This window comes from Pelodiscus sinensis, chromosome 16 (assembly GCF_049634645.1).
Source record: "Pelodiscus sinensis isolate JC-2024 chromosome 16, ASM4963464v1, whole genome shotgun sequence".
Classification (NCBI taxonomy): domain Eukaryota; kingdom Metazoa; phylum Chordata; order Testudines; family Trionychidae; genus Pelodiscus; species Pelodiscus sinensis.
In genome coordinates, this window is record NC_134726.1 from 19,902,763 (window position 1) to 19,974,385 (window position 71,623).

At 44.3% G+C, this 71,623-nt stretch overlaps 1 long non-coding RNA gene across 1 annotated transcript; it reads right to left on the reverse strand.

Annotated features, from left to right (window-relative positions):
* Nucleotides 1-19,265: 19,265 nt before the first annotated feature.
* On the reverse strand, nt 19,266-25,350 carry LOC102461681 (uncharacterized). Its single transcript, XR_012896051.1, has 3 exons — nt 25,186-25,350; nt 20,818-20,916; nt 19,266-20,067 (listed from the first exon to the last, which is right to left on the reverse strand). It is a non-coding gene; the product is annotated as an uncharacterized LOC102461681 (long non-coding RNA).
* Nucleotides 25,351-71,623: the final 46,273 nt, after the last annotated feature.

Below are 71,623 nucleotides of genomic sequence, written 5' to 3' on the forward strand. Positions count from 1 at the left end.
GAAAACAGTTATAATGTGGGCACCTCTGCCATCTTCTCCTGGGGCAGGGTTTGAAGGGGACCCGATCCAGTAGCTGGCTTCTGAGTGCACCTACCAGACTGGGCCTTTCACAGATTTATGGGGTTAAACACCTATCTTTCCCTGGTTCAGGAATCACTCTGGGCTTGAGCAGATGATAAAAGCCCAGATGCCAAGCGAGAGGCAGCAGCGAGCATGTCCAGAGACAGAAACATGGGTCATTAGGGAAATTTTACTCTTAAGTGAATTTAGTCACCTAACTACCTTTATAGATTAGTGATAGAAATGTAGCCGTGTTAGTCTGGTGTAGCTGAAACAAAATACAGGACTATGTAGCACTTTAAAGACTAACAAGATGGTTTATTAGATGATGAGCTTTCGTGGGCCAGACCCACTTCCTCAGATCAAATAGTGGAAGAAAATAGTCACAACCATATATACCAAAGGATACAATTTAAAAAAAATGAACACATATGAAAAGGACAAATCACATTTCAGAACAGAAGGGAGATGCAGGGGGGGGGGGGGGGGGAAGGAAGGTGAATGCCAGTGAGTTAATGATATTAGAGGCGGGGAAGGGTAGATGTCTGTGAGTTAATAGTATTAGAGGTGATAATTGGGGAAGCTATCTTTGTAATGGCTAAGATAGTTGGAGTCTTTCTTTGTTAAGTCCCCAGCACACACCATACGATCCATCATCTATAGCCAAGCCCTTCGATACAACCGCATCTGCTCTAATCCCACAGACAGAGACCAGAAACTTCAGGATCTCTACCAAGCATTTATAAACCTCAACTACCCACCCGGAGAAATAAAAAAGCAAATTGAAAGAGCCAAACGAATACCTAGAAACCATCTACTACAAGACAGACCCAAGAAAACCAACAATAGAACACCACTTGTCATCACCTACAGCTCCCAACTTAAACCTGTCCAACACATTATCAATAGATTACAACCTATACTGGAACAGGACACTAAACTCCAAGAAACTCTGGGAGACAGACCCATAGTCTCCTATAGACAACCACCTAACCTCAGGATGATTCTTACCAACAACCACAGGACATACCACACTAATACCAACCCTGGTACTTTCCCTTGCAACAAACCCCGCTGCCAGCTTTGTCCACATATTCACTCTGCTGACACCATTATTGGGCCTAACCAAGTGTGACGGCGCGTTGGGGGTTCCCCGTCTCCTGCACCCCGAAATGGCACAAACAGACTGCACCAGCCAGTGGAATTGAGGGTGGTTTATTGCTCCTCCAGCACAGCGCAGCACAGATGTAATCTGGTTACAGGAACTGGGGCTAAGAGGCCTCAGTGCCCCCCCCTTGAGATAGGGGAGTCCCAGCCCCCTCCCCGGCTCCTTATTCCCTGCCTTCCAGACAGGAACTAACTCCCCCTCTTCCAGCCCTGCCCCCAAGCCAGGGCAGCATTCCACCTTCCTTTGTTCCTCTCCATGGGGGGTGTCTGGCCACTGGTTCAACAAGTTTGGCATTACCTCTGCCTAGTGAGGCTTTCCCTGCTGGGTCTTGCTCCAGACAGCAGGGGTCACCACATCCCAGCAAGTACCCCCACTACGTCACACCAAGTGAGTTAGAAGATCAAGAATACATATTCCTGCACCTCCAGAAATATAATCTATGCTATCATGTGCCGAAAATGTCCGTCTGCTATGTACATTGGACAAACGTTTCAGACACTTCGCCAAAGAATCAATGCCCACAAAACAGACATTAGACAGGATCACAAAGAAAAAACAGTTGCTTGTCATTTCAACCAGAAAGGACACTGTCTCAATGACCTGCTAACCTGCATCCTACTTCAGAAGACATTCAAATCTGCACTTGAAAGGGAATCCTCTGAACTGGCATTCATGCTAAAATTCGACACTCTCCGCAGGGGACTTAACAAAGACTCCAACTATCTTAGCCATTACAAAGATAGCTTCCCCAATTATCACCTCTAATACTATTAACTCACAGACATCTACCCTTCCCCACCTCTAATATCATTAACTCACTGGCATTCACCTTCCTCCCCCCCCCCCGCATCTCCCTTCTGTTCTGAAATGTGATTTGTCCTTTTCATATGTGTTCATTTTTTTTAAATTGTATCCTTTGGTATATACGGTTGTGACTATTTTCTTCCACTATTTGATCTGAGGAAGTGGGTCTGGCCCACGAAAGCTCATCATCTAATAAACCATCTTGTTAGTCTTTAAAGTGCTACATAGTACTGTATTTTGTTTTACCTTTATAGATCTCATCCCTTTCTCCCTTCCCTCCCACACAGAGCAGAGTGCATACTTGCCCTCAGATGCTTTTGCACCATGTACATTTGCAATAATGTCTATTTTAGAGTTAAACAGCATTTCCAGTGTTGCACAGTAGCCTTGCCTCATATAGATCGTCAGCTACTAAGTGTCATCCAACAGCGGGGGGCCTGGTACCTTAATGTGATATCACAACAAAGGTAGCTCAGCCCCCGACAATGCATTTGACTCCAAAGCACTTGCGATGTTTGTGACAGGCATATGTTAAATTAGAAATCCATTTGTCACTCAGAGCTAATAATGGTGCCCTCTGCATAAAGCATTATCTCTATCAGGAATCATTTTATATTATGAATATGCATGTGAGAGAAAGTGAACAAGTTTTGTACAGCATATTTACATTAAATGGTTTTAGCCTCTGTCCTACATTACAGTGTACCCCATAAATGCCATGCTCTGTGGTAGCACAGACATGTTGCTCCCAAATATACATGAGGCCAGATTCTAACTGGTGTGAATCAGTATAGAATAGAAATACCTGTATACACTAGTTGAGGATCTGGCCTCACAATATCATTTTTGTGAGATTAAATGGTAAGGCACAAGAATAGTTTTGAAATTTTGCATGTAGAACAATTTTCTTTTAAAATCCTATATTAAAACTAAAAAAGCAGAGGAGTTTTTTGGGAGTACCGCTGCGAGCAGATGGGAAACTATATTTGACTGTAAAGAGCAGATCAAAGGAGATCGGAGATGAGCAATGCCTACTAATAGTTTAATTAAATTCCATGCAAATAGAAAGAGGAAGATGTAGACTGTGTTTACTCCCTACAATACCCATGGTAACTGCTGGACTGGCTCAGAGGAGTACAGGGAAATCTCCCTGGAGTTTTAATGTTTAATTATGAATTACCATTATTTATTTGTGTTACTATAATGCATAGGAACCTGTTTCATGGACTAGGGTCCCATTGTGCTAGGCACTGTCTGAAAACACAACAAAAAATATGGCCCATTTTACTGATTCTCTAATATTAAATATTTTAAGTGTTTTTTATGCAATTTTGAATCAGTCAGTTTAAGTACTATAACTTTTTTCCTTCAATCAATAAGCTATATAAATGGCTAACCAGAGTCAAGTTTTTGTTTTACATTCTTATCTAATAAAAACAACAACAAATGGTCTGGTAGCACTTTATAGACTAACAAAATATGTAGATGGTATCATGAGCTTTCATGGATTAAAGTGCTACCAGACCATTTGTTGTTTTTTTTTTCTGTAAGGGTATGTCTACACTACCACCCTAGTTTGAACTAGGATGGTAATGTAGGCAACCGGAGTTGCAAATGAAGCCCAGGATTTGAATTTCCCGGGCTTCATTTGCATCTTGCCGGGCGCCGCCATTTTTAAATGTCCGCTAGTGCGGACTCCGTGTCGCGCGGCTACATGCGGCACGGACTAGGTAGTTCGGACTAGGCTTCCTATTCGTGAAACGAGGAGTAACGGTAGTTCGGAATAAGAAGCCTAGTCCGAACTACCTAGTCCGTGCCGCGTGTAGCCGCGCGACACGGAGTCCGCACTAGCGGACATTTAAAAATGGCGGCGCCCGGCAAGATGCAAATGAAGCCTGGGAAATTCAAATCCCGGGCTTCATTTGCAACTCCGGTTGCTTACATTACCACCCTAGTTCGAACTAGGGTGGTAGTGTAGACATACCCTAACAGACTAACTCAGGGTATGTCTACACTACAGAGTTAATTCGAAATAACAGACGTTATGTCGAATTAACTGTAATAGCTGTCTACACATACAAACCTCTATTTTGAAATAAATTCAAAATAGCGGAGCCCTTATTACAAATTAGGTAAACCTCATTCTACAAGGAATAACACCTAATTCGAAATAGCTAATTCGAAATAAGTGCTGTGTAGAAACTTATTTTGAATTAGGGGGCCTCCAGCCCTTCCCAATTCCCCCTGGTGGCCACTCTGGGCCAAACCAGGAAAACTTGTCTGCTCCTTCCCTAGCCCCGGAGCCCTTAAAGGGGCAGACTCTGGCCACAGTGCCTGTGACAGTTGCCAGCCTGCCAGCACATAGCCAGCAGACCGTGCACCTTGCACACCATGAGCCAGCCACCCGCTGCCACCCAGCCCTCCCAGGTGCTTGCCAGGTGCCGCAAAAGGCGAGCGCCTTCCTGGTCAAGTGTGGAGATTGTGCGCCTCATTGAGATTTGGGGAGAGGCCTCCAATGCCCATGATCTCCGCACTAAGCACAGGAATGTGGCTGTCTACAGAGGCCATCAGAGGCCACATGCGCAGCCAGGAGCAGGTGCGCAGCAAAATCAAGGAGCTGTGGCAGGCCTACGCCAGGGCCTCCCAACCAGGGGCTGACCCGGAGGCCTGCCCCTACTATGAGGCCCTGGACCGCATCCTGGGGGGTCAGATGGTCCGTGCCCCCCTGGTCGTCATCGACCCTGGGGCAGAGGGTCCTGCCCCTGACACAGGGGAAGAGGAGGAGGAGGACGACGGCAGCCAGGAGCCTTCAGGGACCCTGATGTGGTGGTCAGGGAAGAAAGTCCCGGCGTGCAGCCTCTGGCACACAGAGGAGTTGCGGTATACCCACGTGTCATGTGCCTTGCCGGACCAGCCCACATTGATGTCCGTGAACTGGCCCCGGTGGTCCGTGAACTGGCCCCGGTGGCCTGAAGGATCACGGAAAAGTACCCCTTCCTGTTTATGTAGAGGGATGCCTCGTGGTCCGGGGCATGGATGGGGATGTGCGTCCCATCGATTGCCCCCCCCTGCAGTTGGGGAAGCCGAGGGCGCTGAACCCCTGGATGACCACGTCCAGGTTGGTGAGGTGGACGACTCTGCGGCGAAGCACCCTGTTGATAGCCTTCACCACCTGCAGAGAGGCACACAAAACCAAGGGTCACTGGGGTGTCTGTTTGGCTGGGAGTGTTCTTTCCCCACCACTGCCCTATGCCCCACTCCCAGGAGCAACTGCCGCTGCAATCCTGGCCACTGCGGGTGGTCTGTAGTGCGGCTGGGATGGACCAACCCCTCTCGGGGAGGGCACTTACACCACCTCCCCCCCGTTTTCCCTGGGGCAGCCCACGTCCTCCTTGCAGCCCTCCGTCCTGGCCCAGTGGTCGGTGAGTGCCGTACCTGCATGAGCACCGCTCCGACGGTTGATCTCCCCACGCTGAACCAGTTCCCGACGGATCAGTAGCTATCCAGCATGGAGAGCTTCCAGAGGGCGATGGCCACCCGCTTGTGGAGGGGAATGGCGGGCCTCATGCATGTGTCCCATCACCACAGAGCAGGGGTGAGCCACTCACAGAGCTCCAGGAAGGTGTCCTTCTTCACCCTGAAGTTCTGGGTCCTCTGTTGGTCTCCCCAGCGCTCCAGGATGATGTGGTCCTACCAGTCGCTGCTAGTGTCCAGATGCCAGATGCGGTGGGGCGCTGCTTCTCCAGGGCCCCCAGGGAGGCCAGGGGGAGGGCCAGGGGGCTGGCCTCCAGCAGAATGTGCCAGGCAGCCTCCAGAAATTGCTGCCAGGCTTGCAGCAAGGCGTTCAACATGAGCACCAGAGTGCCCAGGAGCAGCTCTGGCTCCATGGTGCCGAGTGCTGCGGTGTCCCAAAGGAGAGCAACCGAAGCAGGCGGAGAGGAAAACGCTTTGCTGTCCCTTGGCGAGGTAGGCAAGCAAGCGGGAAAGCTGAGAACTGACTGTCCAGGGGGGTCCCTTTAAGCACGAGCCTCTGACAGCAGCCACACAAAGCAACTAGGGTATGTCTACACTACCCCGCTAGTTCGAACTAGCGGGGTAATGTATGCATACCGCACTTGCTAATGAAGCCTGGGATTTGAATTTCCCGGGCTTCATTAGCATAAGCGGGGAGCCGCCATTTTTAAATCCCCGCTGCTTCTAACCCCGTGCAGCGCAGCTACACGGGGCTCGAACTAGGTAGTTCGGACTAGGTTCCTATTCCGAACTACCGTTACTCCTCGTGAAACGAGGTGTACCGGTAGTTCGGAATAGGCACCCTAGTCCGAACTACCTAGTTCGAGCCCCGTGTAGCCGCACTGCACGGGGTTCGAAGCAGCGGGGATTTAAAAATGGCGGCTCCCCGCTTATGCTAATGAAGCCCGGGAAATTCAAATCCCGGGCTTCATTAGCAAGTGCAGTATGCATACATTACCCTCCTAGTTCGAACTAGGAGGGTAGTGTAGACATACCCCTACTGACCTGATGCCCTGCTGGAACCGATTTCAGCTGCCCTTAAAGTGATCCAGTGTCCAATCAGTGTGGATGCGCTATTTTGAATTAGTTTTTGAGTCTAGATGCGTTATTTCGAATTAGCTTATTTTGAATTAATAAATTCGAAATAAGTTAATTCGAAATAGCTATGTAGTGTAGACATACCTTCAGCTATCCCCTGAAGATTCTTATGTAATGTTAGCAGGAGGAAAAAATTAAAACCAAAACAAGGCAATGACATTGCATTAGTAACATCAAGCATTTAAGTTATTTTTCCCGCTATTGGTTCCTTTTTTGGTGTGGGGAGAGGAGATCTAAAATCTTAAACTGCAATGTGAAACACCTTTCATTACACTTTATTGGATTATTCTTCCCTAACTTAGCTTTTAGTGTAATCAGTAGTGACTCATGCTTTTAGGTCTATTGCTAATAGGCTGGATCCCTGCTAATGACTTGTCTGAGGAGATTGGTCACACGTATTACAGTAGATGTAGGTACCTATTAATCATTTCTATAGACTATCTACACCACTGGCCATAAAAAAAAACTTTCCCTCTACTCTTCTGTCTCTGAAGTGTCCTCTCCCCCACACTTCCATGCTATTGTGTTCTTGGGATATCTTGGGATAGAATCCTAAAAAAACACTAAATGTAACATTGCAGTGCAGATGTATTAAAGGATAACTCTACCCATTTTGGTCCTTGCAGGAACCTTATAGTTCAACTGGTAAAAAGAAATCACTAATCTTCATGACTGAGCTTTTGAAGTGTATCTGCAGTGGCAGCCATCTTGCCAAAAATGAGAGGGCATTTATGCTGGACATCATGAGATTTCTGCATACGGCAGAGGACTGCAAAGTAGTTTCCCATTTGTTCTGACACAGATTCAACTATTGGGAAAAAATCCTTTACTAATAAAGGGTGAAACTCTATGCTAAGCACTTCAGTGACCTCAGTAAATTTACAGTTGCTGCCTTTAAAAATGTAATTGATTTTCTGAGGTAAATCAATATGGTTACCTCAGTATTTCAAATATTTCCTCCGTTTTTTGTAGTGTTGTACACACAGTGATCTTTGGTTATGACTGATGCCTGCATCCAAAAGAAATGGGTGACACCTACTCTTTGTCAAGAAGCATTGAAAAAGCAGCTTTTAAATACATACCTATAAAAAAGACTGCTTGTAACTTACCCCGCTTGAGCCCATCCACAACAACCAACATTATTAACCCAGTAGCGAGCCCCATGAAAACCTTTAATAAGCCCTCCTATTCCTTCACAGATGAGGCAAACAAATGAGCTTTACAGCATAGAATGTATGACTGGAGTGAACAAGAAAAAATAACCTGCTAATTAAAGTAAAAATTAAAACGCTGTAGGCTTCTTTGAAGAAAATATTACCATGTTTTGCAGTAGTGACCTTAACTTTTGCCTTGAAGGTAATGCAATCTATAGTGCTCCAGTCATTCAGCTTCCATGTAACTGCCCTCAGAATCAGTCAATGATTGTTAAGCTTGGAAAATATTGGTTCCTGTTTTCATGTCAGTCGGGGGTTTTTCTGTGAGATTTCAACTCCTTTTCTTCAGTCTGTTGCAAAATCTTTATCAACTGCTCCGTTGTTCACAAAGTTCATACCTGTTCTCAACTCCCATCTTCAAGGAACTCACAACTCCTTACAGAGGGAAGGAACAGTATTTCCATTTTACAGGCACTGAAATAGAATTCACGGTTGTGTGAGTGCCTAGTGAGGGGGAGGGATAGCTCAGTGGTTTGAGCATTGGCCTGTTAAATCTAGAGTTGTGAGTCCAATCCTTAGAGAGGGGATTTGGGGCAAAAAATTTGTCAAAAATGGTACTTGGTCCTGCTATGGAGGCAGCAGACTAGACTCAATGGCCTTTCGAGGTCCCTTCCAGGTCTAGGAGATAGGCAATCTCCATTAATCATTATTATTGCTAGAGATGGAACTGAGATTAGAATCCAAGAGTTCCTGTCTCCCACTCTGTTCTCAGGACACCCCATCAATCTTTTGAGAGAAATCCATGCATTTGAGGATGTTTGACATGAACAAATGTTTTTAAATATATTCAGATATCCTTCTGTATTCCAACAGAGAAGTAAGCTTGTCTAAGACTGCTGCCCAGCATTGTCTCATTGTGTCCTTGTGCTCCAGTACCTGTGTCCGCTTGATGTCTCTAAGCTGGAAAATTGGAATGCACTGAAGACAGGGGAACATGGAGGATCTTATCCACTCACTTTTCTATAAGTCCAGGGAACGAGGGCTGGGGAATGGGGGATGCTTGTTTCCTTGACAAGGATGCTCCAAGTAGGGAGGCTAGAAGGTTCCCTCAAGGAACAGCAGAGTTGCACTGCAGTTCGGAAGGGCTTAGAAGGCTGTCTGGGGCCAGAGAAACAGAAGAGGATAGAGAGTTCAGATACAGCGAAAGCACCAGGATTCGGTATGTGGGGCATCACTGAATGAAGCATTGGGTGACCTTAATGGGTAATTGCATTGGAGGTGATGACTGGATGTTATGTTTGGACTTTTGTTATGGGCTGTTTTAATAAGGAAGCAGCCCCCAAGGAGGAGGTATTACTGAGAGAAGGAAGTGAAGTTATTGAGTTACATGAGAGGGAAAGCAGAGCAGAGTGTGCATATTTTGCATGTCATGCCATGGCTTGCCTGCTCCAGACAGGGCTGCTGGATGGCAGTGACCAGTTTCTAGACAATGCTAATTCATACCGTGCCTTTCTCTGGAGTTGATGTGACAGTCAGAATCTGGTCTGAGTGACTTGTGCAGAGCCACCGAACAAGTAATGACAGAGTCAGGAATCAAACCTAATCGTTTCTATGTCCCGGTCCTGAGCTCAGACTGCTAGACAGCACAGCCATTCTCTGGGGACCCTGAAAAAGTTCGGTCATTTCACCAAAGGTTTGTTTGTGTTGATGAAAGAATAAAAGCTCTTTTTTTTTAAGTCAGAAAATAGGAAGAAAGCAATCAAGAAGACTTGGGGCTATTCCTGTAGTTATATTTTTAGCTGTGAAATTGTTTTGAGTAGAAAGTCAGAAGATTCCCTCTCCCCTTTTTATGTGTCAGTTTCTGTGAGCAATGTGCACCTTCCAGCGACCCATCAAAAATTCTGAGCTAATAAAGACTGCAACTCCAAATAAAGCATCTCCAGGAATGAATTAGCCCTAAGTAGCATTGCTCTTTTCTTCTAAGTTTATATGTATAGGAAACTAAAAAAACCAAACAACTTGACAAATCATACATCCACTAATAATTACAAGCCATAAAATATGATGTCCCTCCGGCGTAAGTGAGATCATTTTTAGTGGTAAAAGAAGGAATCCACACATCTTTTTTCAACCGGCCCACACTTGCTTTTTGTAATAAAATAGCTGGCTATTCTTCCCCCCCCCCCCCCTTTAGCATGGTGGATTTTCTTCCTTTTGTAATCTTAACTGGCACTGGGAAAACAACCAATGCTCAGTGTTACTGCTCTTTGTTCCCATTCTGGCTGAAGTTGGAATCTTTACTTTTGAAATTTCCCAATATTTCCAGTGACCAAAGAGTGTTGCCTTTGCGATCATTACATGGCCAAAAATAAATAGTTTGGGTTTAATATCACCTCCCTTTGCTAAATGTCAAGACCCATGCTGTAATCAATGGATGCAGAAACTGTGCTTCTATATCGTTAAGCAAATATGCTAGGCCTGGTGGCATTATTTGCATAGTTCCCAAAATGGTGTGTGGGTCATTAACTCCACAACACCCACTGATGAGGAATGATGCTAAGTCCTGTCAATGGGCAGCAGGTTTAAAGCAAAAAAGGGAAGCACTTCTTCACACAATACACAGTCAACCTGTGGAACTCCTTGCCAGAGGAGCCATTGTGTAGGCCAAGACACCAACAGGATTCAAAAAAGAACTAGATAAATACATGGAGGATAGGTTCACTGATGGCTATTAGCCAGGATGGGTAGGGATGGTGTCTGTAGCTTCTGTTTGTCAGAAGCTGAAAAGAGGTGATACTAGATGGATCGCTGAATGATTATCTATTCCCTTCATTCTCTCTGAAGCATCTGGCTTTGGGGTCCTGCCTCTTCCCAGTTCATTTTATTTACACTGATATTTCTCTGCATACCCTCACACCCCTAATCTTGGGACCTGGTACAACTGTCCCCTCTTCCTCACCCTGGGGTATGGTTTCCCTGCTGCTGTGGCAGCACCGCCATATGGAGAGGTCCTTCTGTGTGTTCCATACCCACATGCTCCCTCTGGCAGTTCATGTGCAGGAGAGGAATGTGCCAAAGTTATTGATGGGCAAAATCAACATCAACTCATGCACCAATGTCATGCAGGGCGGATGGGAAGACAAAGTTAGGAAGTGTAGCTTGCCCCCAACTTCCCTGCCTGTTCTTATTCCTGATCTACATGCTGTGGCCTGGAATCTGTGGTATAAAGGGGCTTCTGAAGTATTTTGTTACTGATGCTATAGAAGCTGAAATAGCCACTTCCATCTCTGCCCCAGCCATTATTTACAGAATCACAATCCTTTCCATGCATGGAAGCAGAGAGATGAATATGACCTTCTAGGTATCAGGTAGTGGGTTCAGAAATTACTTTAACCTTTGCTGTAAAATCAGTCAGAATCTATCATAGAAACAGAGGGAAAAAACTTAGAGCTATTCCTTATTCTCCATTTGATTTCAAACTAAAAGAGACTCTCTGGCCATTTAATTCAGATCAATGTCTTAACCGGCTCTGTGGATCAGGGACTGTCACTTATTATGTGTCTGTAAAGCACTGAGCACAATCAGGCCACACAGATTGGAACTACAGTGTAAATGCAGAATATAAATGCTCATAATAGGCAGACATTTTTCAAATTTAAAATGGATAAATGACTGTGTGAGCAATCAGAACAACTAGAGACTGAACTGTGAGATTGGCTCCTGTAGATCTGCAAGTGCATCACAAAATGGCCCTTTCAGGACAGAGGAAAGCAATGGAGCAGCTCTCTACATAAGCACAGCTGATGGCCCTATCATGTTTGATTTGCTGAAGTCTTTCAACAAAAGGTTTTTAATATTGACCTGCTGCAGCTGGATTTTGACTAGCTACATATGGATAAAGTATTGGAAAATTTCTTCCCCGACCCCAGCATTGATCAGAAGAATGAAATTTTGGAAGCACTAATCCTGAACAACGATTGTATTCCCTCCCTCCCCGCTTTTTTTCCTCATCTACAACAAACTGCAGTTCTTCCTCTCCATTCGCAGAAGTACTATTTCTGTTTCAGTCTTCTGCCACAGGCCTCCATACGTGTTGTGGTGCAAGTACAAATATCTGCTTACCTGAAGATGTTTAAAGTTGCATCATTCAAGTTTCTGGAGCAATGTGGTAGCATTGTTATATGCTTGTTTCTACACCAGGATGTTTTTTCATGTGCAGGGAGCCTCAGCTGGCGGATAGTGGGTAGCTGGAGGCTGAAGTGGCTATGAGCCAAAGCAGAATATTGTAAATATCTGGCACTACAAAGCCAGTATTAGTTAGGGGATTGTACATGGGAAGTGAAGAGATGAAAACGAGATATTTGAAATGCTTAAATATTTAATCATGGACTTTGTCCTTTTTGTTATTCATTTACATTAGAAAGTAGAGTCTCTTTTAAGCTGCAGTTAAAGGCATATTTCTTTTCTTCTTCCTGTGATTATTGAGGATGCCGGACTATTATCTTCCTCCTCGCTTCCCTCTAGTAGCCGGATTCATATTGGATGCCAGAGGTCAGTGAGTGTATATGATCTAAATATAGTGTCGCAATTCATGGCTTGATCCCTACAGTCAACCATCTGCATATATAGGCTGGGATTCAGACTCCAAATGTGTAGGACTGGATCCTTCACCCCATGGCTACGTCTACACTGGCCCCTATTACGGAATAGGCATGCAAATGTAGAACTTTGAAAGAGGCAAATGCGCGGGGGATTTAAATATCCCCCACGGCATTTGCATTTTCATGGCTGCCGCTTTTTTCCGGCTTGGAGATAAGCCAGAGAAAAGCATCCAGACTGGCGCGATCCTCCGGAATAAAGCCCTATTCCGGAGGATCTCTTATTCCTACTTACGCCAGTCTGGATGCTTTTCTCCGGCTTATCTCCAAGCCGGAAAAAAGCGGCGGCCATGAAAATGCAAATGCTGCGGGGGATATTTAAATCCCCCGCGCATTTGCCTCTTCCAAAGTTCTACATTTGCATGCCTATTCCGTAATAGGGGCCAATGTAGACGTAGCCAACGTGATGAAGGGGCACCTTTACTTACTAAATCAGTGGAAGCAATTAGATACCTGAACAGTAAAGAGGTAGGGAAACACAAGAGCAAAGCCTCTGATCTGTTGCACAGCAATACATAACCATCTATGTTTCATTCTTTCGGGCTTCTTCCATGTCTCTCCTCCCCCACACAAATACATTCATAAATTTTGTTTCATTTTTTCAACCTTTGATTTTGCCACTACTTTTTCCATACAACTAGCTCTGATTAGAAGAAAAGCTCACTGCCCAGAAGGATGTGTGTGTCCTAATACACGCTAACTCGGGCGTGGGCAAAATATGGCCCATGAGCCAACTTCTTATCTGGCCTGTCATTGTCCCATGGCCTAGCAGGAGCCTTCGGTGGACTCCCAGTCTGCTTCACCCCTGCAAGCTGCTCAAAGTAACCAGCTATGGGGGCCATGCGCTCTTTGCACTCCATGCACCTCTGGGGAGGGGATTTTGCATGCTACCCCCACCTCTAGCACAATTTTGCAGTTCCTATTGACCGCAAACTGCTTGCAGTGCAGAGGGCCCCCCGGCATGGGACATGTGGCATGCAGAGATGCTTCCCTGCAGCCAGCCACTTTGATTGGTGTGTGTGGGACAGAGAGGCAGGGAGCTTGCCTGAGGGTCCTGCCGGGCTGCTGGCTGGGAGCAACCTAAGGTAAGCACCTCCCAGCCAAAGCTTACACCTGGCACCCTGCTTCCTCCTGTATTCCAACTCCCTGTCTCATGTCAGAACACAAACACTCTGCATCCTCCACTCCTGCACCCATGCACCCCCAGACCCTGCACCCCTCCTGCACTGCAATCGATTGCCCCAGGTCACAACCCTCTCCTTCACCTAAACTCCCTGCCAGAACCCACACCCCCTCCTGTACTTTAATCCCCTACCCTGAGCTCCCTTCTGCATCCAACCTCTATCACAGACCCCACACTATCTCCATTAATATAACAGAAAAGTGCAGCCTTTGATAACTTACCAAATGCTTGGAGTAGACCCCTGTAAAAAATTATTACCCACCCCTGCACTAAGTCAGTGTTTTGCATTGTGACTCGGAACAAAACATTTGGCATCCAAAAAGGTAAGACTTCAACTGAAAAGGAGCAGAGACTTTGTTTAACAGAAGGTAGAAAAGAGTTAAGACTGGCAATAGGCGGAATGCCAGTAGGTAGACCAGTTATTACTAGAAGAAATTATATTGTCACAGAGGAACAAGAAGTTAGCTGTGGTATCAGGGATGTGGGCGTCAGAAGTAAAAGAATAGTAAATGGGAAGAGCCTGATCTTGCAACAGATGAAGTCAACTTCCCACTGAATTTAATGCCTTCAGAGTGGGACTCAGAGTCCTTTCAGTCCACCTTTTTGTATGACACATAGGGTATGTCTACACTATATGATTTTTTTCAGAGAAGGTGTGCAAATTGCACTCACATTTGCATATCTACTTCCGATTCCTTTTCTGGAAGAGGATTTTCCGATATTTGGCCCATCTACACAGGGCCAAATGTCAGAAAAAAACCCTCTTTTGGAAACCTCCTTGTTCCTCGTAAAATTAGGTGTACAGGGGGCTTCCAAAAGGGGTTTTTTCCTCAGCATTTGGCCCCATGTAGACAGGTCAAATATTGGAAAATTCTGTTCCGGAAAAAGAATCAGAAGATATGCAAATTCAAGCATAATTTGCATACCTTCTTCAGAAAAAACCCCAGTGTAGCCGTATCCACAGACCCTAGGGGGAAAAATCCATATTCCAGCACCTACCAGTCAGATAGAATCTACCTAGTGCTGTCAAAATAAACTCAAGTTTTGGCTGGTTCACACAGTGATAATGGCTGTCTCATGGTGTCCTATCTTCAGCTGCGGTGTGCTCAGATACCAGCGAGTGCAGTATAAAGGCATCCAAGTGCATCAGCTGTGTAGCAATCACATGACTAGTATGGGAAAAAAAGCCTTTCTACAGTGAAAGGCCTTTCTGCGAATGCTAGATATCCTTCCCTGGAATGAGCTGCCCCAGAGCTGAAGGTCACTAGCCCAGTGAAATGTCTAATGTAGTGTCTAAGACATTAGAATTGTCCCCCAGGAAGTGTGTGAGCCCAGCTGGAATTGAGACACAGCAAGACGTATTTCAAATTCTTCACTATATGATCAAGATACTGCTCACCAAAGCTGGAGTTTCCAAGGTGCCCAAATCCCACTGGATACAAAATGTACTTGCGCTCCTAAGTCCCTTTGGCTGTGTCCAGACTCGGGGTTTTTTTCCGAAAAAAGTAGCCTTTTTTCGAAAAAACTTCACCTGCGTCTAGACTGCAGCCACGTTCTTTCGAAATTAAATCGAAAGAACGCGGCTTTTCTTTTGACGGCGGTAAACCTCATTTCACGAGGAAGAACGCCTTTTTTCGAAAGTGCTCTTTCGAAAAAAGGCGTTCTTGAATGCCAACAGGGCTTTTTAGAAAGAGAGCATCCAGACTCACTTGCTGCTTTCTTTCGAAATAGTGGCTTGCTTTTTCGAAAGTATTGCTTGCAGTCTAGACGCTCTTTTTCGACAGAGGCTTGCAGTCTAGACATAGCCTTTGTGTCCTTAGGAAATCCCTAAGCTGATTCTTCAGAGTTGAGTCATTTCCTCCACACGCTTCACCAGGCTCAGTTGCAGAATTGTTCAAGTCAGCAGCTTAGAACCCCTGCTGCTCAGAAGTCAGCTTGAATGCTCTCCTTCTCTTTTAGTAGTACAAACGTGTTGTTAATTGCAAACCTGATATAGCTCAGAGTGCTAATGGGTGATTATTTTAGCTTTACAATGTCACTGTGTTTGATGAAATTATCTTCAGGAGCAAATGCAGTAATTATTTTTGCTAACATCTGTTTACAGTAAAGTTCAGATAAAATGGAACTGTGCATCAGCAATTTAGAATAACTGAAATACTTGCAGCTTTTTGTACTTCCAGAGGCAGAAGTTCTTTCACAGCTGCCAGCTGCAGGTAAGCTATTAAATCATAGAATAAAATCATAGAATACTAGAACTGGAAGTGACCTCAAGAGATCATCAACTCCAGTCCCCTATGCTCAAAGCAGGACCAAGTACTATATAGAATAGTGATAGAAATGTAGCCATGTTAGTCTGGTGTAGCTGAAACAAAAAACAGGACTATGTAGTACTTTAGGGTATGTCTACACTACCACCCTAGTTCAAACTAGGGTGGTTAATGTAGTCAACTGAAGTTGCAAATGAAGCCCGGGATTTAAATATCCCAGGCTTCATTTGCATCTTGCCGGGCGCCACCATTTTTAAAGCCCCGGTAGTTCGGACTCCGTGCCTGCGGCTACACGTCTTTCGGAACACTGGCCTGTTCAGGAAGCTGCAAGTGGGGACTTTCTTCTTGCGGCTACACGCGGTACGGAGTAGGTAGTTAGAATTAGGCTTTCTAATTCGAACTACCGTTACTCCTCGTGGAACGTGTGTTACAAGGAGGAGGGAGTAACGAGGAGTAATGGTAGTTCGAATTAGAAAGCCTAATTCTAACTACCTACTCCGTACCGCGTGTAGCCGCAAGAAGAAAGTCCCCACTTGCAGCTTCCTGAACAGGCCAGTGTTCCGAAAGATGTGTGCATCATGCACCTTTTCAGACCAGCCTGCATTAATGTCTGTGAAGCATCTACAGACTCATGGAGAGTCTGCAATTAATGTACTCAGAGAGAAGATGGTCTGGTGCCAGAATTGGAATATGCATGCCCTCTATCACCCCTTCACTGTTTGCAAATTGCCACAATTTTCACACACGTTGCCCACAGCCACAGTCCTTTGAAGCAAGATATGATTGATGGCTTTGCACACTTCCATCAGCACAAGTCCAACCGTTGACTTTGCCACTCCCAAGCGATTGGCAACCAAGTGAGCGCTGTGTGGAGTAGCCAGCTTCCACAGTGCTGTTGCCACATGCTTCTCCACTGGCAGGGAAGCTCTCATGCATGTGCCCTTGCACTGCAGGATGGGGACAAGTTCATCACATAGTCCCATGAAAGTGGCTTTTCTCATCCGAAAGTTCTGCAGCCCCTGCCCGTCATCCCAGGTTTGCATGACAATGTGATCCCACCACTCAGTGCTTGTTTCCTAAGTCCAAAAGCAACATTCCACTGTACTCAGCACCTCTGTGAATGCCACAAGAAATCTCCTACTGTATGAATGTTGTATGGACTCCTCATTGTCGCTTCGCAGCTTCAGGAATAACTCGACTGCCATTTATACTGGGTTAGTGACCTATCAGTGTTTTTGTGACCAGCAGTGGCTCCATTCCCACAGACCAAGGAAGCAGAGCATGCAGGACAGAAGCCATTGAAAGAGGATGCCAAATGTGGCTTGAAGCACATGGACTACTGGGATGCAAAGCAATGTACCACAGTGTATTGGGCCATGATCCAGGATGCCCGGCACTTTCCCACAACCCCAGGTGGTAGAAGAGGAAGAGATGCTCTGTGGGATAGCTGCCTAGAATGCATCACTCCAAAAGGCGCAGTTAGTGCCTTGAGTGTGGTCATGCTACTGAGCTGGTGGCTGACAGTGTGAGCAGGGCTGTAACACTTGACATCTGCCAGTGTAGACAGACCCTGAGACTCAGCTGTCACTTCTGAGAGTGCAGAATATGGGAAGCTAAAACTCATGCCGTACAGCTAGAAAATGATCAACTCTTTAATTTCTCTGTTTTCTGAGTCCATCTTCCTTCCACCACCCTGCCCCTGCTGGGAGCATGATTGCTTAGACATTTGCTAGTGCTTAAAGTGAGTAATAGAGCTCCTTAAACAATTCCATCCATTTCTAGGATCAACTCATGTGTTACACACAAACCCAGAAATCAAAGTAATAGAGAGGTAGCCGTGTTAGTCTGGTCTTGCTGAAACAAAAGACAGGACTATGCAGCACTTTAAAGACTAACAAGATGGTTTATTAGGTGATGAGCTTTCATAGACCAGACCCACTTCCTCAGATCAAATTGTGGAAGAAAATTGGCATGGCCATATATACCAAAAGGATACAATCAAAAAAAGTGAACACATATAAAATAGACAAATCAGAAACCAAAGAGCAGCAAAACTATTGTGTTGCAGTTGCTGGGGATTTGTTTAATCTGCAGTATGCCATGTGAGCTGCCACAAGTACTTCCAGCACACAGAAATAGCAAATACGGGACCTTACTAACACTGAGAAGTGCATTACTCTGCAGATTGACCCCCTGACTACAGACATTCATTCTTGGACTTCTTGCAAATCCAGACCTTCTACCCACAGGAAACAAGTTCAAGTCTAATAGAATTCAAAGTCTAACTGCATTTCATCCACTGGGGACTTGACTCTTGAGAAGAACTATTCTCAAGTATATTCTTGTGTAGAGGAGATTAGGAACTGACATTAGATTCAATTCTCAGGCCCCAGACATCACAAAGCAACCAGAAAGCCACCCACAGAGAGCAGACAAGGATGCTTTCTGCCCTATGGGAATCCTGTGATATTGTAGATGGCTATGAGATACTGGCTCCACCCCTCTTCTCTCTACAGGGGTTTATATGCGGGGGTCAGGGGTAGGAGCAAATAAGTGGGACAGGGCAGCAGTCTCTCTCTGATCTTGAGGAAGCACAGGGCTCCCTCTAGGATGCTATGCTTATCAGAAGCACATGGGATCTTTTTAGGGGAAAAGGCAAGATGCCACGTTTATTAAGAATACAATATCAAAGCAGCTAGCATATGCATATTCCTAAAGACAAGCCCCACCCTCCACACACAGCGGTCCTGCAGATGGTGTATAGTTACCAGTCTGTTGTGGCTCCAGTCCATCTTGCTGGCTAGGCAAGGCTGATTGAGTAAGGAGCTGGGGTTCCTCTAAAAGTCCTCTGAGGCTTGGCTTGGAGGACTGAACTCAGAGTTTAATGGCCAGAGCTTCCTTTCTTATACAGGCAGTCCCCGGGTTACGTACAAGATAGGGACTGTAGGTTTGTTCTTAAGTTGAATCTGTATGTAAGTCGGAACTGGCGTCAGCCGCTGCTGAAACTGATCAGTTTCAACAGCGGCTGAATCTGGACGCCAGTTCTGACTTACATACTGATTCAACTTAAGAAACCCAGGCATCCCCAAGTCAGCTGCTGCTGAAACTGATCAGCGGCTGATTCCAGGAAGCCCGGGGCAGAGCAACTCTGCCTCGGGCTTCCTGTAGTCAGCCCCTGGTCAGTTTCAGCAGCGGCTGACTTGGGGACACCTGGGGCAGAGCAGGTGGGGTGCTGCTGGGTTGCTCCAGTAGCGCCGCTCCTCGGCGCTACTGGAGCAACCCAGAAGCACCCCAGCTGCTCTGCCCCAGGCGTCCTGATTCAGCCACTGCTGAAACTGACCAGCAGCGGCTGAATCAGGACGCCTGGGGCAGAGCAGCCGGGGTGCTGCCGGGTTGGTACAGTAGCGCCGAGGAGCAGCCCGCTGCGGGCGTGCTCCAAGACTTTGCTCCACGTCTCCCTGATCTGCTGGGGGGGGCTTCCCCCCAGCAGACCAGGGAGACGTGGAGCAGCTTTTCTCACCCTGGAGGACGGGGGCGGTGGGACTGCAGCGCATCTGGGCATCCCGCCGCTCCAGTCTTCCGGGGCGAAAAAAGCCCCGTTTGTAACTGCGGATCCAACATAAGTCGGATCCGCGTAACTCGGGGACTGCCTGTACATGTAAGTTTTCATTGGAGTCTATGGATACTGCAGTGCCATGCTGCAGTCATTCATCCTCAAAAGATGTTAATCTCTGTTTTTCACAGTTTTTCATCAGACCCATTTTGATAGTGACAAATTTGCATATGAATTAGGAAGTCACAAAATTCAAACCACACATAGATCTAGTTCAGGTATGTTCACAGTCCAAGCTTTGTATCAGCCCATCTCTGATCTGAATGCTGAAGAAGATTTGTTGTTTCTTCCATATTCCACCTGTAATATGAAACTCATGGGGGTTGGATTCTGACATCTCCTCTTCCCCCTCAATAACACCTTATTCCATGCACAGACTCAGTGGGACTAAGTTTGAAGTTTAAGGTGCTACTGCTCAAAGTACAGGTGTCTAAATCTGGCTGAGGCTTTGCTTGAGCTGCTAGCATGCCCAGCGTAGGTATTGGAACTGATTGGGAAGATAAGGATTGTAGTCAGCAGCCACATTGTTCATAAGAAGAGAGCAAAGATCTAAAGGTATAAAGGAACAATTGCATTTTATTCATTTTGTCCTTGAGACAATACAGAGCGCTAATGACACATTTACTTTAGAACATGCTTTTTTCTTTGATAGTGTGTAGTCAGGGTTATAATACTGAGTAATACAGGAACCAGAAATGGAAATGATATTTTTAATGGCGTAAAGAACCATTATAGGGATTTTTTCATCTTCATTTTGCACTGGCATGATTATGTACAAACCCTGATCTCTTCCCTTTACCAGGTGTTTTACTTCATAATAACACTTACAAAGGAGGGAAAAAAGCCCAGTAATGCAACTTGTATATTGCATGCGTTGGGCCTACTCTGCATTTGAGATTGTTCCACGATGTACAATTGTCTCATGGATGTTGCCTGCTTTGTATTTGTGTCAGGAATATGATTTTAAATGACAGCTCTTTTTAGTTTTAACGAACTGGGAGTAAATATGATACTAATACTTGATACCTCTTGTGAGTGAGCTGCCTGCCTCCTGTGACTGAAGCTTGTACTTTGGTGGTGGGCCGATTGCTGTCGTATGCTCTAAAAGAAGTGTTGATATTTAAATTTACCTTGAAACCAATTGTTACTGGCAGATTCAAGGAAGCATTCAAGTGTAGAATTGACTAAAAATATGGGAATTTTGGTTGCAGTTGGTGACAGTAGCACAGATGTCAATATGTTTGCAGCAAAGATAATTAGACAACATTGGTATATTCAAAGAGCGATCTCTTCTCTTACCACAGGAAGAAAATGATCAGTCCTCTGAAGGTGCACAGATAATAATGTAGGTATCACAGACCTTCACCATCTCTAGGCCCTGGTTGGTGAGCCTTTCCACTGAAATAGGAAAAGAAGGACTTTATGATCAAGATGCTAAACTAAGTCTCAGGAGACCTAGCTTTAATATCAGGCTCTGCTACAGACTTCTCACATAACCTTTGTCAAGTCACAATCTTTCTGTGGCTCAGGGTTTGTCTCCACTATGGGAGTTACAACCGTATAGCTACAGCACTGCAGCTATGGCTCTGCAAACTTGTATACACACACACACTGTATCAACTACAGATGTTCTTCTTTGTAAAAATTTCATGTCTCTGAGCTACAGTAGCTAAGTCAGCGGAAGAAGGTGTCTGTTGATCTAACCATGTCTGCACTGGGGATGGAGGTTAGCAGAGCTGCAGTGCCCAGGGGTGTGGATTTTCCACACTCATTCTCTGTAGATAAAATGAGGATAATGATTCTGTCTTTTTACCCACACCTTTTGTCTATTTACATTGTAAGCAAGTTGGTGCAAGGACTATTTCTTATTGTGTATAGTGTCTAGCACATTGGGATCCTGATTTTGTTGGGGCCTCTACTCACTACTATATAAACAATAATTACAATATTCCTTAGGATTGAGACCTATGGAGTAATGAGTGTCTTTGATGCCCATTAACTTCAAAGTGAATTAAGGATGTCAGCTGTTGAAAGGTGCGCCGTACCTTGCAGAAGTTGGGGCTTCATGATTATATTGCTGTTTCCACTGTGTCTATTCAATAAGGGAGAAGTTGGTTTGTTTAGAAAAGGTGTACAAAACGTGCAAGTATACTAAGCAGAGGTGAATAACAAACTACCAATCTCGATGAAAAATGAGAGTCATCTGCTAGTAAATGTGAAACTGTTTTTTGCAAAATGTGTTTCTCATCAGAAGCATTCATGTTCTGTGTCAGACATTATGAGCTTGGAAGTTGGGTATTGAGAGTTTGTAGAACTACTGCATAAATATACATGCAAATATACACCAGAGAGGAAATGTATTTTTGCTCTATCATCTTTTAGTGTATCATACTCCTTACCCTTAAGTACTCTTAAGAAAGAGAAGGTTGAAGGGCACTTGATCAGTGTAAAAGTATCTGCATGGTGAACAAATATTTAATAATTGCTCTTCTGTCTAGCAGAGGAAGGTAGAGCACAATCCAGGGCTGGAAGTTGATACTAGGCACGTTCAAAGTGGAAACAAGGCATCGTTTTTTCATAGCGAGATTAATTAATTATTCGAACAATTTACCAAGAGTTGTGGTAGGTTTTCCATCACTGGCAATTTTTAAATCAAGATTGGATGGTTTTTAAAAGAGCTGTTCTAGGTTTTATGGCCTGTGTAAAACAAGAAGGCAGATTAGGTGATCACAGTGGTCCCTTCTGGCCTTGGAATCGATTAACCCTGCCTAAAGAATTCAGTAGTAAATTCCAAATTTCCTAACCATAAACGACTCCTTTCACTTTTTGAGAGGCAAAGCTACTTGTTACGAAACTCTTCTGTTATGTTTAAAGTAGAAATGTTGCAAATTGGTGAAAAAATCAATTTGAACCAAATAAGGAGGTTGCAAGATGTTTATATTTTGTTTCATGTTTGTTCTTTGTTTCTATGAGAGATGGGTCCAGATAGCCAGGGGTCCAGAGCCAAATGTCCTTAATTTCTATGGATGTTATCATTCTGTGTTTTGTTTGGCCGAGGCAAGTCTTTAGCCCTAGAAGCAGATGTTTCAAATTACATGAGGGGTGCTGTTTTTGTGGGATTTTCAGTTTGCCTGGAAGCCAAAAGCATTGGAGATTTTGCCAGAACTTCTGCTTTCATTAGATTTATGGATCAATTTTTGAAAAGCTGATGGGTTCAGATAATGGTTAAAGGGAGAGCTCCTAAACACACGTATGGAAAAGCACCTGCACAGCCACCCCAAACCTCAGATAAGTCTGCTGGCTTTCTCTGCATTTCCAGAACCAGTTCAGAATTGCCTTATTGTACCAGTCTATTGCAGAGACATTCTCACTTGCTACTGGCTTCGCTGACTCCTTCCATGTGCCTTATCCTGGCCTCCTCTGCCTCTTCACACTATCTGGGTTGCTGATGGCTAGAGCCTTCTCTTCTCTTGGACTAAGTTTGAACTTTTGTTATCTGCCTTTCTCATCCACTCTCCGTCTATTTTCCAATCTCAGCTGAAAACACTTTTTCCTCCTTTGCGTGTAATTCTTAATTTCTCTGTCTCTCTCCGTCATTTATTCATCATTTAACTCTGTAAAGTGCCTCAGGGAGCCATTTGTATGAAAGACATTAAAGTAACTGTTCTAGTGCATTGTCCAAACTGAACCTAAGAACTAAGAGCTCATTCATCTCTGTAGGTAATTCCTCAGTAGATCAGCTCACAGCTGGAGCTCAGCTAATACAGTTGTTCTGTATTATTTACAGCACTGATAAGGCAGTCTGATGAGCTGGCCACTTTTACTCTTGATTTTTCCCCATAACCTGGTGTCAGCAATGAGCCTAGTAATTGATTGGCTCTGTTTGGGTCAAGGAACTTCAATCCATTTGAAAAGCTGATAACTGTCGGCCTGGCACCCTAGTAGATTTTATTTTGTTGAAGGAAGTTGCCATTGCTAATTGAAATGATTAATATTAAACAGCTGTTTTCTACATCTTGCGGATCAGGAACAGCTGCTGAGAAGCTAACGACTGATACCACAGAGCAGCAAAATTGTAGGCGGGATGGGGGGTGTTAACAGAAAAAGGACACATTTGAACCAGTGAAATTAAAGTACCAGCACAACACTGTAAAAAAAGAGACTGGAAAAGAGAGACCACAGAAAGAAGGGGCAAAGGAGGAGAAAAGGAAGTGCCATTTTCCAGTATTTTAATTTAAAATTATTGATTGGCATGAAAGCCCTTAAGTAATACCAATTTGGGCTTTGGAAGGAGAGTTCTTTTATGATTGTGTCTTGTGTAGAATACAATTACACCCTCTCTTGTTAAACTAGGGGAGAGGCCTCCAAAGCGTCTGTAAGAGAAGGAGAAAACCACATGTGCCAAAGAGCTATTCTTCTTTGGCTTTCACAAGGACAGATAATATGATGAGGAATTTCACATGGGCAGTGGTGCTAATTTAATTGACTCTGAACAAAGAATACCTGCCAGTTATCCATAAAGTCCAGACACAATTATCTTGCCTACTCCCGCTGAAAATGACAAAATATAGGGACCTAGTAACACCTATCTGGATTTAAAAGAAAATGTTGCTCTTAAAGTGTCTCATTGCCAGAAAATCACCTTTTTACCCTCTTTCTTGGAAACAAGCCTTCTTCGCCCTTGTTCCTGAGATGAGATGGTGGAATAGACAGTGCTAAATTCTGACCCTACATAAGCTCAACAGAGATGAGCACCCACTAAGACCAGGTCAGAATTTGACCCATGGTCACTTCTGAGATTAGCAATAATGTCACTTTTCAGATTAGTTGGAGGAAGTGAGCATTGGTGGCAGAGGCATAGCAAAGGTGTTATGCGCCCGGGAGCAAAGGCAAAATTTGCATTCCCCCATCCCCGCCGCTGCTGCCTTGTGGCGGGGCCCCAAACCTGGCGCACATCTGAGCCTCACCCTGGGTAGGGGGAGCTTGTTCCGTGTCTTACTCCATCCCCTCCAGTTTGGGGCTGGGCCCCGCACACACTAACTCTCTGGAAGAGATGGAAGAGGATCAGGCTCGGGGCAGAGAGGCTGGGGGCAGAGAGGAGGATCAGGCTGGGGGCAGAGCGGGACTAAATTGGTGCCCCACTAGTGTGGCACCTGGGAGCAACTCCCCTCTCACTCCCTTCTCCCTACACCACTGTAAATAATCCAGCTCTTAGGATATTTATTGTTTAATGAATTACTTATTTTACTAACTACAGACAGATATAAATTATAACGTTTTTGTGGTTTACACACTGTTAAATCATTTTTTCTCTTTAATTTGTTCATATCCTGTTCTCATTAGGTTCATGTCTTTTACATAACAAATGTCAAATTATTAAAATATGTAAGTTTTATAAACACAAGAGAAATAAATGTTATACAACCTAAATATGAATTTCATCACTATATTTCAATCAAGCATTTAAAACCACTGTTATAGCAAATGAGTAACTAGTTGCTTTAATGAATAAAAGGTAAAAAAGATTTTGAGTGTATCAAATTTATTTTAAGCAATCTGTAATGCTTCTTAACTGCCTAGTTACTTACTTAGTTAACATGATTGTTTTTCATACTATCGTGCAGTGATAAACTACATGAGAGTTATAAAGGTAGGAGATTAACTTACCTGTTAAAATAACACTCAGAAAAACTTTTAAATAAAACTAACACACAACACGAGAATCACCCTCACTTTCTTGAAGGCACTTGAAGCAATAAGTAGCCTAAGGCTGAGGATACGCTGCAGGCATGACTTTCTGTCTGCCACGAGGACTTTTTCTTCAGGCTGTCATGAGATTCTGTCCTTAAGTAAAAGAGAGAGGTCTCTCTCTGAGCTGCTCTTCCAAATCTCACACAAGCCATTCAACTGAAGTCATAGATGTCAAGATTCGAGGCCAACTTTGCCTTGAGCAGAATGCCTCTCCAGGTTTTCACAATAACAACATCTGAACATGTATAAGACTTTTAGTTGAGAAAGCCAATGTTAATCCCAAGTCTCCACTATGACTGGGAAATGTGGGTGACCTATAAAAAACACCAGCATTTTCTTTGGAAAATCCACAACAAAACGTGGGAGGAATCGATCACCTCAGTATTGCCAACTCCTTTAGAATTGAGGCTCTGATTATCCAGCACAAGCTGAGATATAGCGGGCACTGTGTGCACGTCTGATATATTTTTACCAAAATTCTTGCATGCCCAGCTTGCCAAAGGTGAAAGGAAACAGAGAGGCCAAAAGGAATGGTACAGAGCAGTGTTTCGCAATCTTTTTTTATAAGCTTCAGAGGAGTTGCCGCGTTAGTCTGTAACAGGAAAAACTTAAAAAACAACAAATAGTCTAGTAGCACTTTAAAGATTAACAAAACATGTAGACGGTATCATGAGCTTTTGTGGGTTTTGTCCACGAAAGCTCATAATACCCTCTACATGTTTTGTTAGTCTTTAAAGTGCTACTAGATGACTGTTTTTTAAGGTTTTCCTTTTGTTATAAAATACCTTTTAAAAAAATTATAAGTACCCCAATGCACCCACCCCTCCCCCAGAGCCAGGCACCCCCAGCACCCCCAACCAAATCCCCCTCCTGCGGAGTCAGGCACCAGCGGTACGGGATGGGTAAGTTAATCCTGCCTTTAAAGTGGCCACTCCTGCCGCCCGGCTCGGCTGCCTCGGCTCTCGGTGTGTACAGGGAGGCAACACGTGGCCCAGCTCCCGACTTGCTGCTCTATGCATCACATGGGCCTGTGCGGCATGTGTTCCAGTCCCACCCCAGCCCAGCACCCCCCAGGGTGGCGCCTGGGGGCAACTGCCCCCCCCAGTCCTCCCTCGCTATGCCTCTGATTGGTGGTGGGTTTACCGCCCACCCCTCAATGATAGCAAACCGAGAACTGTCATGGTGGCTCCACTGGTCCATGGGACTGAGCTGGGATATCGTTCATCTATTTAATTCCCATGTTATTGACAGAAATTATAATGGACCATTCACAGATTGTTTCGGTTTCTTATGCAAATGGTGACATAAGATTTGAATGTGACCCGTCCATTACGTCAGAAAACTGGCCTTTTATTACTCCCCCTACTTCTGTGTGCAAGTCCATAATTCTGTTTCTTCATAAGGCTTTCTGTACGTTGGAGGGAGCACTGACCATGTGCTAATAAGCAAATGAATAAAATTAATTTAACCTCCCTAACTTGGCCTGATAGTGTCTGCTCAAGGGAGCTCCAGGGCTGAAATGCCTGGAGCGTTGCAGGTCAGCACTGAGAAATGCTGGCAGAACTGCATGGAAGGAGTTATGATGTGGACTGGCAGAGTTCCTTATGTGCTCTTGGCCTCTATTAATAAGCACTAAATTTTCTCTAAACTAACCAAGTATCTCAGAGAAAGACAGTGGGGGAGGAAAGGTGGTCCCTAACAAATAAGGAAAATATGACACTTGTTGAGATGAGTTCAGCATGGAACTCAGGCCTAGGAGGACAAAAGTACACCTGACTGAAATCAATGGAGTTATATGATGAGTAAATTTGGTCTCTTTATGTAACCCTGAAGAGCTGTAACACATGGAATGGATCTGTCTGTTTGCCAGTAACAGAAAGTACAGAGATCCTGTGTGAGTAATTTATGAGGGTGATATAACGTCCGGGAAAGCTGCCCTGCCTTCTGCTGATTGGGGCTGAGAGAACCTGAAGTAAACAGTTTCCACAGCATTCCTCTTGGATTGTGCTTGGGAAAAGGTGTGCACTAGACTGGATGCCCTGTCTTTGCAACAGAAGTCAAGAGAGTGGACTGCTGCTCTATTGGTTTGAGGACTCTGTGCAGGTGTATCACTGCTCTAACAGGATCAGGCCATTAGTTAATGTGAGCAAGTTCTAGCTCTCCAAAAGCACTGGAAATTGTTGATAAAGTTTTGAATTCTTTATCTTCAGATTTAATCTTAGTGCGGAGCTTCTCAGCTCTGGTCTATGGTTCCTGGAAAGTTGGTTGTGCACATGTTACTGGCTTCTCCTCTTTGTTTTTGCCTGCTAAATGCCATTATTGACAACTAAAAATCCTTTCCTACTACAGGTTAAACCTCTTTAAGTCTGGCATTCTCTGGTCCAGCAATATCCATGGTCCGGCATGATTGTAGTTAGCCAGATCAAAGGCATGGCCAAGTTTCCCGTGGTCCCATAACATTTGTTTACAGCCACCAGTCCTGGCTCTCAGTCTTTTGGGCTGTTATTTAACTCTAATTTACTCCTAAATGTCTTTTAAGAACCCAGTAAGAAGTGGAAGTGTTGGTAATGCTTCTAAACAACATTGGGGGTTCAGAAAATTCTCTGGTTTTGCATTAGTCAGTTTCCAAGGATGTTGGACTAGAGATTCAATCTGTATTACTTTTCTCTGCAGGCACATGGTATGCTTGCACCAGGGATGTTATGCTAACAGGAGGAGAGGTAATCACAAATGGGAGGGTCAATCCATAAGATGAGCTCAGTGTTAAAATATGGAAAAGTTCCATGTTAGAGTTGGAGGAATAACTGATTTTTTACTTCACTGGCAGTTCTGTACAATCAGAGAAATAATTTGGTTTCACCAAAATAAAATCAGATTTTTTTAAAAAATCAGCAAATGGAAAAAAAATCGATAAAACTTTCAAATGGGATTAAACTGAACATTTTGTTTAACACAAAATCAGCCATTTCATTTTGGGGCATTTTTTAGAAATGAATGGCTAGATTCATGAACTGGCTGGAGGAGGCAGTGGTATGGCCTTACTTGTAACCTTTAGCTCAGAATTTAAGGCTCTCCTGTGGGATATGGGCAAGTTCAACTCCCCCCTGTGCCTGATGTGGAGAAAGATTCAGAAAGATCAAGATCAGCATAACCCAGAAAATTTTTGGCTAGTTCTAGTCCATGTTATGGAAAAATTTGGGAATTCTGGTCTCAGAGCATCAGCTAAAAGCTCTCAAGGAGCTCAGGTTGCTGGGATACCAGAGGAGGGGATGAAGAATTGAATAATGGCTGGGATTGAGTCTAAACGCCCCTCTCCCCACTGACACACCCACCCACCTTCCACAGCATGGCAGTTGTGGCAGGAAACTGTGTGGTCTGTGTGGTGGCTAGCAGCAGATCTTATGAACTGTACAAATTACTGTCACTTGGCAGATTTATGTTGCCATGACGACACCATTAAATGTCATGCTGTTCTCCAGAGAAGTCAACTGTGTTATTTAAAAAGAGAGAGAGAACATAAATCAAAGAATGCAACAGACCAGTAGTTGGGGTCCAGCCGTCTGGACATTACTTGTGAAGCAAAGTACATCAAAACATCCTGTTGTAGTGGGTAAAGTATCCTTCAGATGTGGTACCTCACCAGGAAAAATTATTCAATGCAGGCCAGCGAAGCCACTAAAGCCACTGGCGTCTGATTTGTCTATGTGGTGCTGAACGAAACAGATCCATACCAGCCCAGATGAAACCACAACCAGAGCAGTGTAGCTGCTAGTCAGAGTGTTGCCAACTTTTCTGATTTTTCTAATGAGTCTCATGATAACTGTTGTTTTCCTTAAAGCCTCTGCTCCTGGAATCAAATGGATCTGTGATGATTTCAGCCTTCATAAAGGAAAAGCAGGGTTCTAGCTCTTGTGGCTGTGGAGAAAGCTTCATAATGTGACCTCCCCTCCCCCCCCAGTGATTCCTAAAGGCTCAAAAAAGCAAAGGGCAGATAAAAACCCCACAAAATTAATTCTCTTTACATAATCTCATGATTTTAAAGCCAATCTCATGATTTTGGAGAGCCTGACTCATGATTTTTGAACATTTGGGTTGGCAGCACTGGTGACAGACATTGAAAGCTCAATGTGATATTTTTCCAAGCCAAAAACTGCAAGGCACAGTTTCTCTTTGAATATTTTGAGGATTGCCTGTGTAGCAGAGATGCACCTCGCCAGATGCAGAATTTGGCACAGCACATGGTGGGTTATGTCATATAAAATGGGCTAATAGGATAACTGCTGCTGTCACGTGTAATCAGAGGGACTTTTTCAAGGGCTTTAACTTTGCACCAGCTTGTCGGGGTTTACTCAGTGGTGGTGGAGGAGGAGAAACTGTCCACAAGCACAATAAATGCGATGATAGGAGAAGGCAGCACAGGGAGAGAGACAGGAAGGAGGTTCAGCACAGTGGCTCGGGCATGAAGCTTTGAGCCAGACAGGAAATATGCTCCCAGGGAATAACGAGCATCGGAGGATGCAGCAAGTCATGTTTATCACGGGAGTGAAAGGTTCGAAAACTTGGATGCCTTAATGTGAAAACCGCCAAGGGCAAATAGAGAAGTCAGACAGAACCGCCTCAAGAGGAGAAGGTAAATGAAGCAAAGAGCAGAGGATACTAGTGGCCAGATTCTGATTCCTTTTCTCTAGCTGCAATCAGTCCCGTAGAAATCAATGAAACCACTCGTGCTCCTGTGTGAGGAAGAGGGTCAAAATCATCCCCTAAGGTTTGTCCCAGAGAAGCAGAACGCTGAGGAGTGTGGCCCTGAGAAGCAGACACGAAGATGGGCTTAAGATTAGTAGACAGCAAGCCTACAGGATGGAGCAGCTTTCCTTCTTGCTAAAATTCTGACTTTCTTCTGCAGTTAGACCCTGCATGTGGGAACTTAAAGAGGAGGCAATAGAAAAGAAAAATGTGGCTTAAATATGTATTAAAGCTGGAGCTACTGCTGTGCTGAATGAGATTGAAGCCGTGCTGCTAAATCTGTGTCTCCATAGGGTAGTATTCCCAGTTACCCTGCTCTTGCAATTTACCCAGCCTTTCCTCTCCAAGTTGTAATGAGCCACCTGTCTCCTGCTACCAGAACCAACAGAGGGAAGAGATTGCCTGACAAATACATTACTGTACATAATGTTGTGATTGTTTTTTCTTAGGTTGTGTGCTGTCATTCTCACCAGATTTTTAATGGACAGGATCCCGTTGGCACTGGCCAAAGCTCTGAAAAGAACTGCAGACAGAGAGAGCGAGAGTAACATGTGTCTCTAACATGTTTAGATTTGGTTGGCAGCCAGTTGAAGTTAAGGGAATTGAAGTAAGATGTTCAGTACAGTAGCTATTGTATTCATATTTTTGGTTGGTTGTTTTTCTGAAGACATACATGCTTGATGTGCTATCTGCGGAGCCTCTTGGTGCCTTCCCATACATGAAAAGCAAGCATGTATCAGAATGAATAAGGATGGATATCATACCCCTTTATCTGGCAGATAAAGCTCGATTACCTTGACATAGGGTTGTGATTTAAAGGACTGACTAAGGCTTGGTTGCCTTGAAGGCTACCAAACCTGGGTTCTCATGATGCAGGCAAAAATCTTTCCATGAGAATGCTTCCTTGCTAGTCCTTGTAGATTAAGCCCAGAAGGGAGCATTGACTCATCAACTCTTACTTCCTGAATAACACAGGCCATGGCATGTCATGCTGTTACTCTGCACTGGGTCCAGCAATTCGTGTTTGAGTGAAGGTTTGTCTTCACACACCACAGTGCAGCTGAACCAATGCAGCTGTAGCGCTGCATGTGAACATCCTACTACACCGGTGGGAGAGCGTCCCTCATCTGCATTGTTAATCCATCCCCTACGTGGTGCTGTAGCCACAGAACAGAGGGCGGGGAGGGATAGATTGGTATAATCCCCCAGGCAATGTAGTTATATCAGTGCAGAGCTGTAACCTAGCATTTCTTCCACAAAGACATCCAGGCTCAACTTGAAGACGGCAAGGCGTGGAGAAGCCACTGCTTACCTCTGTGATTGGTTAAATGGGATTCGTATCTATGACACCATAAAAAAGATGTGACCACTTGGAAAGTTCTACTTCAGAAAGTGAGATCATGCCAGGGAATAGCTCCAATGTAAACAGTTATGAATGGTCATTAGGGCAATTCTCCCCTTCCCCAGTCTGATATGTTTTAGACTGACCACCACTACAGACTAGTCCCGACGACAGGTTATTATTCTAAGGAATTTGATGGCCGGTGCTATTTAAAAGGACAGCATCAAGGTAATTTGTCTGACTATTAGCCTAATTTGACAATTGCACCATTCTGAAATTCATGCTTATGCTACCTTCTCCACTCATATTAATATATTTGTTTGCAAAATAATGTTCCTGGCCTCCTGGATGCGTGGCTTGTGATAGATAAGCATTGCCACTGTGCTGTCAGAAGAAATCGTCCCCATCTACAAGTTTGTTTATTGTGAGTCTAATAAATAAATCCATGGATGGAATCTTGAAGGCAGGGGGCCAAAATTTGCCCTCGACTAGGCATGCACAGCTCACATTGTCAAGGTAGATCAATGTTTAACGCTAACAGCCTTGACAGGGTGCCTTTAATAAAGATGAAAGAGGCAAGCAAAGAAAACATCTGAAATGGCAAGGCCACACTGTGTAGCTTGTTGCTCAGGTAACTGAAGGAGCTTGCTGTGAATTTTTAAAATGCATGATTTCAGACCTGATCCTGAATTTCTTGCTCAGAGAATTTTTTTCTTTGAGGTCCTCAAGAAATGTGTTTGAGAGGCTCCTTTGGGAACAGATCCTTGTTCTCGGTCTTAACATAAACAAACCGTATGTGCGCTTTCTGCTAGCCGTCAACACACAGCTTTGTTTCCTGAGCTAAACCGACTCTCACACCGGTTCGTTGGCTTTGATCCTGCTCCTTTTGAAGGCAGCAGCCAGGAGGTCTTTCTGTCCCCACTTGCCATGGTCAACATTTTCTAAAGTACTTCAAACTAAGGGCCAGTCTGTGACCCCTGCTGCATATGTACATAGAGGAGTGAGGGGATGTACCTGTGCCTGCCTCAGCATGGAGGGGAAAACAGATTCCATGGGGATTCTGGACCTCTTCAGGGGGAGGAGGGGCATGGATGGGTGGAGCTCTGGCTCTGTGCATTTCGCAGTGTGATGACCAGCAGAGGGGAGATGAAATCTTTGCCAAATATCAGGTTGGTACAGGTGACATCTGGCCATCCCCTGTTAGTAAAGAGATTTCTGGGTCATATTGTGACAGTGCAGTCCCTACCCTGTCCTAGTCAACTATCCACTGTCCTTTACTCAGAGTAGAGATGTGACTGGGTAACCAGTTAACCAATTACCTGGTAAGCATCACCCTCACTGGGTAACAGTTACCCGGTTCCCTGGGAGCTGCCCTCCGCCCATGGCCTGTGTGGGGACCGGGAGTTGTCGGCCAGCTCTAGCTGCAGTACAGGGACTGGGGACTGGCAGAGCCAGCCCTAGCTCCAACCCAACCACGGCTGGGGGACTTGAGTGATGAGATACTGGTTAGTTAACCAGTTAAATGTTAGGTTAACCTAACATTTAACCGGTTAACAAATGAACCGGATTTTACATTCCTAACTCATAGGCTAAGGGAAAGTTACACATGAGTCCTAATTGAAAATCAGATATTAGGACCTGAGAAAAAAAATCAGATTGTTATGGGTCAAAATCCCTGCTAATGCCCCTTAAGTCTGTGACACTGAACTACCCAAGTCTTATTTGCTACCTGAGAAGCAAAGATCAGACACGATTGTTTATAATTAACAAATTATAAAAGCACAGAAAAGAAAAGGAAAATTGTCTGCAGGTGAAAATTAGATCAGATGGGCAAGCTGATGGAATATGTGATATTTCCCTCTGCCTTGAATCTCACCCACTATTGTGGCTGCATAGTTTACTGTCTAGAACAAGTTGCCTTTCCCAGAGTGTAGCTTGCTGTTCAGCTACCTGTCAAAATGAAGACTCAAAAATTGTAAGGCTAAACATTCAAAGTGGCAGTTAGGCATTCACAAATCCTGTTAAAAAGATCTACACAGCCCAGAGCAGGGGCTAGAAATGCTAAGTTTTGACCCTCTTAACTAATAATGTGATTTGTGTATGAAATTTTAGCTCACTGCTTTGAAAAATGATCCCATAGTGGCTACCGTGTGAAGTTTAATGTAGAGTGCATGTTTGTGTGTGTGTGTGTGCGCGCACGCGGATTTCTAGACAATAAGACAGCCATTCCATTCTCAAGATGAGCACTCTTTGTCTGTGACTCTGTAATACTTTGTGCAGATACCCCAAACAATGACATGCGATAAATAAATATGCACTCAAATCCTGACCACACTGACGCAATGGAAATACTCCCAATGACTTCAATAGGGTCAAGATTTGACCCATCGTACATTGTGGTTTTGTGTCGGATGAACCACTGTTGGAAGTCAGGTGTGGGAAATCCCTCTCTTTTCACACAGGCTAACACTGGTAGTGCAGCCAAGCCACACAGCTTCACTCTGTAGTTGTGGATTTGTCAAATGGCCCTTTTGCCTTTACCAAAGAGAAGAACATTTGGGTGGCAGCAAAATTATGTTGGGGAGAGGGAGATCCATATTTTCTCCAAAACCATGGTCTCTGCTGTTGGAGAGGGGTGGTGATGCCTCCTGGGAGTCTAGCTCACAGAAGAAAATGCGAACATGAGCTGATCCAGACAAGTTCCAGGAGACTCTCTGGTAATATATCCAAATGGATTTATTTTGATTTTCATCTGAAATATTTTGGGTGTGGGGGTTGATTTTTTTCAATCAGAAATTGTTGCAGAAAGCCAACACATTTTTATAGAAAGTGTCATTTAGCTGAAAAAGTCAATTTACTAGCAAAAGGCAATTTTGCCGGAAAAAATGTGACAAGCCATAGCCCCTTGTTCTGTTGCTTCCCTTGGCTTTTCTTAAGACTGTCTCTCTCTCTTCTCTCTACTACAACTTCTTGTTTCGTTCAGGTCCTGACACTTGGCATATCCCTCACAAAACAGACTCCTACCTCCTGTCACATTTCTCTTTTACCCTTACTCATTCCATGAATCATTACAATGTTAATCTCCTCAATAATGATTTGTACATAACCCCTCCAAACTGAATTACCTGACCTGTTCCGATGTCTATATTGAAAATGGGAACAGGTAACATATTTGTAATTTGTAAGCACTGTGCATGTTGCAGAGTTTATTATTAATAGCAATAATGTTTCAGTCTCTGTATTAGGGATGTGTGAACCTCAGAAGCTTTTCAGTTCACAGGACTATCCAGACATCTGGAGGCTTATTTGAAGCTTTTCCAAATTTCCTTGGCCTGCATATTGTGTTGGAAACCATGCAATTTCCACTAAGATTTTGATTGAGATCCAGTTGGAAATGCTGCAATAATCATTTCCCCTGGTGTTCCAGTATTTCCAGTTTTTAGCTAGGCTAAAACCAGCACACATAGAGGTGCATGAAAAGTTTTTATTAAAATGAGCTGAGCAAACCTTTTGAATTTTAAAGGTTTCCATTTGGCTAGAGCTTGGGATAATGGTTCTAACTAATTTTTAATTTCTCTGAAGCAGTGATGGCCAGTCTTACTGTGTGTGATGGTGTCTGGTAGAAGATTAGGGTTCATCTTCATGATCTAATACAATGATGGGCAACCTAGGATACTGAGACTGCTGCGTGAATGGTCCTCCTTCATCTCAGTGGGCTGCAAGTTTGTCGTAACCAAGACAGTCTCCTGGATAAGGTAGTTTTGTTAACTGCACTTGAACACCTAGAATTTGCGGGGTGTGCCGAATGAGCTGTAGCAGCACTTTCATTGGATACAGAGCAAGTGCACAGCTCTCACGGTTAATGTTGTGTGCAATCAGCATGAACCTTGTTTCATGTGCCCATGTTTTATGTGTGTGTCACTTTAGTAATACCAGTAAGAAAAAAAACTATGTGGACTGAAAGCAGTGGAATCTGGTAGTCCTGCATGGGAGCAACAGTAAACAAAATGTCTGGCAGGCCAACGCCGCTGGGCCGCAGGATTCCTACCACTGATTTAACAGTTTGGGAATTTGATAAGCCTGGGCCCATCTCACACTGATGTTTCTGATCTGAACTTTGTGGGTGCTGGGCAACTAAGCTGGTCATTTTGGGGAAAGAGATGCACTATATTATTTCACTGGTCTCCAGCCCATTGGTCTCTATGGGGGTGCTTTCTGAGTCTGCTACTGTCACTCAGCATGTAGCATGGGAAGGGGTAGGGGAAGGGAAGCAAGAGGGTTGGAAGCAGGGCTGGATTACCCAATAGCAGACTAAGCACGTGCTTAGGGCACCAGCAAAGCAGGGGCACCAAAAAAAAAAAAAAAAAAAAAGAGTGATTTTACAGTATTGTTTTTATTTTGAATTACATATGGGGGGGGGGGGAGCACCATAATCTTTTCAGTGCTTAGGGCCTCTAAAGGTCTTAATCCGGCCCTGGTTGGAAGAGATCTCAGGAGGTCACTAAGTCCAGCCCTCTGCCCAAAGCAGGACCAACACCAACTGCATCATCCCAGGAAGGGCTTTCTCAAGCCAGAACTAAAAAAACCTCTAGGGATGGAGATTCCACCACCTCCCTAGGTAACCCATTCCAGTGCTTCACCACCCTCCTAGTGAAATAGTTTTTCCTAATATCCAACCTAGACCTTACCCCTGCAACCTGAGACCATTGCTCCTTGTTCTGTCATCTGTCACCACTGAGAACAGCCCCTTTCAGGTAGTCGAAGCTGCTATCAAATCCCCCCTCGCTCTTCTCTTCTGTAGACCAAATCCCACCCCCTAAGATCTTTACTCTACTTATGCTACATCGATGACATCTTCATCATATGGACCCAAAGGAAAGAGACCCTTGAAGAATTTCACTGAGATTTCAACAACTTCCACCCCACCATCAACTTCAGCCTGGATCAGTCCACGTGAAAAGTTCACTTCCTTGATCCTACAGTACTATTAAATGATGGACAAATTTCCACCACCCTATACCGGAAACCTATCAAACGCTACATTTACCTTCATGCCCTTAGCTTCCATCCCAGACACATTTCCCAATCTACTGTATACAGCCAAGCACTAAGATACAACCGTATTTGCTCCAATCCCACAGACAGAGACAAACGCCTACGGGATCTATATAGAGCATTCCTAAAACTGAAATACCCACCCAGGGAAAAACATGTAAAAACCCATGAAAAAACAGATCAACAGTGCCAAAAAAGTACCCAGACATGAACTCCTTCGAGACAGGCCCAGAAGATAAAACAACAGAATTCTACTTGTCATCACCTACAGTCCACAACTTAAACCCCTCCAATGCATTATCAACAATCTATAACCTATCTTGGAAAAAGGCCCCTCACACTCAAAGGCCTTGGGGGGAAGGCCAATTCTAGCTTACAGACAATCCCCTAGCCTCAAACAAATTCCTTCCAGTAACCACGCAACACATCTCCATCATAATCATCCAGGAACCCACCCTGCAATCAGCCCCCGTGCCAACGCTGCCCGCATATCTACACAAGCGATTTCATCCCTGCACCCAATCACATCAGCCACCAAATCAAAGGCTCATTTTACAGCACGTCCACTAATGTAATCTATGCCATCAAATGCCAGCAATGCCCCACTGCCATGTATATTGGCCAAACTAGACAATCTCTGCAGGACACAAATCAGATATCCAAAAAGGCAATAAACAAAAACCTGTTGGAGAACACTTTAATATGCCTGGGTACTCATTAATGGATCTCCAAGTCGCTATTTTGTTTCAGAACAATTTCACAAGCCAAATAAACAGGGAAGGATTGGAACTTAACTTCATTCACAAGTTTAATTCTTATGCAAATGGTCTGAACCCGGGATATAGGGTGGCTCCCACACTATCTTCCACCTTTTAATGACTTAACCAACCAACCAGTGGAGGTGCTAATTGTTCTTATCTGCCTCTTGTAACTATTTGAATTATCTACTCACTGCCTCTTGTTTTTCTTCCTTTCCCCTCCCTCTCCTTCCCTTATTTATTCTTGGATTTAGACTTCTTATACTCCGGTCATCTGAGGAAGTGGGTTTTGCCCACGAAAGCTCATGATACCATCTACGTGTTTTGTTAGTCTTTAAGGGTATGTCTAGACTGCATCCCTCTGTCGGCAGAGGGATGCAGATTAGGCAGGTCGACATTGCAATTGAGGCAAGGATTTAAATATCTTGTGCCTAATTTACATAAAAATGGCCACCACGATTTGCCAACTCAGCACTTTGTTGGCAAAAAGTGGCAGTCTAGAGGGGGATCTGTGGACAAAGAAAGCCTTTTTCAACAGATCCTGTGTGCCTCCTGCAAGGAGGTTTACAGGATCTGTTGAAAAAGGATTTCTTTCTCGACAGATCCCCCTCTAGACTGCCACTTTTTGCCAACAAAGTGCTGAGTTGGCAAATCGCGATGGTCATTTTTATGCAAATTAGGCACCGGATATTTAAATCCCTGCCTCATTTGCAATGTCGACCTGCCTAATCTGCATCCCTCTGCTGGCAGAGGGGTGCAGTCTAGACATACCCTAAGGTGCTACTAGACTAATTGTTTTTTAATTTCTCATAAGTAATGTGCTCTAGCCCCATTTTTGCACCCCAATATGCTGTTAGCCTTCTTGGCTACAAGGGCATACTATTGACTCGTATCCAGATTCTTATCCACTGTAATTCTGTAGAGCAGAAGACTTTATGCTGCAAGTCCTTTTTCCATCAGCCAAGAAATGGAGTGAAGAGGGTATAGTAGAGATTGCACCTGCAGAGACTGGAGAAAACCCTGAGAAAGGGAGAGGTTGAGAATTGAGGTTTTCAGAGAGACAAAGAAGGGGGAATATGATGGCAGAATGGAAAAAGAACAAAGGAGACTGAGTGGAGGTGGGTGGAGAGAAATAATAATAATAATAACAATAAAAACCTTGGAAAAATACAGAGAAACAAAGAGCTGAGAAGGGGAGGGGAAAGACATAAAGGAAAAACGAGGGGACAGAATAGATAGAGTCCAAGCCAGGGAACCCTTAAGGGAACTGGGGTTGCCTTGCTAAAGGAATTCCTTCACCCAAATATTTAGAAGCCTAATCATTCATGAATATTTTAGCAGGCATCTAGTTTATATTAGTGTGTGTCAATTGCTCCTACCTGCAAATAGAAACCATGGTATGTATACCACCCAGCATCACCTAAGCACAACATTATACTAAGATCATTACCCATGGCTATCCAGTAAAAAAAGACCCACTTGAAATTGTGCACAGTGCAGCAAGTCTGTTACCTGGAAATCTGCTTCTGGTGAGCAGATTGAAGACAGGATTTTAGGAACATGAATTTCATGCACGCATAAGACTTGTGTTTTATATTTTATTAGCTCTGTTGAGTATGTGATGAACCAACAATGCTTTTCAGCAGATGTGGGTTCAAAGCTGTCAACACACTTATCTGTAAATTGCAGAACATGAAGCTTCTAACACACATTCAAGGTCAATGACAGGTGACATGGCAAACAAAGGCAGTTTAAACATTGTGCCATTGTCTGACATAGTTCCAATTGATGTTTATGAATGACAGGTTATGGAACATTGCCTTTTGATTGGAGTCACTGAATGTAGCGTAATTTCTTTGAAAGTAACACCTGTCAATTTTATCTAGGCAAAATACAGGCATTTATCCACTAAGGGACAATTTTTCCTCTTGGTGCATGGCGAGTTATAGGCAGGCAGCAATGCTACATTGCTGGTGGCTGTTGTTACACATACTGTGACTCTTTGCATACCAAAGGGAAAACAGTTGGCTCTAAATTATTTTTCTGTTGAACATAAAAACTCTCTAGGAAGTTTTGCTGTTGCTTTTCTAGAAAATAATTTGCAACACATCTTCAGGCTCCTAGAGAGAAAAGCAGAAATCATTATGGTTAGGGAGAGGGCAGAAGGTTGTAATTAATGAACTTACTCAAATTATGGATCTGGAACTGCACTGAACATTCTATGCATCATTTTGCAAGATATGTATTAAATCAAATAGGCCACAAAACTAATGCATCTTCCCATTTTGTGTACATAATTTCACTGGAAAGAACTCTTCAGCATAGATAATAAATATCCAGGGTGTGAGTTCTACAAACTGTTCCTTATTTAAAGCCACATACATATGTAAAAGATTCCTCTGGTATAAACAATTGGAGGAGTTTTGGCATCTTGTGGCAATTAAAAACAAAAGCTGATGTTTTTAAGCATTCAGATCACAAGCCATGTACTTGTAGCTGAGCAGGTCCCAAGATATTAGAGAGATACGATGAGTGAGATATTCTCTTTTATTGGACCAACTTATAGTAGTGAGAAACATTTCTGAGCCACATAGGGTGTTTTTACACCTCATCCAAGGCACTTAATGCCTAGACAATCACTATACCAGGGACACCTTTAAGGGAGCTGGTAGTGATGTCAGCCCTACCCTGAAGTTTGAACCCCTGAATTTCATACTTTAGGTCTGTTTAAAGTGCATGCTCTGGCCCCATGCATAGCTCTTACCTGCAACAGAGTGAGTGCTGCTCCTAGCATTGCCTTTGGGGCAGGGAGTTTGTTTATAAACAGAGGGAGACATGCTGATAAAGCTAACAAAAAGCTTGTCCTTTAAGTAATTGAAAGATCCTTAAAGATGATTATGAAACCATTGCCATATACCCCACCTAAGAGATAGGAAACAAAGGACAGGAATAAATAGTGATGTGCTCCAGGTGTGTAACCAGTGCTGTTTAACTTATTCAGAAATAATGTTGAAAAGGGGGTAAACAATGAGGAGGTAAAATTTGCAGGTGATACAAAATTACTCAAAAATTAAGTTGAAAACTAAAGAGTTACCAAGAGAGCTCACAAAACTGGGTGATTAGGTAACATAATGACAGGTGGAATTCAATGCTGATAAATGCAAAACAATGCATTTAGAAGAATTTAATCCCAACTATACATACAAAATGACAGGGTCTAAATAAGCAGTTACCACTCAAGAAAAGGATCCATAGAATCATTGTGGATAGTTCCCTAAAAACATGTGCTCAATATGCAGTGATATTCTAAAAAGCTAACAGAATACGGGGAATCATTAGAAAACGAATAGATAATAAGACAGGAACTATCACATTGACTTGCTCTAGATGGTGTGTCCACATCATGAATACTGCATGCAGATCTGGCCATCGCATCTAAAAAAGATATATTGGATTTGAAAGAGGTACAGAGAAGGGCAACAGAAATGATTAGGGGTAAGGAATAGCTACTGTATGAGAAGAGATTTAAAAGACTGGACTTTTCAGATTCAAAAAGAAAAAACTAAAGGGTAGGGAGGTAGGTTAGAGGTCTAGAAAATCATGAATGGTTGGAAAAATTGTTTAAGGAAATGCCATTTATTCCGTCACTAACATAACTTAAGAAGATCATCCAATTACATTTATAGTCCGCAGATTTAAAACAAAATACGTATTTTCTTTGTGGTCAACCTGTGGATATTTTTGCCTGGGGATGGTGGAAAGGCCCAAACTATAACAGGATTGCACTAAGAATGAAATAAGTTCAAGGAAGATAGGTCTTCCTTGGCTACTAGTCAGGATGGGCAGGAAGGGTGTCCCAATCTTCTGTTTTCCAGAAGCTGGGAATGGGTGAGAGGAGTCGGATCACTTGATGATTGCCTCTTCTGTTCATTCTTTCTGAAGCACCTGGGATTGGCACTGTTGGAAGACAGGATGCTGAGCTAGATGGCCCATTAGTCTTACCCATTATGGCCATTCTGATTTTCTTATACAGAACCCAGATGTATCTGCTCCCTGCTGTAACCAGCTAGACCTTACAGAGCTGAGATAGAACCCAGGAATCCTGACTCTTTCTGTCTCTCTGTCTCTGTCTCTGTCTCTGTCTCTGTCTCTCTCTCTCCACAGAGGTAGCAACAAAGTATGAGTTTAAAATAAAATCGTAAGGCTAACCCAGTATCCCTTAAGTGACTTGCCACAAGATGTCAGAATATGTTAGTATTAGAGTTGGATGGAGCTAATATTTATTTAATTTTCTTTCTTTTATATAGGAATTAGATACCATGCTCCTGTTAGCTATCTGCTAAGTTATCTGCCAAAAAACGAGGCTATGTCTACACTGGCAGCTTCTTGCGCAAGAACTGTTTTGCGGAAGAGTTCTTGCACAAAAAGTCTTCCACAAGAGCGTGTCTACACTGGCATGTGCTTTTGCGCAAGAGATGTGCTTTTGCGCAAGAGTGTCCATGGCAGTGTGGACGGTCTCTTGCACAAGAAAGCTCTGATGGCCATTTTAACCATAGGGGCTTCTTGCGCAAGAAATTCATGTTGCCTGTCTACACTGCCCTCTTGTGGAAGAGCTTTTATGCAAGAGGGCTTATTCCTCGTACTGTAAATTTACTTGTGCAAGAACGCGCATGCAGTGTAGACAACAGGCATGTTTTTGTGCAAGAACTTCTGTTCTTGCACAAGAAGCTGACAGTGTAGACATAGCCCTAGAGTTCTGAAGTGCCTTAGTTGCTGTGTGTGTGTATGTGCAGAAGGTGGACAGAGTCACTTGTCTCCGCCATTTGCTGTGTGGCTTGTACTGAGCATGCTCAGTAACACTGCCAAAGTCTCTGACTTCTGTCTGCACCCTCTATGCCCTCACTCTGCCTCCCCATTGTGGCATGCACAGCCCCGTCCTTCCCCCAACACACACACCAAAATCTGAATTGTGCCCCTGCACTGAGCTGTGAAATGAACCCTCACAGGAAAATGATAAAAGACAAAAACACCCTATCATCTACAGGTGCACACTTTTCACAAAGCAATGGTTCTATAGCTATATATAAGCCCTCATCCTTAGGGTAAATCTGCATAACACCTTCAAAAAAAAAACAAGTCTAAGAACTGAAATTCATAACTCTGTTTAACACTAAAAAATCATGGGCTGAAGAAAGCCGCTAAAGAAGAGCTATGTGAAAACTTGTGTCTCTTAGCACCAGATACTAGCCCAATAAAAAATATTACCTCACCTACCTGGTCTATCCAATCATAAGCAAAGTAGTTTATTATGTCCTCCAACCTATCCCATTCTGCAAAGTATTCCAGACATTCTTCCAGCATTAGCAGCAATACCTGTTACAAGTCAATTCTATGAGCTGCTAGATGGATTGAGATGAAAGGACTTTAGAAAGCACAAGACCCGGGAAATGGAGTAATGGCATTTCCCTGAGACCCTGCACAGAAGATGAAAGGTCACTGGTAGTACTGGACTTCTTGGATTGGGGGCTTTCTTAGTTACAAGGGCCATTGCTCCAAGAAAGTTCACACCACTAGAAACCAGAAATTGGACCTGGGAGATAATGTGGCAACTAACCCACTTGCCAATAGAAGGAGTAAGTCTCCTTTCAATTCCTGTATTCCATTACTGTTGTGTGAGAGTACATCTACACCAGCCCCCTAGTTCGAACTAGGGAGGCTAATGAGGGTGACCGAAATTGCTAATGAAGCGCAGGATTTAAATAGCCCATGCTTGAGTAGCATATTCCCGGCTGGTCGCCATTTTGGAAACTGACTAGCCCGAAGTAACTGCCCGTGTCTACACGCAGCAGAGAAGCGGGATTCAGAGATTAAACCCCCTAGTTCGAATTAACTGTTACTCTGCATGGAATGAGGTTTTACAGTTAATTCAAACTAAGGGGTTTATCTCGGACTCCCGCTTCTCTGCCACGTGTAGACACGGGCAGTTACTTCGGGCTAGTCAGTTTCCAAAATGGCAACCGGCCGAGAATATGCTACTCAAGCATGGGATATTTAAATCCCGCACTTCATTAGCAATTTCGGTCGCCCTCATTAGCCTCCCTAGTTCGAACTGGGGGCTAGAGTAGATGTACCCTCAGATGGCAGCAAATAGTGATGAACTTTGATGAAGACAGCCCAGGAGAGACTGAGGATGCAGTAGTCAGAGGTGTCAGCTCAATAAATATACACCCGGCCTCTTCTTTAAGGGTGACGTGACCAAGCAGATTACAATTTAGAGTTAACATTGTATCAGTAAATCTGGGTTTCTATCACATAAAAATGCAGATTTCATACATAACATGTTGTTGTTAAATTTAATTAATGAGTTTAACTGATGATTAATCTAGCCACTACTCCTACCTTCTGTCTAAGGAGAGATAACATTTTTCATTTTAGTTAATATCAGTCATGATTAGTTCTGGGATAGCATATTTAAGAAACTGGCCTGTGGTCCATCAGAGATTCTGTGTCAGACTCCACGGAATGTTTTGATTTTGTCAAACTGGGACATTCCAAAGGAAAAATGCTTTGTCAGAATTTTCTGAGCGACTGTGATAGGGTGTACCAACTCCACACAGGAGAGCTGGCAGTATTTTAAAGAAGCCTTATTAAAGGCACAGGAGGAAACTATCCCGATGCGTTGCAAGAAAAGCAACTATGGTAGATGACCAGATTGGCCTATCGGGGACATCCTTGGTGAACTTAAACACAAAAAGGAATTTTACAAGAAGTGGAAACTTGGACAGATGACTAGGGAGGAGTATAAATATATTGCTCGAGAATGCAGGGGAGTTATCAGGAAGGCGAAAGTTCAACTGGAATTGCAGCTAACAAGGGATTGAAGGATAACAAGAAAGGTTTCTACGGGCATGTTAGCAATAAGAGGGTGATCAGAGAGGGTGTGGGGCCCTTACTGGATGAGGGAGGTAACCTAGTGATAGATGATGTGGGAAAAGCTGAAGTACTCAATCCTTTCTTTGCCTCTGTCTTCACGGACAAGGTCAGCTCCCAGACAAATGTGCTGGGCAACGCAATATGGGAAGGAGGTGGACAGCCCTTGGTGGGGAAAGAACAAGTTAGGAGCTATTTAGAAAAGCTAAACATACACAAATCCATGGGCCCGAATTTAATGCATCCAAGGGTCCTGAGGGAGTTAGCAAATGTCATTGCGGAGACTTTGGTCATTATCTTTGAAAACTTGTGGAAATCGGGAGAGATCTCGGATGATTGGAAAAAAGCAGATGTAGTGCCCATCTTTAAAAAAGGGAAGAAGGACAATCCAGGGAACTGCAGACCAGTCAGCCTTACCAAGGTCCCCGGAAAAATCATGGAGAGGATCCTCAAGGAATACATTTTGAAGCACCTGGAAGAGGGGAAAGTTATGGAATAATCAACACGGATTCATGAAGGGCAAGTCGTGCCTGAGCAATCTGATTGGCTTCTATCATGAGGTAACTGGCTCTGTGGATATGGGAAAGTCAGTGGATGTGATATACCTTGACTTTAGCAAAGCTTTTGATATGGTCTCCCACAATATTCTTGCCAGCAAGTTAAGGGAATATGGATTGGATAAATGGACTGTAAGATGGATAGAAAGCTGGCTAGACTGTTGGGCCCAACGTGTAGTGATCAATGTCTCGATGTCAGGTTGGTGGTCAGTTTCTAGCGGAGTGCCCCATGGATCTGTTCTTGGACTGGTTTTGTTCAACATCTTTATTAACGACCTGGATGAGGGGATGGATTGCACCCTCAGCAAGTTCACAGATGACACTAAGCTAGGAGGAGAGGTAGATATGCTGGAGGGCAGGGTTAGGGTCCAGAGTATCCTGGACAGATTAGAGGATTGGTCCAAAAGAAATCTGAGGAGGTTCAACAACGACAAGTGTAGAGTCCTACACTTGGGACGAAAGAAGCATTGTTATAGGCTAGGGACTGAATGGCTAAGTAGCAGTTCTGCAGAAAAGGACCTGGGGATTACAGTGGATGAGAAACTGGATATGAGTCAACAGTGTGCCCTTGTAAGTTGTAGCCAAGAAGGCTAATGACATATTAGGGTGCATTAGGAGGAGCATTGCCAACAGATCCAGAGAAGTGATTATTCCCCTTTACTCGGCTCTGGTGAGGCCACATCTGGAGTATTGTGTCCAGTTCTGGGCCCCCCACTGTAGAAAGGATGTGGACACATTGGAGAGGGTCCAGTGGAGGGCGACCAAAATGATTAGGGGGTTGGAGCACATGACCTATGAGGAGAAACTGAGGGATTTAGGTTTGTTTAATCTGCAGAAGAGAAGAGTGAGAGGGGATTTGGTAGCAGCCTTCAACTTCCTGAAGGGAGGTTCCAAAGAGCATGGAGAAAGGCTGTTCACAGAAGTGACAGATGGCAGAACAAGGAGCAATGGTCTCAAGATACAGTGGGAGAGGTCTAGGTTGGATATTAGGAAAAACTATTTTACTTGGAGGGTGGTGAAGCACTGGAATGGATTACTTAGGGAGGTGGAATCTCCATCTTAGAGGTTTTTAAGTCTCGGCTTGACAAAGCCCTGGCTGGGATGATTTAGATGGGATTGGTTCTGTCTTGAGCAGGGGGCTGAACTTTATGACCTCCTGAGGTCTCTTCCAGCTCTATGAGTCTATGATTCTATGACCTTCACTTCTGTGCTGCTGCTACTGCAAGTGGCAGCTGCCAAGGCAGTACAGAAGGAAAGGTAATACAATTGCCACACAATTGTGACTCCCTTTTGGGTCAGGACCCCCAGTTTGAGAAAAGCTGAGTGAGAGGCTTTACAAGTTTAGATATTTTGACAACACCATGACATTTAAGTTTTCAATATCTGAAACTGTGAAATCCAAGATTTTTAAAATGCAACGTCCATGACATTTATCAAAATGGACTGTGAATTTGTTAGGACCCTAATGATTGAGAATTGCACAGAAACTAGGAATTTGGGAATCCTAGTATAACAGCCTTACATTACAACTAATCCCATTGGTTCTAATAAGACTGTTCCTGATGTAAGTAACTATTCAGAGGGAGTTTGGATGTCACAGTCTGCTCCTTAGCAGTCTGTCATTCTTGCATAGAGTAATAGAGATTGAACCTCTCTGTTCCAGCAACACCGTGATCCAGCATAATTTTAGTTAGCCAGGGTAGGTCTACACTAGAGCACTAATTTGAACTAACTAAGCTGATTCGAATTAGCGCATCCAGACTTAAAAATTAGTTCGAATTAGTGTTTTGCTAATTTGAACTTGCATGTCCACACTGAGGTTAAGGATGGCTGGAAGCAGTGCCGGCAGGGCATCAGATTAGAACTTGGAACGTGGAGCTGCTGTCTCAGGCTAGCCGAGGGCTGTGCTTAAAAGGACCCGACCCCCACCCCGGACAGACAGTTCTCAGGGGTTCCCTGCTCACTTGTCTAACTCGATGAGGGACAGCAAAGCAGTCCTGGCTTCGAGTGCCCTGAATGCCCACACTCGGCACATCACAGCACTCGGCCATCAGTCTGGCGGCACTTGCCGCAGGCTGCCATCCGGAGTGGGGGGGTCAATCGGAGGGCTGCAGGAGAGCTTCCACCCCGAGGAGCCCGCAGAGCCACCCCAGTCCTCCCCATCGGGGGCTCGTACCCCATTCCTCCCTCACCTCCTTCCACTTAGCCCTCCCTAGCCCCTCTTCCTGATGTACAAAATAAAGCACACGTGTGTTCAAAAATAGAAACTCTCTTTATTGAACAAAACTCGGGGAGACTGGGAAAAGGAGGTGGGAGAGGGGAAGAGAGAGGGTGGGAGAGGGGAGGGCAACTAAAATGATCAGGGGTTTGGAACAGGTCCCATATGAAGAGAGACTAAAGAGACTGGGACTTCTCAGCTTAGAAAAGAGGAGACTGAGGGGGGATATGATAGAGGTCTATAAAAGCATGAGTGGTGTGGAGAGGGTGCATCAAGAAAAGTTCTTCATTAGTTCCCATAATAGAAGGACTAGAGGACACCAAATGAAATGAATGGGTAGCAGGCTTCAAACTAATAACAGAAAGTTCTTTTTTACAAAGCAAATAGTCAACCTGTGGAACTCCTTGCTGCAGGAGGCTGTGAAGGCTAGAACTAGAACAGAGTTTAAAGAGAAGTGAGATAAAGTCATGGAGGTTGGGTCCATGGAGTACTATTAGCCAGGGGGTAGAAATGGTGTCCCTGGCCTCTGTTTGTGGAAGGCTGGGGATGGATGGCATGAGACAAATGGCTTGGTCATTGTCTTCGGTCCATCCCCTCCAGGGTACCTAGCGTTGGCCGCTGTCGGCAGACAGGCTACTGGGCTAGATGGACCTTTGGTCTTACCCAGTACGGCCATTCTAAGCTCAGGGCTCAGGGTTGGGGGTCTCAGTGGACCACCTTGATTTTCATGCACACCTGCTCCTGGGTGGCCAGGCTGGCAGCTCTCCTGCCCTAGACGGCCACTTTCCTGTGCCTAGTGCGGAGGCCGTGGATGAGGTCCATGATGTCTGCACTAGACCAGGCGGGTGCCCGCCTCTTGTGGACCTGTGCAGGCTCCCGGGAGCCTCCAGCCTGGTCCTGGGAAGAGGCGGAGGGGCTGGGTGGCAGCGGGTGGCTGGCTCGAGCCGTGCCAGGTGCAGGGTCTGCTAGCTGGGTGCTGGCAGGCTTGTACCTGGCACGGGCACTGTAGCCAGCCCATGCCCCTTTAAGGGCTCCGGGGCAAGGAGGGGGGCAGAAGAGTTTCCCTGGTGGTTCCCAGAGTGGCCACCAGGGAAATCTGGGGAGGGCTAGCCTCCCACTAGTTCGAATTAAGTAGCTACACACCCCTTAATTCGAACTAGTTAATTCGAACTAGGCGTTAGTCCTCGTGGAATGAGGTTTACCTAGTTCGAATTAAGCGCTCCGCTAGTTCGAATTAATTTTGAACTATAGGTTTGCTAGTTTAGCGCCTATCAAAGTTAATTCAAACTAACATCTGTTAGTTCAAATTAACTTTGTAGTGTAGACATACCCCCAGATATTCACTTATCGTGGGTGTGATCAAGTTTCCTGCATCCCCATAAAGTTTGTTTATAGTCCTGGCTTTTAGTGTTCTGTGCTTAGCCTATTATTCAGCTCTAATTTACTCCTAAATGTCTTCTCAGAGCTCAGTAAGCAGTGGAAGTGTTGGTAATGCTGCTAGACCATATTGACCTCCTTGTGGTTTAGCAAATTCTCTGGATTGGCACCAGTCTGGTCCCAAGTGTACCGGACTAGAGAATTTCTACCTGTATTCTACTCTGCCTGTAGTGCCATTGAAATCCACTAAATAAAATTGCATTCTGTTTGACTATCTGAGCAGTAGTTAACTGAATTCTTGTCAGTGCTGTCAAATCACACTGAAAGGATTTAAAAAATCTCGCCCAAAATATAGAGGCTACGTCTACACTGGCCCCAAATTCCGGAAAAGTGATGCAAAGCAGGTAAGTCAGAATAGGGAAATCCGCGGGGGATTTAAATATCCCCCGCAGATTTAAATAAACATGTCTGCCGCTTTTTTTCCGGCTTGGGGAAAAGCTGGAAAAAAGCGTCTAGACTGGCGCGATCCTCCGGAATAAAGCCCTTTTCCGGAGAATCTCTTATTCTTACTTTCAGGTAGGAAAAAAAGCGGCGGACATGTTTATTTAAATCCGCTGGGGATATTTAAATCCCCCGCGGATTTCCCTATTCTGACTTACCTGCTTTGCATCACTTTTCTGGAATTTGGGGCCAGTGTAGACGTAGCCAGAGTGTTTGGATCAGATCATCTGAGGAAGAATATCTGAATCTAAACATAGAAAAACACAGCCACCCTCCACCTCCTATTCAGGCTAATAAAATTTAACTGGAGTTTTACCTAAAACACTTTAATACTATTCTCTGGTGTTGAATTTTGTATTTGCCTGTTCATGTTTCTGTCTTCCACTTTTCCCTGATTTGGGGAGATAGTTTGATAAAAGCAGCAAAAATGAAAGTCACACAGTCGCAAGATCTATCAAACTGTCTCATTCTGGAAGTATTTAATTCACCCATTTGATATGAATGCAAGGTTATTAATATGCCCTGTGCAGTGATTCATTTCATCAAGTTTTTCCTGAGTTGCAGACATACTTCACAAGCAATAGCATCTATCAGGTTTTGTTTGGCTATGCCAATATGTAATTTTTGCCCTTTTGTCTTTCTCTCTCGTTCTCTTTCTCACTTTCTCCCATAGATCTATTTGCTAAAATAAATTGAAATGTGGAAAAGAATATAAGGTACAATTTATACTAGATATATTTGCAATTACTAACTCTGAATTAAACATATCCCTTCATGAATAATGAAGCAGAAATAGGCCAGAGGAAAAATGAGATAAGATCTTCAATCCATGTATTTTTAATTGCTTCATTATCTAAAATTTGGTATGAATAGCAGTGGATACAGTTTGCTGTTAATGCACAAAAAGAAATGAGAATTTTCAGCCAAATCACAAAAGGCTATCAAAAATTAATTTTGTGTGCTGTGATCATTGAAAATGTAAGTGATTTTGTGGCAGAGTGACACAAAAAATATCATTTATATGCTAATAATGAACAAGTCATATTTTTTCATTTTGATGCAAAATAAATTTTATTTTCATTTTAATGAACTGTAATGAATTATAAGTGGTTTCTTTTTATCTTTAGGTAAAAGCTGAAGGAAAGATAATGGAAGGCTGACAAAAATACAGTGCCTGAATGAAAATAGGATGGAACAGAGTGTGACCCTTGTACGACCTATTAAACTTAGTTGTTAACTTCATAGTTCATGGTTGAACTGTGCCTTTCAGATCTCTAGGATGTTCACCTGAACTAAGAGATTAGTTTTTTCTGCAACGTTAATGTCCTGGGAAAGATCACTGTCGCTGGTATTGGAGAATGAGCAGAAAATCAGGTAAATATGATCTAGGAATCCATAATTTATTTCACATTAGGCCATCAATAGTCAGAATTAGGGTCACATGAAAATAAGCTGCCACACAAATTCCTACTTTTTAGGAGAATTATGTATTTTTCTCTACCATCATTTCTGAAACTGAAAATGAACGGTAGCTGTAAAAAATGATCCAAAACCCATAGAAGTTAGGGGAAATATTTTCTATTATGTTGTTTATTGTTTATGTTTCAGTAGCACCTAGAAGTCCTAGCAATAGAGCAGGATCGCAGTGTGCCAGGCGCTGTATAAACACAGAACAAACCAACGTTCCCTGTCCCAAAGACATTGGAAGCTAAGGCTAGGTCTACACTTAAAAAGTTAAAGTGCTGCCACATCACCAGTGCTGGGAGAGTGTCACCTAAAGGAGGGGAGTAGCTAACAGCACTGAGAGCTGCGCTCCCAGTGCTAGGAGCCCATTCTCACAGGCGTTTCACAGCGCTGTAATTTGCTACACTCAGGGGAGTGGGTTTTTATACCTCTGAGCAAGAAAGCGGGAGTGTAGTAAAGTGGCAGTGCAGGCATATCCTGAGTTTCAGGCAAGAGTTAACATATGCATATAGATAGACAACTGGGGAGCCCAAGGAAACAGTGAAACATTATTGATCAGCATAGTAGGTGGTAGCCTCAATATACATATCTCCGTAATTGTCAAAGTTTTGTAAGCATTGCGGCAAAGGAGAATTTTAAGGAGGACATTGAGGTAACTTTACAAATGTTTTCTCATCCTTCTGCAAGAGAAAGTGCTTGTTGGAAAATTTAACAATCATTTCAGTAGGCTCTGGATCAGACCCAGGGAGCTCATCTCCTTAAAATATCAATCTGTCAAAATAAAGGTGCTTGCTACCCACTTTTACTCAGCGAATAAAATTGACATTTTAAAAGGTACTGGTAAAGATGCCTCATTCCAGGCTAGAGATTTAGTTCAGTTGTTGTATATTTGTATCCTTTGGAAGCTTGCCAAGCTCCAGTAGCACGCGCTACGTGTGAATCACTGGATGTTTTCATAGGTGTTCAGGTTTCCTTGCATAATTTGGCACAGTTAAAAAAAATTCTTTGTCATTTCCAGCACACTGATGCAATGCTCAGCAGAACAGGCTCTATCCAGAAAGAAAAGAAGAAAAAAAGAAGGATTAATTGGAAAAGAAGCCTCACAGCATAGGACCAGATTTTTAAAGGCAAGCCTCTAAATTATCTGCATCTTTGGGTGCATGTAAATGCCTTTTTAAATGTGTCCTATAGCATTTAAATTCAAGGAGTCACACATGAAAAACAAAAAATGAAAGAAAAAGAATGCAGGAGAAGAAATATCTTTATTGGACCACATATGTTGATGAGTACAAAGGTGCCATTTCAGATTTCGGTGCTGGGGGAGAGGGAACATTAACCATGGTTCCCATGGCTATTTTCTACTGTGTTAATAGTCAACAGTCACTTAAAAACTAGCCCAATCTAGTTATTTAAACAATTTTTTAACACTGTGGTCTATACCTTTAAAAAGAATCACTATCTAGAGTATAATCAAATGGTGGATGTTAGCAGCATAGAACTATAAGAAAGAAATTTTGGCAACCAACTTGTACAGTTGGTTCAGATTGGCTTAGATTATGTTCACTGAAGGGTTTGTACAAATAGTTACAACAAATAGCTGCTGGAAATAGAGTTGTCCCATCCATTGGATGGTTCAGACAGCCTCTCTGGACCTCACACTTTGGGGGGGAGAAGTCCCACAGGGCCAGGGCAACTTGGGGGGATTACCGGGGGGGTCCAGGCACCAGCAGCAAGGGCTAGACCTGCCCCCTTATTCACCAGTGTTGGCAGAAGTTGCAGGAAGTGGAGAGACCCAGAAGCCTTCTCCCTTCTGCCATCTCACAGCCAAGTCCTCTGCTTCTCCACAGTGATGTGAATGCTGGGAGTGATGCTGGAGCCTGGCTTGGAGGAATGCAGTAGGCTGGGGTTGGGGCATTCCATTTCCCGTTGCAGTGAGTGCTGGTGGGGACCGGCCCCTGCTACTGGCACCAGGCCCCCAGTAATGCCCCTTTAATCCTCCAGGTCACATCACTTAGGGCTTGGAAGAAGGGTTGCAATGGGAGTGGAGCTGGGGTGCAGTTTGAGGGAAGGGGAGACAAAGCAGAGGCAGGAAGTGGTGGAGCCTGGGATAGAGGGGAATTGTCCCATTCTCCACCCGTCCCTAGGAACAGTGCTGGCTATAAATAATTGAGTGGGTAAACATCATCTCCTTGAAACTCACTGCTCATGCTCAGGTTTATGAGACTCCACCACCCCAGAAACATTAAACAGTAAATACAACAGGAGATGAGAATACTTACCAGCTGGAAGAGGAGACATAGCAGAAAGTTGCAAAATGGCTGTGTGAGGATAGTAGTTGAGGGGCAGCAGCTATTCAAAAGGTAATGGAAAAAGGGCCTAGAAAAGTGCAACCCCAGGCTGGGGAAACTTGATAAAATCCAGGTACACCCAGAGGAATTGTTTCTGTGTCAAAGCTTATGGACCTGGCCCAAAGCCCATTGCTGGCAAAAGAAAGACTCCCACAGACAAGTGGGACTAAATGGTAGAATAAATGGCACACTGGGGTACTACCATTCACTACAAAATTAGAGAGTTGAGAAAAATGGGAAAGTTTTAAGTGTCATTTAAGCAATGTTTGTGGTGGTGGCAGCTCATGCTTGTTTCTTCACAGCAGGGACAAGTTTTCTATTTTGCAGCACTGCTCTTACATCCTGGCGGTGCTTTACTTTCTCCATGTATCTAAGGGTACGTCTACATTGCAAGCTTATTTAGGAAAAAGCTATTCTGGAAGATATCTTCTGGAATAACTTATTTCAAAATAGAGCGTCCTCACTAAAGAGAAGCCTCAAAATTAGTCCGAGGCAGGCTCCCCAATGTGGATGTGCTATCTCGATTTAGAGCCCCAGGAGGCACAGGGGAGGAATAACTTTAGAATGGCCCTGGTGAGGAGATATTTCGACATAGCAGCAAGTATAGACACTGAAAAAAAATCGGTTCTACAACCTGTAATTTATTTCACTTTCAATGTCCTAGTGAGCCAATGTTTGCATTTGAAATGCTGTCCAGGAATCTTGGTATAAAACCAATTTTTAGTCAGATATGTAGCTTTTAAGAAAGGTTTTGGAATCTTTTTAGTAGTCTATGATTTTATAACTTCTTAAAAAAAAACAACAAGTGATAGATGCTGGAACAAGGCATGCTGGGGTGCAGCATCTGTTGTCTTGAAGCGGTTTCCATCGTATACAGGGCCAACACATCGGCTGCATGATCTCTAGATTATTCTTGGGAATGACATTTTGGAGATCTTTCTAATTCATCATGAAAGAAATTTTCAAATTCTGTGCTGAAACTTGATTTTTCACCACTAACCTTAATGAGTTGTTGCTAAATTATAGGAGTCGAGATTAACATTTAGAAGTTTGTCAATGGGAAAAGTAGTCTTAGAGACAAACTTGATTAACAAATGAAGGGGGCTGAAATTAATGATGGCTCAAAAGCAGCAGAGGTATCAAACTTAAAAAATCCCTGTAAAGTGCATTATGTAAAGTGTAATTAAATGATGGATGTTAGCAGCCTGGATCTAGAATAAATTTTGGGTTACAAATTGTTCAGATTGGCTTGGGCTTATGTGCACTGAAGGGTTTATAGAAATAGTTATGATAAGCATAAAGGATTAAGTTGGAATGAGTTGAGAGAGTAAACATCACTTCAATGAAATTCATGGATGGTACTCAATTTTATAATACTTTGCCACCCTCAGAAATATTAAAGAGTAAGTAAACAGGAAGGTACGATTATTTACCAGTTGGAAGAGGAGGTAAAGCACAGCAGAACACAGCGATAAAATGGCTGCTTAAGGGCAGCAGTTGCTTGTGTCTGCATCTGCACATGCAGAGGAGCAGCTGCGCCTCAAAACGTATTCTAGGAAATAGGTCTTAGAAAAGTGCAACCCTGGGGAGATTTGGTAAGATCAGGACATTTGCAGAGGAATCAGCATTTGAGTGTTACAGCTTATTGCCCCGCTGTGGGAAAAGGAAAAACTCTCACACACATTGGGAGTAAATTGTAGAATAAATGGCCACACTGGGGTACTGCCATTCCTCCAAAAATTCGACTGATGGAAAAAATGGGGAAGTTTTAAATGTAATTTAAACAATATTTGTGGTGTGATGGTACATTTGTGTCTTGACAGCTGGAAAAGAGCTCAGGTGGTCATTCTGCAGCGCTGCTCTTGTAGCCTGAAGCCTTCAAAGCTAGGCTGTCTGTGGAGACAATTATCCCATGAATATCCCTGACACAGCAGCTCCACTCCCCACCTGAGCAGCCCCGTGTCCACTGGTGTCACAAGGGGCTTGCTTTTGCCTTTGTAACATGTCACCATGTGAAGGTGAATGCAGATCATGATGAAATCTGCAGCAAGCATCTTCTGACCTAAGTCCAGACCTTCCTTCCCCACGATACTCCCCCTGAGCCTGTTTCGTTCAGGAAAAATGAATTTGAAAAAAGTGCAGCAGAAGCTCTCAGTCCTGCTATTGGCTGGGCCAGATAAACCTCTGCATTCCTATTGGCTGAGCAAAGAATAGCCAGCCCAGGGAGGGAGGGGGGGAGAATGGGTGGGACACATTGCTCCCTGTTGGGGAGGTGAGGGGGAATCCCAGCTGGTGATAGCAGGAAGCAGAGGAGCAAGCAGTGTTGCTTCCAGCTAGTTGCACAGAACTCGGGGCAGGGAGGAGGGGGGCTGTAGCCCCCTCTGCCTTCACTAAATGGTACCTTTGAGAGAGAGAAACTTTTGAGTTTACATAGAACTCTTCTTCAGGTATGGGAAATATGCTCAGAGTGTCACAGCTAAATACAAGATGAAACAGATTGTTAAGCATAAGCCTTTAACAGTTGTTTCAAGGGACCATTCAGGGTAAAGGGGAAAGTTAACACCCCTCTGGTCAAAGAAGGGGAAGGTATCTGGCAGGAGGGTTGCTAGTTATAGATTGGCCCTACCAAGTTTACAGTCCATTTTGGTCAGTTTCAGGGCCATAAGATTTTAAAAATAGGAAATGTTATTATTTTAGCTATTTAAAACTGAAATTTCACAGCATTGTAATTGTAGAGGGCCTGACCCAAAAGGGGTCGTGGGGATGGGTAGCAGTACTGCTGCTCTTACTTCTCTGCTACTGTTGGAGGCAGTGCTGCCTTGGGAGCTGGGCAGCTAGAGAGCAGTGGCTGCTGGCTGTTGCCCAGTTCTGAAGACAGAGCTGTTTCTAGCGTAGGATGGTATTGCCACTCTTACTTCTGGCCTGCTGCTGGCAGGCCGCTGCCTTCAAAACTGTGTGCTTTGTCAGCAGCGGCTGCTCTTCAGCTGCCTCGCTCAGAAGACAGCACAGAGGATGCCAATATATGACCCCCTTGCAACTCCCTTTCATGTCAGGCCCCCAGTTGGAGAAACACCGGTTTCTTCTGTGAAATCTGTACAGTATAGGATAAAAGCACACAAAAGACCGGATTTCACAGGGGGAGACCAGATTTCACGGTCAGTGGTGCATTTTTTCATGGCTGTGAACTGGCCAGGGCCCTAGTTTTAGATTGTTGTACAGGTACTAAGCCATAAACCCAGGGTCTCTGTTCAGACCATACTTTTTAATGTTGAGCAAAGTTTTGCATTTAATCTTCCAGGCTCATCCTTTGTTGTGCAGGTTTCGTTTGAGGATGGGGACTGAAAGGTGAGAGAGACACTGATCATTTTCCACAGGGCAATCCTAAACATCAGCACAGGCCCCGTGTGTGCGTTCCTCCTCTGCACTCCCAGCTAAGTGTAAGCTGCCTATTTAGCACCGTGCAGGGGATCAATGAAGCCACACAGGCCAGGGACCTGGGGCAGCTGGGGAAGGGCTGCCCTCCTCCAGCCCTCCACCAGTTTGTCCTGCAACAAGCCAGAGCCACTGGACTCAGCCTGGACCCTGCCACAGGCAGTTTGACCCTGACCTGTTGGCGGCAGCCCAGTCCCGATCCCACCATGGGACAGACTCAATCCAGCCACAGTGACCAACTTCAGAGATTCCAAGAGTGTGAACACGAGCACTCACTGTCAGAAAAGATACTCATTTAGAGAAAAATTAGCAAGAAAAGTATAGAGGAAAACTATATACAGGCAGTCCCCGGGTTACGTACAAAATAGAGACTGTAGGTTTGTTCTTAAGTTGAATTTGTATGTAAGTCGGAACTGGTACATATTGTACCCCAGGTGTCCTCGATTCAGCCGCTGCTGAAACTGACCAGCGGCTGACTACAGAAAGCCCGAGGCAGAGCTGCTTTGCCCCGGGCTTCCTGGAATCAGTCGCTGATCAGTTTCAGCAGCAGCTGACTTGGGGACACCTGGAGTAGAGTAGCTGGGGTGCTGCCAGATTGGTCCCCGCAGCGCCGAGGTGCGGCGCTGAGGAGAACCAACCCGGCAGCACCCCAGGTGCTCTGTCCCAGGCGTCCAGATTCAACGGCTGCTGAAACTGACCAGCGGCGAGAAAAGCCTGGGCTGCTGGAGCAGCTTTTCTCGCCGCGGAGGACGCGGGCGATGGGACCGCCGTGGTGCGTCTTGGCGGTCTGCTGGGGGGGGCGCAGCTAGTGCGGGGTTCCCTCACCCCGTTCGTAAGTAGGGATCCAATGTAAGTCGGATCCACGTAACCCGGGGACTGCCTGTATAAGACAGTTGTGCACACTACAGAATATTCCCTCAGTAGCAGCAGCTGTTTTCCCCGTACTCTTATTTTTGAGGTTGGATGTGGTGGGGGGTTTTCTGGATATGTGGCCTGTAGCATGTTCAATTTTCCATGCTCCCTCACCTTGCCTATTAATTAATGACAAAGTTAGCCTTAGTATCGAACATCTGAAAACGAAACAAATGCCCTAAAGAGTAGCCAGCTCAAGCTCTCTTGTTAGAAATTTGTGACTGACAAAGGTGTTTTTGACGTGGTAGATTTTCTCTATTTTCTCACTTGTTTTTGAAGTGTCATGCTCTCCAGTGAGGTTGTGCTCATTAAAGCAAGGCTGAAACAGACATTGAAGTGCTTACCTGGAACACCCCTTTTCCTCCTTTTATTTTGGATGAGTCAGGAGTGCGGGAATAATTTGTATAGTGGGCTGTTGAGAGCCATTGAACCGATCTGTAAATCCTGGATATAATGGAAACCACTTCAAGCCAGGTGGTGCAGCAGCACCCCAAGCTCCAGCACCTTCGGGATCAGTTCCTGTTACACGTCCTTTGATTATCATCTGTTGCAAAATGTTGATTCTCTGTCCTGTCTATGCTACAGATCTTACAGCGGCACAGCTGTACCACTGCAGCTGCAGGGTTTCCTGTGTACCTGAGGTATGCTGACTGTTTTGGATATAGGTAAAAAAAATTCAGAAATATTGGCTCTATATCAATAGTCTTTTATTTAAAATGCATAATAAAATATATTTCCTGGGTTACTCAATCAACTACCTGGTAGAATTCTATTTGTTGTTGTTTTTAACTATAATAGCTGATTTAACCTGGTTCTGCAAACACCTGAGTAATTACTTTCAGCATATGAGCAGGCCCACTGACATCAGAGGGATAGAGCAGGTCTAACATTTTAGACAAATTTTCATTTAGCTGAAGTTGGAATGCTCTGTGGAAATGTTTGGACAATGTTTACATTGGGGCATGGGAGCAGAACACAAGAGACACTCCAGATGTTGGTGGCTAGTGCACTGGCTTGGGAGGTTGGAGTCCAAGGCTGAAATCCATGCTGTAAGGCAGTGGTCTCCAACCTTTTTACACCCAAGATCACTTTTTAAGTTTCAGAACAGGCGAAGATCTACTGCCCCGCCCCTTCCTTGAAGCCCCGCCTACATTACATGGGGAAATCTAATGTAAATGTACTGCGCAGGTGCACAGTTCAGAGAGGGCTCAAGAGCTACTCTTAGAGCCCCTGAGATCTACCAGTAGATCGCGATCTACTGGTTGGTGACCATGGCTGTAAGGGGTGTGTGTGTGTGTGTGTGTGTGTGTGTGTGTGTGTGTGTGTGTGTGTGTGTGTGTGTGGACACACACATACTCCTCTATCTTCCAAGGTCTAAACCTTTGAGGTTGCATCCAAAAATAGCCATTTCACTGTAACAAAAGGCCTTATTTTTACTCTGGTGCAAAAGGAACACACAAATTTTGAAACCTCAAAAGTTTCCATGAAATGGAACTATTGCTTTCCAAACAGCTCTAACTGGGACCCCAGTAGCAAGAAAATTCCAGAGCGAAGGTTCCCTTAAGATTTCTGGATGGTGCTATCCTCTATTTATTAAACCCCAGTCCTGTCAGTGTGAATGTCTTTGAAATTTGCAGCTATCCTGGTATCACACAGCGAGAGAGGTCAAAACTGCCACCTTCAGTTTCGCCTGGTGTCCAATGCAAATTATAGATCATGGAATACAACTGTACTAATGTGCTCTCTGTGGGAAACATCACTTAACAAGTGACCTGTCACTTTCTGAAGTCTCTGCAATTTCTAAATGATCTGAAGTTTTAATCTCATGTAGAACACCATTCAGGAATCTAATTCCTAGATGACAGTGGCACAGGTAATCATGATGGCTGCTACTGCCAAAATATAACAACCCTGCTTGACAGTTCAGGCTCAGTACAGTAAAGGTAGCTGCCTAGTGCAATATTAGATTTTCTGGCCCACCCTGAATCAATTTTCTTGTGTTGTATTCATTCATACTGTGTACAGGCTCACTTTTTTCTGTTTTAGCAGCTGTTCCATCTTTTTTAATTCTTTTGAACTGTGTTCTTATTTTTAAGACATGACAGGGTGTGAGCTGTAGTGCAGCAACTCACACCTTGGGGGTGGTTAGATATAAAGCCACAAGCCAAGTGCTATTAAGTGCAGATGATGTGAATTATTACAGTATCGCTCACACATCCTGAAGTGTCTTAGGGGGGTAAGTTTAAAAATAACTGTGGGTATGTATTTGAAATCTGGAGAAAAGTTAAAGAAATGAGTTAATAAACTAATGTAATAAACTTCAAAAAATAGACCTTTATGCCATGAACGCTTCCCTACAACACTCAGTAACAGGGCAGAGAATAACAAGTATTCCTATGGCACCTTAGGGCATGTCTGCACTGGGAAGTTATTTCAAAATAACTCCCCTTATTTCAAAATAACTAGGGGTATGTCTACACTACCCTCCTAATTCGAACTAGGAGGGTAATGTAGGCATACCGCACTTGCAAATGAAGCCCGGGATTTGAATTTCCGGGGCTTCATTTGCATGAAGCCGGCCGGCACCATTTTTAAATGCCGGCAGTTCGAACCCCTTGCCGCGCGGCTACACGCGGCACGGAGTAGCTCGTTCGGATTAGGCTTCCTAATCCGAACTAGCTGTACTCCTCGTGAAATGAGGAGTACAGCTAGTTCGGATTAGGAAGCCTAATCCGAACGAGCTACTCCGTGCCGCGTGTAGCCGCGCGGCACGGGGTTCGAACTGCCGGCATTTAAATATGGCGCCGGCCGGCTTCATGCAAATGAAGCCCGGGAAATTCAAATCCCGGGCTTCATTTGCAAGTGTGGTATGCCTACATTACCCTCCTAGTTCGAATTAGGAGGGTAGTGTAGACATACCCAAGGTGAGCATCCATACTACCAAGCCTGTTATTTCGAAATAATGGACTTGTTATTTCAAAATCTTATCTCCTGCTTGTGAAGAGGAATAAGCTTATTTTGAAGTAGTTATTTCGGAAGTTATTATTTCTAAATAACCTGGTAGTGTAGACATAGCCTTAAAGAAGGGGAGGGGAACCTAAGGCCCAGAGGACTGGATGCAGCCCCCTGTTTGCCTGGATCTGGCTCCGATGCTTGGGGCTCCCCCCAGTACATTGGGGTGCCCATGCTGATGAGGGGTGGGGGTTTTTTTTGTTTGTTTCTTACCTGTTTGCAGCCCCTGACTGATTTTTCTGTGGGCCAGTGGCCTCCGACCCAAAAAAGATTCCCCAGCCCTGCCTTAGAGACTTACAAAAATATATATTGTATCATGAGCTTTAGTGGGCAAAACCCACTTCTACAGATGAGCTGGAGAGACCAGTCAGGTGAAAGAACTAGGAATTCAACCTTCATCCAAATCCTTTTTCCTCAGGAAATAGGTTCTATGGACTCTGATTGGTTTAGAGTCATGTGAGCTCTCCTTTCCTGTCTCCTTTCCTCTTTTCAGTGCTCTTCCACTTCTTTTAGGCTCCAGTCCTATGAAGTATTTAACTTCATGCATTGAGGGTGTGTCTACACTGGAGGGCTTAACTCAAAATAAGCAATGCAAATTGAGCTACACCATTTGCGTAGCTTATTTGGAGATTGGGAGCGTCTACACAGAACTTATTTTGAAATAGAACACTCTTCTTCCAACTTCCCTTACTCTTCATACAATGAGGGTCACAGGAATTGGAGTAAGAAGACACCCAGCTTGACAGTATTTTGACATTATTACAAAATAACTGTTTGCTGTGTAGAGCCAGACTAAGGGTATGTCTACACAGCAAAGTTATTTCAAAATAACAGCCATTATTTTGAAATAACTTTCCTAGCATCTACACAAGCCAACTGCTATTTCAAAATTAATTCGAAATAGTGGAGGGCTTATTTCAAAATTGGTAAACCCTCATTCCACGAGGAATAGCTCCAATTTCAAAATTGCTATTTTGAAATAAGCGCTGTGTGGACTCTTATTTCGAAATAGGGGGCCTCCAGCCCTTCCCAGGGTGCCCTGTTGGCCACCCTGGCCACAAGGTAACTTCTGACCTGATGCCCTGCCGGAACCAGTTCCAGCTGGCCTTAAATGCGATTAATTGTCCAATCAGTGTGGATGCGCTATTTCGAAATAGCAAAAGTATTTCAAAATGCATTTTTTGTATAGACACGTTATTTCAAAATAAGATATTTCAAAATAACTATTTTGAAATTAGATATTTCGAAATAACTCTGTAGTGAAGACATACCCTAAGTTATTTCAAAATAACGCTAGTTATTTCGGAATAATGTTGCTGTGTAGACGTATCCTGAGTCTGCAGGTACAGTTAGTATTGTGCTGTGTGCATGTATTTCTGAAGATGAGAGTGTGTGTATGGGGGCTTCTCCAGTATATTATGGTGTATGGAGATATTCTATGGGCTGTGCTATACAAAGAGTCAGACTAGATGTATACATAGGTTACTTCCAGCCTTAAAATCTATGAGGGAGCAAATGGGAAGGAAAATGATAGATTCTCTTTAAAAAGGTCAAATCAGACTGTTCCTGCTCTACCTTTGGCCTTCTATTTGCCTCATTTTGTCCCATGTAGAGGTGATCTTAAAATGAGAGGAATAAGAAAAAAAATATAGGAACTTTTTCTCTCATTCTAGACAGAAATTTCAAAATTTCGGACTCTTCGTAGAGTTAGCTAGAAAAAGGGGGCATGGAGTGAAGCAGATTTTGTTTGTCAAATTTCAAACATCTCAGGTTTTTTCAGATGAGCACTATCTTCCTTTTAGGGTGGTAATCCTGGAGTCTCACAAATGAAAATTATGCTGTAGAAGGAATTGTTAAAATGTGGGTTATGTGTTTTGATGTTGAAGGCAGTATAGAGAAATGCAGTAGCAATGCAACTTTAGAAGGTTTCTCAAGGGTTAGGAAGACAAAACAACTTCTAAAAAGTACAGACCAAGAAAGAAAGAAAGAAAGAAAGAGCGAGCTGATAGGCACAAATCCATTGGATGAAAGTGTGAAGCAGATGATGATGATGAGATAAGGTATATGAGATAAGATACACAGTATTTAAATGCAGTAGGCTTATAAATTCAGTGATTTCGATCTCACCAAGGGCATGTCTATACTTGCACCATAGTTCGAACTAGGGCTGCAAATGTAGGCATTTGAAATAGTCAGTGAAGCCGGGATTTAAATATCCCACGCTTCATTAGCATTATCTCGGCCGCGCGCTATTCCGAATGCCCGCTGATTCGAAAGTGAAAGTATGCTCCGGGCCACGTTAGTTTGAATCAAACCCCTTGATTTTGAGGAGTACCATTAGTTCAAAACAAGGGGTTTGATTCAAATTAACGCGGCCCGGAGCACACTTTCACTTTCAAATCAGCTGGCGTTCGGAATAGCACGCTGCAGAGATTATGCTAATGAAGAGCAGGATATTTAAATCCCAGCTTCATTTTACTATTTCAAATGCCTATATTGGCAGCCCTAGTTCGAACTACGGTGCAAGTGTAGACATACCCTAACATGATAAACCCTTTATTACCTGAGATATGAAAAACACTCAAATGATGGCTATGCCGATGACCCACCTGCTTAACAAGCACTGCGAAATACTAGAACTCCCAAATTAAAGTTCACTTAAGGCAGCTGAAGAGTATGTCTACACTGCAACACTATTCCGAAATAACTTATGGTATGTCTACACTACCACCCTAGTTAGAACTAGGTGGTAATGTAGGCAACCGGAGTTGCAAATGAAGCCCGGGATTTGAATTTCCCGGGCTTCATTTGCATAAAGCCGGGCGCCGCCATTTTTAAATGTCCACTTGCCGCGCGGCTACACGTGGCATGGAGTCCACACTAGCAGACATTTAAAAATGGCAGTGCCCGGCTTTATGCAAATGAAGCCCAGGAAATTCAAATCCCGGGCTTCATTTGCAACTCCGGTTGCCTACATTACCACCCTAGTTCGAACTAGGGTGGTAGTGTAGACATACCCTTAGTCCATGTCTACACAGCAGGCAGTTGTTTCAAAATAATGTCAAAATACTGTCAAGCTGGAGGCCTTCTTATTCCAACTCCTGAACCTGTAACCCTCATTATAACAGGAATAAGGGAAGTCAGAGGACGAGTGCTCTATTTCGAAAAAACTTCTGTGTAGATGCTCTCTATTTCGAAATAAGCTATTATTTCAAAATTAGCCAATTAGCCCATCATAAGACAGGATTTTCAGGTCTACCCTCCACATCGGTCTTCTCTCCTGAGCTTCCGGTCTCTTGCTCCGTCTCTCTCTCTCTCTCTCCTCCTCTTACTGCCTCCCCCTCTCTCTCTCAGCTCTCCTCTGCCTTTTGCCTCTCTCTCCGTCTCTTTCTTTCTCTTCTCCCCCTCCTGCCTCTCATTCTCTCTTTGCTCTCCTCTGTCTCCATCGGGGATTCATGAGCAGGGCGGGCAGCACCCTGGGATCTGCACGTGCTCGGGTGAGCCCTGGCCGTGTATGTCACCGCCCCGCCCCCTTCCCCTCCTGCCGTAGCACTCGGCTGAGTGCTGCGTGCTCAGCCAGGCTGTCGCGGGAGTGTAGGGGTGACGTACACGGCCCCGCCCCCTGGTTGTGTACGTCACCACCCCGCCTCCCTCCCCTCCCATCGTGACACTCGGCTGAGTGCTGTGTGCTCAGCTGGGCCGCCGCAGGGGAGTTCAAACGGCCGCTTGCACCGCTTGCTCTCCCGCAGCGGCCCAGCTGAGTGGCACAGCACTCAGGTGAACACCACAGTGGGAGGGATAGGGTGGCAGGTTGGCGATGTAGCACCGCTGCACGGGGAACACAGACCCCAAATGGCCGCTTGCTGCCGCGGCCCAGCTAAGCGGCGCAGAACTCAGCCTAGAGCCACGGCGGGAGGCAAGAGCGCCCCCCAGAGGCGAGTCTGTAACGCTACAGCATTACAGACTCACAGACATTGGGCTACTATATATATGATAAGATACGCAACTGATGCAGCTCAATTTGTGTCACTTATTTCAAGTTAAACCCAGCAGTGTAGATGCACCCCCAGTCATGTGACCATTGGAGCTGTGTTTGTTGATCTTTCATAACAAACAGTGTCTAATTGACTTTTGTTTTTCCTGGTGATCACTTACAACTTGTGAACAGATTCTGATTTTTATGAACTGTATGTGTTGTTTGAAAAGAAATTGATACGTCTTTTCTGCAGATCCATTTCAGCCTCTGCGTGGTAGGTGGACTGCTTACAAATGGATTCAGAGCATTGATGCTCATTTAGCCAGCTGTCTGTGCTCCTTTTTAGGACTTAGAGGATGTTGAATTCTTTCCCACGGAAGTTCTGATGCTACTGGATTGGATGATCAAAAGGGCTCAATTCAAGATTCCATTCCATTCCCCCTCCTCAAAAGGACATTTGTGAGGTTTAACCACTGTCCTTCCCCAGAACCCATCTCATCTGAAGTTTCAGCTTTACAACTCTTTCGTATTGCAAGATGCCATGAAGATCTTTTTAGGGGTTTTGGGAAGATTTGGCCTCATATTAATTTGTTTCTATAGGGAAATACTTTAAGACATTTTGTAGTAGGTTATTTTCCAGTTGTGGGGTTTGTTTTTGTTAAATTATCTAGGCTGATCTTGATTCCATAGCTCCTCTTCATCTAGGCAGCTATTGTTTTCATGGCTTTGAAGTCCTTATTTGCAGTCCAAGGCACTGATCTTAACTGGTCCAACCCCTTCACCCCCAAAGAGCCCCACTGGCTCAGGGAGCAGTTTGTAAGCTTGAGGCTGAACTGAGAACCACTGTGTGAGGGTTTGAGGATTTTCATAGCTTGTTCCTGTCTGCTGATGCCCAAACTAGAGGATCTGATGAATAAAGTGCCTCCTTTGTTAGTTTATAATGCCATGTTATTGACACTTGCCATAGCTTTCTGTTCCCTGCTTGTTTATGTACTATTAGCCTTAAACATTTATTTACATTTTGCTTGGTCTTGGTGTCTGGTCTGATTTTCCTACAACTAAAGGATGAGATCTCCAATTGCTTCAGGAAAGAATTAGCCTCATTTTGCAAATTCTGGGAGGATTTTTTTAAATCCCCCTATCCTCCAACCCTCTTCTGGTCACTGGTATAAATAGGTATTTTTGCAATGACAGACAATATCTTTAGCTTGCCCCTTTAATGGAGATGTCAACTTTATTGGCTTATCCTGTCTAATAATTATGTTCATTTTATGACAACTTTATATAAAATTAATAAAAAATTGAAAAGAAAGGAGTTGGAACAAAGACACTAGACCAATGAAATGTGGCACGGACTGTGTTTTTCCCTCTTCTTGAAAATATGTGTACAAGGCTATGTAAGCAAAAAAGGGAAAATAACAGATGTCTGCAAGGGAGAAAAAATGCAAAAACAGTAAAGACAACATTGAGATATGAATAAACACAATTTGAGCCACTTAGAAACATTTGTTTGGGGTAACAATGAGACTTTGAAAAATTTTAAGATTTTTGTTTTAGTTACTGTCTTAACATAGTACTGAAAATTGTGCCGATTTTAGGGGTTTGTCTTAATCAGGTAAAATTGTGCCATCATTGGTGTGTTCATTAACATGTTCAATAGCAAATCTAGCCAACTAGAGGCACTCAGGTTTTAAACAGGCTTGAACGAGGTAGCGTTATAATGCCATTTCCAATAAGACCCAATGAGCAAGACAGGGAGAAGGTGTGCTGTCTCTGGTGACAAGAGTATTTGGTATTTTCCAACCATGCTGGATAAATTTGTCTTTTATCAACATTTCAGATACCATCTGTGAAGGAAGGTGCAGGTACCCTTCACTAGGGAAAAGAGAGGGAGTAATTGATATCTGCCAAATCACTGCAATCCTGTGGATGTATATTAGTATTCACAGGGGAGTTGACAGGATCTGGGTGGCACTGGGTAATGTGCACCGCTCCACACACCCAAAAGGGGCAGAGCTGGGATAGCCAGTCCCCAGAGCTGTCCGCATGGCACAGCGCCCCCTCTGCGGGCTTTCAGAGCCAGACAGAGTGTGTGGCGCAGGGCTCTGCCATGCACCATGTAGTGATTCTAAAGGGCCCAGGGCTCCAGCCACCGCGACCGCCCTCTTTGCTCTCCCTTTGCTCTCCCGCCCCCATCGGCGGGTCTGAGTATTCACAAGAAATAAATAGGACCCACCCTTGTTGAACCATCTGGTCTCCAAGGGGGGCACTAAACATGAATGGGCAGGTACATATACAAACCTTGGACTTCCAAAGCCTGTTTTCCCAAGCCTGTGCAGGGTCTGAAGCTAACTGTGGAGCAAGCAGCTATAAGCGAGGTGACCTCCATCTCGCCCTTCATTGGCCTCAGGACTAGCCATGGCAGTTTAAAGATCAAGCTGCATTGCTGAGCCTTTAGCAACAGACTGTCCAGTTCTCTCCCCCGGCACTTTTTCCATCTGACCTGGACCTAGTGAGAGAGTCACCACCAATGTAGTTTGGTTAGTTTATTGTGTTTCACCTTGAAACTAATAGACTCAGTGGATAGTAGGCATTTTGTCCCTGTTGTTGTTGGAAGGACTTCCTTTTTCAGTGACAACCAACATGTGGTGAGGGCATCTAGCATATATAAGAGTTTGTTATGGCTCTAACTTGCTCCAAACTGTTGTCATCAGAAAGACAAAGTGCTCCCCACACAACTCCTCAACTCCTCGTAGCCATGTGTTCTTAGTGACCACGCCATTACTAGTTGTAGCTCATTCAACCTCTCCACAATGCTAAGGAGTCAGTATGGCTACATCTACACTGGCACCCTTTTCTGGAAATGCTTAAAACGGAACAGTTTTCCGTTATAAGTATTTCCGGAAAAAGCGCGTCTACATTGGCAGGATGCTTTTCCGTCATTTTCGTGATCAGGGCTTTTTTGTGGAAAAGACTACCGTGCTGTCTACACTGTCCCTTTTCCGGAACAGTTTTTCCGGAAAAGGACTTTTGCCCGAACAGGAGCAGCATAGCTTTTCCGGAAAAACACTGACAATTTTACAGTAGATCGTCATTGCTTTTCTGGAAAAGCAAGCGGACAGTGTAGACAGCTGACAAGTTATTCTGGAAAAGCGGCTGCTTTTCCGGAATAAGTGGCCCAGTGTAGACACAGCCTGTGTGGTTCAGAGGTTCCACCTCTTACATAGCCTGGCATCCGTGAACCTAAGAGTTCCTGAAATGAGGATGGCGCATTCAAGGCTATGCAGTATGGCAGCAATTTCCCACCCTTCACATTGAAGAGAAGAATGCTGATAAATGTAATGTAGTGCACATGGGAAAAAATAATCCCATACAATATGATGGGGACTAATTTGGCTACAACTACTCGAGAGAGAGATCTTGGAGTCATTGTGGATAGTTCTCTGAAAACATCCTCTCAGTGTGCAGTGACAGTCAAAACAGTAAATAGAATATTAGGAATCATTTAAAAAGGGATAAAGAATAAGACAGAGAATATCTTATTGCCTCTTTTTAAAACCATGGTACACCCATCTTGAATACTGCATGCAGATGTGGTCGCCTCATCTCAACAAAGATATATTTGCATTGGAAAAGGTTCAGAAAAGGGCATAAAAATGATTAGTGGTTTGAAATGGGTCCCATACAAAGAAAGATTAAGGAGACTAAAGGGGGATATGATAGAGGTCTATAAAATCATGACTGGTGTGGAAAAAGTGAATAAGGAAAAGTTATTTACTTATTCCCTCAATATAAGAAGTAGGGGTCACCATATGAAATTAATAGGCAGCAGGTTTAAAACAAATGAAAAGTAGTTTTTCTTCACTCAGCACACAGTCAACCCATGGAATTGTTTGCCAGAGGACATGGTAAAGACTTTAACAGGGTTCAAAAAGGAGCTAGATGGATCACAGGTCTATCAATGGCTATTAGCCAGGAATAATGTCTCTAGCCATCCCACCACCTTAGCTTCAGGGCATCCCTTATCCTGCCTTTCACTAAAGCAGCCTGTGAGTTGCCTATTCCACCTCTCCCAGAGGGAGGGGAACAGAACTTGAACCCACCAACTTGTCCTCCCCAAGTAAACACCCTAACCCCTAGGCCACTGCAGACCACATCACTCCCCAAGTGGAAGGAGTAGGAGTAAGGGAAGGTGCAGGAGCAATGGTGGCTGCAAGAGCAGGGTGGGGATAGGTGTCTGGCCAGGTCACGGGGGAAGGTATGGGAGCAGGATTGAGGTAGGCTGTTTGGCCAGGAGGGAGAGTGTCTGGCCAGGAGGGAAAGTGAGGGAAACAAGGGAAGGAAACAAGGGAGGGTGTCAGAGCAAATTGGGGGTGTGGGGTCTTGGCAGGAGAGAGGGTAGTGAGTGAGAGGGATTGGGGCGTGGGGGTCTGGGCATGAGGGGGGACACTTACCTGGCTTTGCACCCCCTTGCAGCAACTGCTGTGGCCATGTGGTCCTAGGCCAGCCCCAGAGTCTCTGCTGCTGAGGCCATGCAGTCCTGGGCCGGCCCTGGAAGCGTTGCTGCCATGGCCACGTGGTCCTGGGCTGGCCCCAGAGGCACCGCTGCTGTGGCTATGCAGTCCCAGGCTGGACCTGAAGATGCTTCTGAGGAGCCTCAACCCCAATTCTGCCTTCTCCCACCACAGCCTAACCTGCTGCAGGGAAGAGGGAGGACTCTCCAGTGGCCGCACAGGAGAGGAGGGTAAGGGCTGAGCTCTTGCCCTGCATGCTGCTGAAAATTGGCTCACGTGCCACTTATGGTACATGTGCTGGAGGTAGCCCCTATTGCTCACACCATGCTCTAAGGAGTCAGGGAACCAATGGGACTTCAACAGCAAGAGGCAGGAATTTTCAGGGTGGGGAGAAGGAGACAAGATGATGCTTTATAAAGCACACAGAAAACCAAACTGTTCATCTTGCAACACCTACCATATCCTCAGCTGGCTTTTCCCGCAGCTTCTTGTGCCATCCTGGTTTTGCTTTAATATGTACACACAACACCTCTGCTTTGCTTGATGCCCAGTGCTGAAAGACAGATGTGGCTGGAAGGTCCAATCAGTGAACAAAGTTCAGTCTTAAACACCTGCTAAAATATAAGCAGAAGAATTTGGCAGTAGTGAATCGGGCATTTTTCATAGCCCAGCCTATTTGAAATTCTGGGGCATCTGAATGCTGTACAAAGCAGACTCCTAGCCCTAGACCATCCTTTCCCTGAGGATGCTATGGAACCTAATAAGTTAACTAAACTGACAAAAGTTGCAGGATCACCTCCAATGAGAACCCACTACAGAGAGAGAGTCAGCTGGGAGTCTTGGGAGCAGGAATATGCCAGTCTGCACTCAATCCACTTCAGCTACTAGTAGTAGTTAAAACTGTGAATCCTCCTGTCTGTTTCACCAGGCCAGGAAAACATTCATGGCCAGGTGGAATGGATCAGACTCAGGCACCAGTTTGCATTTTGAAATAGTTCACAATCACTGCTGGCCAGACTCTGGAGAGGGAAATTGTCAGAAAATGCTCATTTGACAGAATCAACAAATTCCGTCCAGGTGCTGGAATGGAAAGCAGACAGGCAGGCCAGCCTGAGTGCACCCAGTTCCTTGGGCAGATGCCTCCCAGGGGTGCCTTACTCCCCAGCCAGCCAGAAATTTGGGAGTCAGGCAGCTCCTGAGCTCCAAGGCCCGGGGAGCAAGCAAAAATATTCTAGTTTGGTTCTGCTGAAGTTCCACTTGACTTTGGTCTTACCAGAAAGACATTTTAAAGAATTTTTCCTTTCACTTCAGGAAGTGGACATTTTCCATCAACATTTTCCATAGGAGGGAAATTCCATTTTCTAGCTAGCTCTGCTCTCCCGATACTGGCCCACTGGCTGGAAAGCCATCAGCATCAGGCAAAGAACAGCTCTCGCAAGAGCTGCATCTCGTGGTTCTCACCCCCAAATGCTTCTGTGTCCTCTCTCCCCCTCACTCACTCTGTTGTGCTAGAGAAAGGGGAGGGCAAATGTTTCCACTTTCCGTGAACGTTGCACCGTCACATGGGACCGTATTCCCTTGCAGAGCACTGGCAGTGCTCAATGCTTCCCTCAATGTGAGGCACAAGCCTGGGATGGCTACACATACCTGATCTATTGCTTTTTGTGCGGCTGAATCTAGATGGCGTTGGGGCAGGTCGCAGTAATACTTTAAGGCTAAGTGAGTTTGGGCAGGATAGACTCACTCTCTTGGAGGGAGCTCCAGTGCTGTCAGATCATCACACACGGTCCCTCCCAGAGATCCAGAGAGCTAGCTGCAGCTCATTAAGATGTTTCAGTGTGCTCCCCACTCCATTGCAGGACATCTCCAGTGGGTGGGAATCTTTTGGGGAAATGGTTCAGGCACCCTCTTTAGTGCATGGAGGGAATAGTCCTGAGCTTCCCAAGACATAGGCACAATTGGGCTGAGTGTTCTTTTGTTCCCTTCTTCCTGCCTAACTGTGAATTGGAGCAAGGGACAATCGAATGTGTAAATGTTGGTTCCTTTTCAGTTGTTTGCAATTTATTCATTGTCATAGACTGACTACGAAATTAGCAGCATCAGCCTGGTAGCATTTCTGCCCTGGTTATGCCATCTCCTGTTTCTGGCTCTTCATTCCCAGTTGTCTCATTTATTCAAAATCTCATTTTTCTCTCAGTGACATCACCCGTCCCTAAGAAGAACCCATAATGGAATTTGGCCAGGACATTTGGCTTGTCATGCTTCCTTTGTGAGTGGCATTACTGAGCCTTTAGCAACACGTGACCAGAAAGGATGTCCGCTCTACAGGTTGTCACCACCCTGTCTCTTCTGCCTAAAGTATAGCTGCTATCTTTTGACTTGAGGCTTCACCGGAATGTCTTGGAAGTATCTAGTACAGTGCATCCAAAAATATTAAAGAACATTTTCTGGATGCACCTGGCATGTCATTCAGAACCGAAGCGGTTAATCGTCCAGTTGTGTTACTGCAACCTCTTCAACTTTTATTTCCATTCTCTTTTATAATTCTCTAATAGGCTATTGCCAAACAACCTAGACATTCTTAGTTGGTACCTGGTGAATAATAAATCTAGGGATAGTGCCCTCCAAAAGAGAGCAGATGTGAATTATGTCAGAAGATTTCAGTTGCTTGTACATCAGCACATCTTTAGTTTTCTTGCTTAGCTGGTTTAATGGGGGTGTATATTTCATTTATTTCTTAAGCCTTCTGAGTCTCTTGCACGCCACATTCTTCTCACAGGAGAAAAATACACGAACAAATTTCCAAATTAATCCAGACGCTGCAATTGCTGTAACTCTCAAAACCATAAAAATTATACCAAACAAAGCATCCCGCCTCCTCCTCTAAACATTACATTCACAGAAGGGTCAGCGGATTTTCACTGGGCCCACCTCCATGACACCGGTTCAAATCCAGCACATGTTGTTTATTATGCGCTGAGAGGTGCTAAGGGAGCCACCTTCAAATGAATTAGTGGGCTCAGTCAGTTCCTAATGGATAGAAATGTGTATAAACCAACACTATCATTCAAACAGGCAATAATTGGCACCCTTTTTGGCAGCCCCAGCAGGAAGGCCAAAGATTAAAAGTGATAGAAATGTAGCCGTGTTAGTCTGGTGTAGCTGAAACAAAAAACAGGACTATGTAGCACAAGATTAAAAGAGCATGTAAACAG